General features: G+C 36.6%; 4 protein-coding genes across 5 annotated transcripts; 3 read left to right on the top strand and 1 right to left on the bottom strand.

Annotated features, from left to right (window-relative positions):
* The first annotated feature begins 2,766 nt into the window (after positions 1-2,766).
* On the top strand, positions 2,767-3,916 carry LOC111900754 (zinc finger A20 and AN1 domain-containing stress-associated protein 4). Its single transcript, XM_023896632.3, has 2 exons — positions 2,767-2,946; positions 3,043-3,916. Exon 2 carries the CDS (start codon positions 3,161-3,163, stop codon positions 3,680-3,682), a length of 522 nt encoding a protein of 173 aa, XP_023752400.1. The 5' UTR covers positions 2,767-2,946; positions 3,043-3,160; the 3' UTR covers positions 3,683-3,916.
* Positions 3,917-32,088: 28,172 nt separating this feature from the next.
* On the top strand, positions 32,089-34,534 carry LOC111900753 (organelle RRM domain-containing protein 1, chloroplastic). 2 transcript variants are annotated; one of them, XM_023896630.2, is made up of 9 exons: positions 32,089-32,501; positions 32,738-32,835; positions 32,969-33,200; positions 33,296-33,393; positions 33,464-33,529; positions 33,627-33,698; positions 33,852-33,920; positions 34,017-34,123; positions 34,212-34,534. In XM_023896630.2, exons 1-9 carry the CDS (start codon positions 32,128-32,130, stop codon positions 34,296-34,298), a joined length of 1,203 nt encoding a protein of 400 aa, XP_023752398.1. In that variant the 5' UTR covers positions 32,089-32,127; the 3' UTR covers positions 34,299-34,534. The 2 variants fall into 2 exon arrangements, with proteins under 2 accessions (XP_023752398.1, XP_023752399.1); XM_023896631.3 differs by having other exon boundaries at positions 32,366-32,505.
* An 11,632-nt stretch (positions 34,535-46,166) lies between these two features.
* On the bottom strand, positions 46,167-46,814 carry LOC111900777 (uncharacterized). Its single transcript, XM_023896655.1, has one exon. It carries the CDS (start codon positions 46,812-46,814, stop codon positions 46,167-46,169), a length of 648 nt encoding a protein of 215 aa, XP_023752423.1.
* A 4,985-nt stretch (positions 46,815-51,799) lies between these two features.
* LOC111900752 (GDSL esterase/lipase At5g03610) lies at positions 51,800-53,591 on the top strand. Its single transcript, XM_023896629.3, has 4 exons — positions 51,800-52,252; positions 52,348-52,622; positions 52,726-53,032; positions 53,182-53,591. Exons 1-4 carry the CDS (start codon positions 51,991-51,993, stop codon positions 53,385-53,387), a joined length of 1,050 nt encoding a protein of 349 aa, XP_023752397.1. The 5' UTR covers positions 51,800-51,990; the 3' UTR covers positions 53,388-53,591.
* The last annotated feature ends 18,498 nt before the right edge of the window (positions 53,592-72,089 follow it).

Genomic DNA, 72,089 nt, shown 5'->3' with positions numbered 1-72,089 from the left:
TCCTGAACCACTCGATAAAAATCACTAGTGATCTTCTGAGCATTCTACTATAAGAAAATTGATTGTTAAACAAATTAACTAAGTGAGCAAATGAAGTAATAGAGTAAGGAGGAACGTTAAGGAGCCATTTTAAGGCTGATCCTGTGAGGGTTGAACCAAAACACTGGAACAGACAAGCTTCCTTTAAGTCTACGGGAAGTGGATGATCTCCATTCTTTCCTTATATTATACGAGATGATCCTCAGGATCTGTAGTCCCATCATAAGGCTTCATACTGGGCGGTTGGAAGCGCTTTGGGACCTTGGTGTTACAGGAGCTAATCTCGAGATTTTGTGGCTTGTGGGGGATACTTCTGCTATAGGTTGAGCTACTTCAGGCACACTCGAGATCATTTGTATTAATTGTTGAAGCTCCTTAGCCATGATCAGGATTAAACCTGTATCAAGTTCCATAGAGTTAGTAGTAAAGATATTATTATTAACAAAGTTACCAAGATCCTTTTATTAGGAGTAACAAAGGTTTCACTGGGATCTTGGTTTGTATGGGCTTGCTCTCTTGGAATTGCGCCCCAAGCGGGAACAAAGGTCGGTATCGAGGATCCAATCTTGCGGCAATTTGCTGAGGATCCAGTGTTATCAAAGTTCAGGATCTTGGGCTGAAAGATTGAGGGTGTTGCTTCTTTAGGCTTGTGGATTTATTCCCTCATTCTCTCCACTTCCTTGAGTATTGTCCTGTTATCCTCCTGCTGTTGAGTAACTTGCTGTTCCAGTCTCTTCATCATGGAAAATATTTCATTATTGGAAATCAGCACAGGAGGATCCTAAAGTCCTTGGGTAGCGACCAGAGAAGTGTTTTTATTTGGTGCCATAGTGGCTTTCTTGGGAGCTCCCCCTGGGGGTAGAGGAAGGTTTTTAGAGGAAATATAAGGAATGGAGGAAGAATATATGGTTGGTTGTGTAGACATGATTTTCCGAAAAGTTTTGAACACCACGGTCCCATGGTGGGCACCAAATTGTTTTAGTAAAAAAATCAACTAAGTAGAATCTAACCAAATTGTATGAGAGGTTGTAATGTTCGTGATAAATCAAGTAAGAAATGACAATCAAAGTGACACAAATGAGTTACAAGGAAAGCCCTTGATCCTTGATAGGATCTCCGACATAAAACTTTGGGAGGTAATAATGATCACCCGCCTTAATGATTTTATTGATATCAACATAAGGTCGGGGCCGGAACCGGCTATGTGGGGCGTATCCAGGAGTACGCATGACGTACTCTGCCTGGTTCCACTTTTACCAACTTTATGTTTTAATCCCTTAAGACAACTAACCCAACCACATATTTGACCATTCTAAGATGTCTTAACCCATAAAGTCGATGGATTTAAGCCTTTTCATGGCTAGGAAGGACCTTATGCATTAATCTTTAGCTTCTAACACACCCTAAGCTAATTTACTCATGCATGAGCCAAAAGGAATGATCAAGCAACCATTTATTATTTTATATGCTATTGTTATAGTGTGACCCTATGTATTTAGCCCAATAATATATAGTCGTGTTCCCCTTGTATTATATATATATATATATATATATATATATATATATATATATATATATATATATATATATATATATATATATATAGAGAGAGAGAGAGAGAGAGAGAGAGAGAGTTAGGTTCAAATGTTTTCACTATCTATTGTGTGTCCGTATGATTGATTCTGGACCAATCATTTTAGTTATTTTAAGAAAGTAATTAATGCATATTAAATGCTGAAGATGTAATTAATACCTATTATATCTTCAACATGTAATATGCATTAATTACTTTTTTAAAATAACTAAAATGATTGGTCCAGAATCAGTCATACGGGCACACAATAGATAGTGAAAACAAAATAACCTAACCCTATATATATATATATATATATATATATATATATATATATATATATATATATATATATATATATATATATATATATATATATGGGGTTAGGTTATTTTGTTTTCACTATTTATTGTGTGCATGTATGACTGATTCTGGACCAATCATTTTAGTTATTTTAAGAAAGTAATTAATGCATATTACATGTTGAAGATATAATAGATATTAATTACATCTTCAGCATTTAATATGCATTAATTACTTTCTTAAAATAACTAAAATGATTAGTCCAGAATCAATCATACAAACATACAATAAATAGTAAAAACATTTGAACCTAACTCTCTCTCTCTCTCTATATATATATATATATATATATATATATATATATATATATATATATATATATATATATATATATATATATATATATATATAATGCAAATATGAAATTATGGGAAATGTTGATTTAACAATTAATGACTATGTACACTAAAGTCTTTTAGGTATGATTTTAAATTTACAAAAATAGTCCCTGAAATATAAAAAAAATGTCAAAATATTATAGGGGCAAAACAAAGACATTTTGGTTACTTTATAGGGCCTTAATAAAACATTATAATGCGAGATATGAAAACCACCTGACCATTTTAATTCTTCCAAAAGTAGACCAAATATAAATTGGAGCAAGGCTCATAGATTTATTTGCAAACTATATCAATTATTCCAAAACTAGACCAAATATACAAATTGAAGCAAAGCTCATGGACCAAATTTATAATTTACTTTAAACATTATTGTGGTATAAAATATAAATAACAATAACTTAAAAAACAACTAAAATTCCACGCAACCTCCTAGAACCTTCCAAATCCCACCACCACCACCATGACCACCACCAATTTATTCTCCCCTTTCTTGTTTTTCTTTATCCCTACATTTCCGCCACCACCTAACCCTCCCTCAACACCTATATTTCTCCACCCTTCCTCACCGCCCACCTCCCCACAATTCAATCCATCCCCTCCCCTAATACCCCCATCTCCGTTTCTGATTCCGTACGTGGTTTCTGATTTCCAATCGCTTGTTTTTTGGGATTCTATTCCTTTTTAAAATTCTGGATCTGATTGTGTCTACCTTGTTTTCTAATATAGGTTCTGATAATCTCGTTTGATTGAGCGATTGGTTTGAATCTGAATCTGAATCGATCGCTCTCAAAAATTTCCCTTTAATTGTTTTGGATATTTGGCTGATCGGATAAGTTTCGGGAATATGGCCGAGGAACAGAAATGGCAGGAAGCAAGCAATCACGTGCTCTGTGCTAATAACTGTGGATTCTTCGGGAGTCCCACCACGCTCAATATGTGTTCAAAGTGCTACAAAGATCACTGCATGAAGGAACAGCAGATGTCGACGGCGAAGATCGCCGTCGAGAAGAGCCTCACGCATCCACAGCACGAATCGGAAACATCTCTAGCGGAATCTTCCTCATCCTCATCTTCCGCTGTAGCATCTGTTTCCGTTTTACCGGATCAGCCGATATCCAATCCGGTGGACGCCGATCTTGTGTCTCCGTCGTCTAACGACGTGAAACCGCAGCAACGGAATCGGTGTGGATCATGCAAGAAGCGTGTTGGGCTCACGGGGTTTACATGTAAATGTGGAACGACGTTCTGTGGGACCCACAGGTACCCGGAGAAGCACGACTGCTCGTATGATTTCAAGACGGTGGGGAAAGAGGCGATAGCGAAGGCGAATCCGGTGGTGAAGGCGGCGAAGCTGGAGAAGATTTGAGACGATCATAGCCGTTGGTTGATGTCGTTGATCGGACGGTCGATGGGTGATGATAATTGGGGGTTGGGTGGGTGTTGATTCATGATTGGGTCGGGTCAAGTTGATGGTTCGGGGCCCCTTTTTTATTAATTCCGAAGCTTGTGAAAACTTTGAATTTATGTGTAGTTGTCCTACTTTTTCATTTTTTTAAGAAAAAAAAAGGAAGAAAAAAAAATCGAAATTCATGTTCTATTATTTCCAAAGTATTGGTATTGGTTCAATTCTTTCCCCACATTACATTACAAATTTCGTTGAAACCTTTGGAAATCTGTATACATTAGTGCCTTTGTATATGGTATTAAAATTTAAAAGTTTAAGAGAAGTTGTCTTGTTGATATAATAAATTATTATTTTATTTTTATTTTTTATTTTTTTCAAACTTCAAAGGTTGTGTAGGTCGGTAGGCGTAGGTAGATTAGTGGGTGGAAAAAGTATACCTTTCCTTTTTCCAACAATGATTGATTCTTTATTCGATTTTTTATTCAATATAATTTGCTTTTATAAATTCAAATAATATGCGAGAGAGTAAATTGTAGTTTTGGTCCTCATGGTTTGGCTAAATTTGTAATTTTGGTCTTTATTAAAAAAAATTGATAGGGTGCGATCATGTGGTTTTATAAATTACAATGTGGTTTTATTAATTACAATATCTGTCTCGTATTTATAAAAAAAAAAAGACTATTTTGTTTCTTTTATCATGGAAGTACATTTTGACATGACGGTTCGGCAGAAAACGGTTTTTGAATGTTTACGAGCACATGTTCAAAATTTCTTCTTGCTACCCCTATAAGATGAGTTCGACTAACATTTGTCTCATGTGGAGTATCACATTATCCTTAAATATGACTCATGATCCCTATATTCCTAGTTGATGAGATATGTTCGGCGTCGTAAAACATGTTTGGACTCTTTTTGAGAGCATGTAATCCATTGTAAAGAACTCTTGGGGTTCAATAACGATACAATATGGTTATGAATGTTTTGTTTGACATATTTAAGTGTGTCGGGGTTTCCGTTAAGAAAGAGACTTCTATGAATTTGTTGACTGAACCGCCAAAAGGAAGGTCAACCCTTAGATTGACTGACGTTTTGGTTTTTGGATGGGTTGGAGGGAAACATGTTTGTGTGGACCTTGCAGGGGTATCTCTTCTCGTGGGCTTAGGGGCTGGGGGTTTCAAGGCGGGACAGACTGCTTTAAAAGTCGCTACATGCAAAGTCACAAAACATGAAAAAATCGTGCATGGAATATCAACACGTATTTATATCATTCGCGTTTGATACGTTTGGTTTCCTCGCGCGCAGATGCAATGGAGTTTCTTAATATAGTACAACAGATCATGCATAACTATCTTATGTTCCCTAAATCTATAGATGTAGTATTCAAAAGAATTGACTTTATCATACAAAAAGGGTTAGTAACGCAACTTGTTTTGCCCGTTTGTCTTCTCACTCGTTTTATTGTGACCACTAAGTAGTAATTGAAATATATCGAAATAGTAATTATAAAAAAATTGATAATGAAGTTTAATAAAAGAAAATTTGAAATAGCCCACATCAAACCATCCCCTTAAACCCCAAACCTTTCGCTTTAAAGCCCCACATCGTTTTTTACTTTCTATTCCTTCCAATGCCACCATTCACACCACCACCTCCCTCTATCTCTTTACTTATAGTCATTCACATCATCGGCGAAAGTACTCATCAATCTGAACCTAGAAACCCACCACAGAAACCAACAAACCCTACCTTATTTCTCTTTCTCCCCTCCATCGTTATCTCTTTTCTTCGAAGAACGAAGAACCCCCGATGAAACCTTAGATCATGCCAACCGACCCTCATCTCAAGTGATGGTTTTATCTATTTTAGGAAACGTGAAATGAAAGAAGAATAACATGGAGGTGCCTTTTTGCATGAAATATGATTGATTCGTTAAAAATCAAATTATATCAAAAGAAAGTTTTTACGAAACAGAGGAAACAACTACCAAATATATTTTAGGGTTTAATTATGATCCTGATGGCATCGTACTCACATGTAAACATGAAAATGGAAATATGAGCAATTTGAATTGTGTTTATATGCTTAGGTTTGTTGCCCCCCAAATCAACATGGAACTAGTTGTTTTCTTATAATTTTTGAATCTTGTTTCATCAAATCCCTCAAATTACAATATAACGAGGTTGATTAACTAGATAAACCTTTGACTTGTTTTTATGAATGTGTGTTTGTAGTTGTTATTGATTTATTATGCAATGTTACTAATGTTAAAGTCATTTGTCCAATGGTTGATTAACTATATAAACCTAAAGTTGTAGAGATCGTTTGATGGTGCAATGCTTATCATTAAAATTATAAAATACAATGAGAATGAATTTTTGACCCACACTATTCATCGAGTGTTAGTAGCAAAAAATATGGTGGATTCCTCTTAGAACACCCACTATAATTTATGAGAGAAACCCTAATCCCAGTCGTTCGTAAATCAACAATGATGGATCCTCCTTTAAAACCCACCAAAAAACGAAGGATTGGAGGGGGGGGGGGGGGGGGGGGCAATATTGAGTTGATTTATTAATTTGTTTGGAAGATTTTCCTTTGATCTCGTGTTGAATGTTTATGAAACGTTTGAGAAACTTCATGTGGTTTTACTGATGGAGTGTATAAAGTTACAAGTCACACACACACACACATACACATCCACACACACAGACACACACACACACATACACACACACACACACACACACACACACATATATATATATATATATATATATATATATATATATATATATATATATATATATATATATATAAACAAAACAATACTTGACATTAAATTAAAATAAATAAAAAAATATTGCAACAAAAAATTATAAGAAAGACCCAACCTTATAGTCTATGTTTCATTTTTATATTTATAACACAAATATGATGATACCTAAATTGTTCGCCTGTCATAGGGGTAAGCATTTGGACATGTGGACTGGACCAGACCTGGACCGTTTTTTGGACCCCTAAGCCAGTTCTCGGTTCTAGGATTTGATCAAAACCGATCCTTTTCGGCCGGTTCTGGGTAAAAAATGATTTAAACTTTTGTATTCTGTGATAATTTTTAAACAAACGTATCTCATTCGTTTTAAGTCGGATTCACATACGATTTTTTCCAACGTGTAGTTTAAAGTTTGTAGATGATTTTAGACTATAATTTTGTTGTTTTTGGTGTAGATGTAAAATTGTAAAATTCGGATATAGTGTTTTGTATAGTTTCGCATTTTATGTTATTTTACTAAGTCATCTTTATGCGAAGTGAAATGTCTAGACTTAGTATATTTTTTGTACACTCATGTTCCCTATAAATAGGGATTGAGGTTAGAAGTAGAGAGAGACTTTTGATAACAAATATCTCTTTTCTGCTTATGTTGTAATCAGTCTTTATCAATATGAGATCTGATTAATATTTACTCTTCGTGTTCTAAATCTTCAATTATTGAAATCAAACTTTGTTTTCTCAAATCTCGATAACAATTCTCATCAATTGGTATCAGAGCAGGATTCAAACTGCTTCGATCTGATTTTCGTGTTAGAATCATTTGCTTTTTGAGTTGCAACTTTACTCAAAATTTTCCGCGCATTTTGGTTTTGAAAATCACATTTGATCTTCAGATTTGAATTGATTCTGTTTTTGAATTGTTAAATCGAGTAATCGATTAGTGATTTGTGATCAATTCAATTGATCAAATTCTCAATTTCATCAAGTTTTTCAAGCTTTCTGAAAATTTCTGTGTTCATCAATGGCGAACTTCAACCTGAATACAATGACTTCCTTCTCTTACTTGCTTGGTTCTTCAACCAAAATTCCGATGTTAATTCTAGAATATTATGATCAATTGGCTGATAGAATGGAAGATTACTTAAATGGAATTGATGAAGAACTTTGGAATTGTATCGATGGAACAGTGCAAGCTCATGTTAATGTTCAACCAATTGGCCCATCTACTACATCTATTGAAGTTGCTGATCAAGAGAAACGGTTGAAGAATAATGAAAAGAGGTGCATGAGGGAACTAAGAGGTGCTCTTCCTCCTGTGGTTTATAATTACATTCGTAGTTGTAAAACAGCAAAGGACATCTGGAATACTCTAAAAGAGAAGTATCAAGGTAGCGAAAAGACGAAGATCAACTCTGTGAAGCAATGTCTAGTTGAACTGAAGGAATTCAGACAAAAGGATGCAGAAACTCTAGAAAATTACTATGATCGTCTGAATGAGCTTATGTTTCGCTGCAATAGGTATAGAATCACTAGGTCTCTCATGGAGTTCAATTTAACTTTCATTATGGGTCTTCGCGAGGAATGGCGAAGTGTGAGCATGATGATTAAGAATCAACAGAGTTTTGATACAACTAAATTGAATGATCTCTACAATCAACTGAAAACACATGAATGTGAAGTTTCAAAAATGTATGAAGAATCAAAACAAAGTATTGGAGGTCCTTTGGCTCTTGTTTCAAAGGTATCAGAAACTGATGTTAATGAAAAAGATGGTTCAGATGATGAAGGATTTTTGATGAATTCTGATGATAAAGTTGTGGCATTCTATTCAAACAACAGAGTTAAGAAGTTTTTCAAAAAGTCTTTTAATCCAAAAGGAAAGGCTAGTGATGTGAAGAATGCAGTCACAAGAACTGGAGGGGAGGAGAGGAAGAAATTGGAGAAAGCTGATGAGAAACAAAAAGATGCGAAAGAAGTGAAGAAGCTGAAAGGTGATTCAGAAATTTACTATCACTACTGCAATGGTGCGAATCATTTTGCAGTTGATTGCATGTCGCGAAAGAAAGAAGAGAAGAAGGAAAAAGTTAAAGATGAAGCATACTACTCTGAAAAGATTGAAGAGATACGTGCTAAGACCAAAGGAGTGTCTTTGGTTGCAAAAGGTGAAACTGATAATGAAGAAAGTGGTACGTATCAGATCTGGTCTTCAGGATCTGATGATGAGGAAATGAGGCATCCCACACATGGAGCAATGTTCGCAAGTTTTGAAGATTGCGAAGAGGAAATTTCAGGAAGGTGCTTCGTATCCAAATCCACGGACAAATCACCCATGACAACCAAGGTACGTGCAATACTTGAATCTTTTAATATTCCTTTATCTGCTTATGATGCTGAAATTGTTTCATTTGATGAAACTGTGGCTTCTTTTGATTCTGTTATTGTGTATGCTAGTACTGAAGCTCAAAAATTAAGTATGCAACTAGTTGAGACACGGAGAGAATTAGAAATAAAGAGGAGCAGAGTAGAAAAACTTGAAATGCAAATCAAAAATATAGATTGTGATAGAAATAATCTTACAAATGATGTTAGGTTGTTGCTAGCACAAAGGAACATATATTGTAATTCTGCCAAACGGCTATATGCAAAATTAACTGCTTTACATCATTCTTCTGAAATTAGCAAAGAACAACATAGGAAACTGTTACCTTTTCTTGAATATGAACATGAAAAAGTTGATGTTGTTTCTTATGATTGTGAAAGTACAATTGCTCAATTTGACAAAATACCTAATGATAGATATACATATGGTATTGTCAAAATTGATGAATTTCTGAATGCTGATGAGTTAGTTAACATTGTTAATGAAAGTTTGACAAAGAGTGAACAAGTGAAAATCTTAAAGAAAACAGAAAATTCAACTCTTGCCTCTCAATTCAATTATGCTGATATTGATGAAAATTCAGATAATGTGAGTGAAATCAGTGAGATAGAAGAGGAAGAAGAGGTTGATTGTTCTCAATTGTCAATAGTTAATATCACATCTAAGATTAAAGGTAAAGAAATTATTGTTGATTCGATAGTAGAGGATGAAATTGATAAACCTTTAACTTCACAACATTGTAAGTTTGATAATGTGGAAGTTGAAAGCTGGAAATATGATGATAATGAAGAAAACAGAGAAGAAAAGAAAGATTCAAATGAAACACCTCAACGAGTTGTGGTTGATCAAGTGTTTGAAGATACAAAAGAATATGACAAAATTTTAAATGACAAAGGCGCACATTATTTGGAAACCAACACAGTGTTATCCAAATTTTGTATGTACTGATAAAACCATTTTTCCAAATCAAGTTTTTGTCACTACTAGAAATGCTGAGAAAGTTCATCCTGAATTCAACAAAATTGTGACATCCCGGAATTTAGGGCATAGATTTCAAACGACTAAATTTCAGAAAATCTATTTGTAATTAACTCATTCAGATTTGATTGCATCTAACGAAATATAAAGGAGTTAATTTCAATTATTATGTAATATCTGATGATATTTTTATGTCCAAGCGTGCAACCTGGTAACCAAATCAAAATGCTCAACTGCAGCGTTGGGTAATACGTATGAAAAACTGAAATTTAGCATTAATCATTTTTTAGCAAAACAAACACTAAAATATGATAGTACGTGTTCCCCTGTTTCCGAAAATATAAAGAACATCCAAAATGGAGTTCGTATGCAAAAGATACAACCGTTATAAGAAAAACGGACAGTAAAACATTGTTTTCTTTGATCGCGTAAACCAAAACAATCCGTTGAGGCGCTTATGCTTTGCCGACGGGATTTCCGAGAGCGTTTTTGGAATCAGGATATAGTATATTATTTAATTTCACACTCGAAATAATTTTTACGAAAATATTTATGAAAGTCGTGAAAATGGACACCGCCTACCGTTAAGACGCAAAACTTCAAACACAAATTCCCAGAGATCCGTAACTCCAAAAATTAATCCGTTTGAGGTTCTGGAATCCTTGAATTATACTCTATCTAAAAATGCTTTCGAAAAAAATATTCGATGCACGAATCCCAAGGCACCCGGTTTTTGCATGTTTTGGACATAAAATGGAGACCCCATGTGGGGCCCACATGGAGTGAAGGACTCCAAAAATCTGATCTCTTCCAGCTGGTATAAACCCACGTGCTCTCCTTCCACCTCTCCTTCTTTGTGTACAAGTTTCACCAACATAGTACAAGAGATAGGTGTAGGAGTATGGCTTCTTTATTTGTGAATATGCATTTTTAGTATAAATACATGCATAAGCAGCCTCCAAAATCACACAACTCATCAGCCATCTCTTCTTTTCACTCTCTCACTCAATATCTATCTCTCGGGTACCCTCTAAACAACCAAGAAGCCACCACCCTAAACCACCACTTAACCATCCAAAACACCTTCCTTTTAACCCCCTTAACCACCACCACCCTCCTCAGCCTTCAATTTGGCCAGAAAAACAAGAAGAAACCGGCAGCAGGAGGCTGCCGGCCACCACCAAACTCCACTGAAACCCCTACTGCCATCACCCAGGAACTTCATCCCTAAGCTGTCATTGCTATTAATTTCGATCCCCAAAAGCTTCTCCACAATTCCTGCATCGAAATACTGTTGAAAGAAGGAAGAACGAAGGCAGCAGCACCGAACTACCACCTCCGTCAGCCCCCCCCCCCCCCCCCCCCCCCCCCCCCCCCCCCGCCGGCCTCCTGTTGCAGCGACAACCACCGTCACCACTTCTGGCCTCCATTTTCGCCACTGGTAAGCACCTCCACCCCTTAGAGAATGCTTCCAAATATCACATGCATCTTTGACTGATTAGCGAATGACATAAGAAATTTCTTTTGGCTATAATAAACCTGCGAAGAAGAAGAAGAACAGGAGGTCCTGTTCACGAATCAGATACACAAACATGCATGCGGTTTTGCCACATGTAGTCCCCTAAGTATGATATTGTCCAGATTCAACCCCTTACTCCCAAAAACTGTTTTTAAACTAGGTCCTAAGTCCTAAACATACATTTGAAATATTCACAATCTACCCAAATTACGAAAAATCCTTTCAATAGAAGCTCAAAATGTTAAAATAGAAATTTCATAAATTCATTTTTTTACATATATATACATTTTTATATTTGATTGTTTTTAAATCTTAAATTATAAAATTGTATTTTGATTTAAATAAATTTTTGGGATTCATTTAAATATTTTGGGAAAATAATAAACTAAATTTTTAGAAAAATTTATTTAAATGGATTATTTAAATAAATTTTGAGATAATAAACATTTAGAAAATTTATAAATCATTATACTAGTTCAAATACCCAATCTCTACCAAATATTGATTTATAACAAATATTTCTAGGAAATTGGATTTATCCCGGAAATCACGACCTCTCGGCGACACATCTTGATTTTCAGAACTACTCGTTTACCACTCGATAAGGTGAGAGTTACGACCCCTTTTCAATATTTTATTTATTCTTGGGGGAGAATACATGTGCTAAATAGTATTTATTATGCAAATACATATGCCTTATATGATATACATGCTACAATTTTAAAAGTTGTAAAGACTTCCATATCTGAATACTAGGCATTACACACTTGTACAATACCATTATGTTAAAATACATATCTCCATAAAAGCGAGTAATTTATACTTTTATAAATACGTCAACCATACTCGACTTTTACAAATACTATACTACGAAATTCATTATGCCCGGTACTTATCTATAATTAAGTTAGGGCTGAGAGTTATTCACAAACTTTTCATTAATGGTTTTTGAGCGAAACGCTACTATTCATTAGCTGAGTTTAATCACTTAGCCTGCCCCATACTGCTATAATCGTTAATCTTCGGAGCGAGGTACATATATATAGATCTATATGGGGTCGACAACCCCACCTGCGGTTGCTAGCTACAACCATCGACTGATCAATCGAAGCAGGTGATATGTGTCTACGATCGTTACTACGACGTCCAATGAAGCGTCGTAGGGAGGGGTACTTTTCGTCTATAGATCGATTATAGAACTCACTAAAAACATTAACACGAATCTCTCTCACTTTTTCACTACAACCATAGGTTTGGTTGCTTTCAGAACTATTTTTAAGTATAGTGGTTACTTATACAATGGATATATTTAAACTTTCATGAAGTTATATCAAACACGTTTTCTTTAAAAGCATAGATTTATTTATAAAATTACTTATTGGCTTTTAAAGACTCATGACAAGCATTGTTTCAACTATTGTTATACAAGAAAAATATACTTTTGGACTTTTGAAAGTATTATTACTGCGGCTAGCAGAAAACCTGTGACTCTCACCAACCTCGTGTTGACTTTTAAAATACATGTATTCTCAGGAAATCAGTGAAATTACGGGCACACTCAGATGATGGAAAACATGGCTCGCAAGTACTTTAATTTTCTACTTTTGAACTGTTATGCCTAACTGTTAAGGCAAACTCGTATTATTATTATTATCTTATTATTATCTGTAAGAACTTTGTATGAAAACATAAATATGTAATGAAATGTTGTTTTGTTTATTGTTGTACTTGTGCTCTATATTCAATTTATCTATGATCCATGAACTTAGTCGCACAGCCCGGCATGTTCCGCCGCCTCGGCCGGGGGTGTGACAGATTGGTATCAGAGCTAAATTGGCTATAGAGAACTCGTATCCTCGAAAGAGGAATACAACTATAGCAACTAGCTTCTTATAAAAGTATTATCAATAATAAAACTACTTCTCGACTACTTACGGTATGGTAGTTGGGAAGTACAAAACAAAGATTAATAATACTACAAACCCCACCAACCTTAATATATAAGAGTTGATATATATACTCTGACCCACGATGAGAACAATTAATAAAAATTCTAAACATCCCTTCAACTAAAACTACCAACTCAACCCTTTAGGTCAAACGCCTCAATTAAAGGTTAGTATCATACATAAGCCATACCACAAATAAACCTGGAACGCGCGCCTATGTTATTTATGGTCGGGCCGGTGCACAACCAACCTTGAGCAAGGAGTTTGACAAGCTACAACGGTTGAGGGTTTTAGAAGTTGAAGAATGTCCACCAGATTCGTTGCTGAAGCTTAGTACCTTAGAATCCTTTTATCAACCTTAAAACACTTACGAAAAACTTATACAAATTTACTAACCCGCTTGAAACCCTTTTATGTAGATGGCTGGACTACCGGATAACCCTGATGACTGGTTTCGACTTGAGGATCCTGATGAGCCATTTGGAGTTCCTTTGCATCCACATCCACTACACTTAGCTGGGGATCCGTACTTTCCCCAGGACGCTCTTGAGGAGGAGGATCCCGAAGAGGATCCTGAGGAGGATCCCGATGAGGAGGAGCTCGAGGATGAGGGCATATTGCAGGATGCCCAAGAGATTGATGATGATGGTCCTGCAGAGGATGAGGGAGACCTCTCCGAAGAGGAACCTACTCCCCTTACCCCACCAGTCTCACCACCGAGACCCTACTACTAGCCGTACCTTCTGCGCGGCAAGGGCCCTTGTATGATGAGGACCCCAGGAACTACTATATCTCCTATTTACCACTTGGACCCAGCTGCTCAGGTTTCCCGACCCACTAGTGGTCTATTAGGGAAACGGACTCGACCCAGTGAGCCATCTTGGCTCATAGACCTCCTTAGCAGGAGGGATGCTACTGATCTACCACCACGGTTTGAGGTTGGTGAATCTTCACGAGCACCACTCAGGTTTAATCCTGAGGATGATCCGATACCTCGCTTGATGACTCAGACTGATCAGACCGAGGATAGGATTAGATCCTTGGAGCAGTTTGTGAGAGGTCCAGGCTCTACTTCCCTCGACCATCGAGTTGAGACACTTGAGGAAGAGGAGAAGGAGAATTCTGATGCGATCCAGATATTATATCATCTCTCGGGTGCTGATCAAGAGGCAGTGAATTCCTTGAGTGCTCAGGTTAGAGCACAGAACTACCGGATTCAGATTATGGAGAGCGAGCTGGCTGCACAGCGAAATTAGCTGGTTATCTCTGCACAGGAACGACGCTACATCTTGGACCAGTTCGAGGACTTTGTCCTCTATGTGATGACTCGATTTGGGAGGTAGATATCTAGGACAGCTTGTGTCGTAGGATAAGGTTAGGACTTTTGAGGAATAGCTTTTGTGTTTCAAGTGTTTATCACTGCCTGGTTTGTAATAGCTCTTTTGAAAAGCTTTTCTATTTCTAACCTTATATGGTTAAAACATTGTAACCAAAACAAGCAGTTCTTATGACAATGTTTCAGTGTTTTGTTAAATGTTTGTATTTATTATGTGTTGCTTGCAAAACTCTATATCAGGTAAAGCTTTCATGGTTAAAACATTGTAACCATTGGAACTTCTTCACATTGACTTATGTGGACCGTCGACTGTTGCTACAATCAATAAAAAGCGGTATATTTTAGTTGTTGTAGATAATTTCTCTCGATTCACATGGGTGTTTTTTCTCAGGTTAAAATCTGAAGTTGCTCAGACAATGATTGATTTTATCAAAAAGATTGAACTTAGTCTGAAGAAGAATGTAAGAAAAATTAAAAGTGATAATGGTTCTGAGTTTAAAAATCAAACTCTTGATATTTTTCTCACAAGCAAAGGCATTTCGCATAATTTCTCATCACCATATACTCCACAACAAAATGGTGTTGTTGAAAGAAGAAATCGATCTCTATGCGAAGTAGCCAGAACCATGTTAACATATGCGAATCTACCTTAATATCTTTGGGCAGAAGCAGTGTCCACTGCATGTTTTACTCAGAATAGATCATTCATTCATCGAAGATTCAATGTTACTCCATATGAAATAATCAATAATTGGAAACCTAATGTAAAATTATTTCATGTTTTTGGTTGCAGGTGCTTTATCATTAATCTCAAAGATAATTTGTCCAAGTTCCAAGCTAAAGCTGATGAAGGCATATTCTTAGGATATTCATAGAATTTAGTTGCATACAGAGTGCTTAATAAAAGAACTAGAAAAGTTGAAGAAACTTTCAATTTAACGTTTGATGATTACTATCTGAAACAAATGGATAGTAAATTCGAAAATAAATCAATACTTGTGGATTCAAATACTCAAATTGATAATTCTGAAATCAATGATTTTGATTATGACTTAATTTTCGGAATTCCTGACAGGGCAATTGAAGCAGAAAATAATGCTCCTGATAATCAAACATCAGAATCCTCAAAACATACTGATGATTCGACAATAACTACAAAGTCAATAACTTGCGAAAGTATGCCTGATATTTGTATGGAGGAGGAGCATACGAGTATTCATGAAGATTGTCAGCCAACTTTCGAGGGGTTGAATGAAAATATGAATCATCAAGTTGAGGGGGAGCATTCGCAGAATCAACAGGAACATCATTTTGAGGGGGAGCATCAAGATGAAGATCATGTTGAGGGGGAGCATGATGAAACAGAGATAATTAATCTTGATGAAAATGATGAGTTTCATGAACTAAATGATAATTTTTCTGTTGTAGGATTTGAAAATGAAGATATGTATGAAGATGCACCATTAGAATTCGATCCTAATTTTCCACCACTTGAGAAATGGACAAGAAATCATCCAAAAGAACAGGTAATTGGTAATCCACAAGATGGTGTGTTGACAAGAGCTCAAATTCGTGCGAAAAATGAGGTACCGAATGCGAACCAAGAACTATGTATGTTTAATGTTTTTATTTCGAAAATAGAGCCAAAGACAGTAAAGGATGCTATGGAACACTCAGATTGGGTTGTTGCTATGCAATCTGAACTGGCTAAATTTGAACGAAACAAGGTTTGGAGATTAGTTTCTAAACCTTCTGATGTTTCAATTGTCGGATTTTTAAAAACAAAACCGACAAAGATGGCAATATTATTCGAAATAAAGCTAGACTAGTGGTTAAAGGTTATTCGCAACAAGAAGGGATAGACTATGAAGAAACATTTGCACCTGTTGCAAGACTTGAAGCAGTTCGCATATTTTTAGCTTATGCAGCTCACAAAGACTTTGATGTTTATCAAATGGATGTTAAATGTGCATTTTTAAATGGAGAACTAGAAGAAACAGTGTATGTTGAACAACCACCAGGATTTATAAACCATGAACATCCTAATCATGTTCACATCCTAGATAAGGCTGTATATGGATTAAAACAAGCACCAAGAGCCTGGTACGCAATACTTATAAATTTCTTGAAACAATCTAAATTTAAACAAGGATCAGTTGACCCCACATTATTTTGCAAGAGAGTTGGGTGTCATCTAATGCTTGTTCAAATTTATGTTGATGATATTATCTTTGGCTCAACTAATCCAGCATTGTCAATTGAATTTGAAAATCTAATGAAAATTCAGTTTGAAATGAGCATGATGGGAAAAATTAATAATTTTTTTTGGCTTAAACATAAGACAGAACAGGGATGGAATCTTAATCAATCAAGAAAAATATACGAAGAACTTGCTTGAAAAGTTTGGAATGTCTAATAGCACGAAACTCAGAGTACCAATGGCAGTAGGAACAAGACTAACTCCTTCGTTAGATGCTCCTACTGTTGATTTAACACTTTATCGAAGCATGATAGGGTCTTTATTGTACTTAACTGCAAGTAGACCTGATATTATGTTTTCGGTTTGCAATTGTGCTAGATATCAAGCTAATCCCAGAGAACCTCATTTGACTGCAGTGAAAAATATTTTTCGCTATCTTAAGGGAACAGTTTCTTTAGGACTTTGGTATCCTGCGAAAACGGGGTTTTTCATTCAAGCTTTTTCAGATTCTGATCTAGGAGGATGTACTTTGGATAGAAAAAGTACGAGTGGTGGATGTCAACTATTGGATGGGAAGTTGGTGAGTTGGCAATCAAAGAAACAAACTTGTGTGGCTATATCAACCGTTGAGGCAGAATACATTGCTGCTGCTGCTTTCACTTCGCAAATTATTTGGATTCAGAGTCAACTTCGTGACTATGCCATAAACATGAAAAAGATTCCTTTGTATTGTGATTCGCAAAGTGCAATTCGCATTTGTCATAATCCAGTACAACATTCAAAGACAAAACACATTGCTCTTCGGTATCATTTTATCAAAGATCATGTGGAAAATGGGAATATTGAAATTCATTTTGTTAAAACAACTGAACAACTTGCTGATATTTTTACAAAACCTCTTGATGAAAAATCATTTGTTAGAATTTTAGCAGGTTTGGGGATGATTGATGCGAATTCAATTTCAAAAACTCATGCACAAAAGTCTTGTTCAACAGTTATGAGTCAAATTTGTTCAGAGGTTACTGTTCATTCAGAGGCTTCGCATGGCTTCGCATCCACATATTTTCGCATCTGAGATCATAACAACTAAGCTAAGGTTTACGACTAATTTTGTATTTTTTTTTTGAAAAATCAAAAATCCAAAAAGATTTTATTTTGTTATTTTTTTAATTTTGAAAAATTAAAAATCCAAAAAGATTTTATTTTGTTATGTTTTTAATTTTGAAAAATTAAAAATCCAAAAAGATTTTATTTTGTTATGTTCTTATTTTTGAAAAATTCAAAAATCGCAAAAATATTTTTCTTTTCTTTGTTTTTTAAACTTTGTGTGCTGAGAATTTAATACAGGGCTAAAATGCGAAGATGTCATACTTATGTGTTTCTATGGGAAGGTATTAAATTTCTTTTAAAAACTAGTTAGGATGTCGACCAAAAGCCTCAACAAGACTCTATGTGTGAAAAGAAAGCCTTAATGAAATTATCACATGAAAATTTCTTCCCAAAAAGGCTTATATTCGCATAAGTCAAAAAGAGCTACCTTACTCTTCTCAAATGAGTTAAGAGTTTTCTGTATTGTCCATTATAACAGAGGTACACTTCGATTCTTATCCAATCTTTTTATACCAAACAATTCTTACACTCCAAATTTTTGAAGAGATTTGTCCTTGAGGTCTTTGATCAAACCTATCAAAACCTAGACAAATCACAAGTCTGTGTTTATGATCTAACATCATGAGTCCGTGATGGAAGTGAAACCCAAAAATCATAAGCCTTAAGGAATTGACGGGGAACTTTGTTCCAGATTTTTACGAAACCTTTGTTTCAGTATCAAAAATTTCGAAACTTCAAATCATATTCAATTCGCATGTGTGGTCTTGATCAACTATTCACAACCAACAATGTTTGTTACCCAACAAGATCCAGAACAAATTTTCTTTTGAATATGATTTCTGTGTAAGTTTTATTCGCAAATCCTAGTCATGATAAATATTTTCACAAGCCAACTTGTCACTGACTACACTGGTCAAACAAGTAATTTCATTTACAATTTCTCACCTTATGTTAAGGCTGATATGTAATGAAATTTCAAACCAATCCAAAATGTCTTTTAAAAGAAGCCCTTCGATACTTCTCTACAAGTATTCGATTGTAATTCACGGGAAACTACACAAGCTGTTGATTATCTCTCTTGATGATTAACGAAGCAACCTTTGCCTGGGGTTTAACTGCATTCATGTCAAATTCAATTTTTTTGACATCACAAAATTCCAAGATTTTTGTTTCTCATCTTATTCTATTGACACAATGCACACACGAAATCCTTGAGGTTTTGAGTAAAACCAACTTAGACTGATGATTTCGCAAATCTGGCATATGACTTCACTTTACATCCCAAAAGTGAAAGAGCCTTGACTCCATGCGAAGGGTTTTAACGGTTCAGATTCTATAACAGGAAACTTGACAGGCTGTGTACTCAAGATGCTATGGAGGTTGATGTAATGATCAAAGGTGCTGAGAAGCGTATTATGGAGAAGGTTGATCAATCCGACAAGAATAATGAGCTTCGTATTCAAGCACAAGGAACCAATTTTTCTTCAGAGGTCAAGGATTTGAAAGCTGTTGCAAAAGAACGTCATGTTCTTTTTGTACAAGATGTGAAGAAAGTTTGGGAAGATGTCAACTATAAGCTTCAAGAGTTGAAATCTGAACTTGCGAAGGAGCTTCAGGATATTCATACTCAAAATGCTGAAGTTCAAAAGCAAATTGCGGAGGTTTCTTCAAGAGTAGAAAAGTTTGTTGATGTTCCTATTCTTGAAGCCCATATCGAAGAAACAAAGCAGAAGTTTGATCAGCTGACCAAGTTGATGACTGAGCTTAAAATGATGGTTTCGCAATCTTCTACAACACAAATTCTCACTCCTGAGTTCTTGTCTCTAAAGATTAATACTTTAGAACAAGCAATTCAGAAAGCTCTTGCTCCACTTGCCAATTTTACTTCTTTACTACCAAGGATTGCCCCACCAGTTTTCACAGGGGTGCAAGGGGGAGAGAAAAGCTTAAGTAAAGAAGAGGATGCAAAGTCTTTTACAGTAGAATGCAAATTGGGGAAGAAAGTTAAGAGTTTCACATTTGGTCCCTGCTCTTTTCAAGAAATAACACAAGTAGCCCAACTTCGCAAGTTTGAAGAACATGCAGAAATTGTCAAAACGAGTACCTGTAGTTTCGCATTTTTGACAGTTTATACCCAACTTCGCAAATGGGGTCATAAAAAGATGAAATTGCAGAATTTTCAAATGATCTCAAGAAAGTGATCTCCTGGTATGGAGAAGTGCGAAAGACAATCCACTCAGCTGTTCAAAAGCTTATGGGATGAATAGCTTTGACTGTTTACAAAGGGGGAGATTGTAGATGTAAAATTGTAAAAGTCGAATATAGTGTTTTGTATAGTTTTGCATTTTATGTTATTTTACTAAGTCATCTTTATGTGAAGTGAAATGTCTAGACTTAGTATATTTTTTGTACACTCATGTTCCCTATAAATAGGGACTGAGGTTAGAAGTAGAGAGAGACTTTTGATAACAAATATCTCTTTTCTGCTTATGTTGTAATCAGTCTTTATCAATATGAGATCTGATTAATATTTACTCTTCGTGTTCTAAATCTTCAATTACTGAAATCAAACTTTGTTTTCTCAAATCTCGATAACAATTCTCATCATTTGGTGTTATATTCAATGAATTAAAATCCTTCATGGTTGGGATATCAAAGTTGAAATATTTCAGTTTTTCAGCAAGAAATTTAAACTTTTGTATTCTGTGAAATTCTTCAATGAGTTACAATCCTTCAAAGTTGTGATATCAAAACTAAAATGTTTCAGCTTTTCAGCAAGAAATTTAAATTTTATAATCTGTGAAATTCTTTAAACAATCATATCTCATTCGTTTTAAGTCGGATTGACATTCACGTTTTTTTAACATATAATTTAGAGTTTATAGATGAATTTAGATTAAAATTTATTGTTTTTGGTGTTATATTCAATGAGTTAATCTCCTTCAAATTTGAGATATCAATGCTGAAATATTTCGGCTTTTCAAGTTTTACTTTTTATTAAATACTAACAACATTTTCATTTTGTGTTTATGTAGAGATTACACAAGCTTTAAAATGTTAGATTTAGATGACAACGATACGATAAAGATGCCAATGGAAGATTAGATTATGACATTTGTTAGTTGAATTGATTTTAAATTTTAAACTATTTTTTTTGGTGTTACATTAATTACTTTTGTATGTTTGTGTTAAGATTGTTAAATTTTATTGGTGAACTTGATTTATATGTTAGATGCTTTTATTTGGAATATTAAATTTTCAATTTATGATATTATAGATAAATATAAATTAGTTATGCATGAAATATGAAAAAGTCATTAACTTATTTAATTCAAAGTTCAAACAAATGGTATAAACAATCAAAGTTTGACCGGTCCATCAAGTACAAGATTCGGCAACGTACTGTATTATATGCATGTAAAGTTGTACTGTAACGCCCATAGATTCAGGTTAGTCAATTTAAAATAATAAACGTTAAAAATGAATTTTTGATAGAAGATTATTTAGGATAAATAGTCTTAACCAAAGTTATAGTATATGTCATACGGATTCCGCACATATAAAGAACGCCGAAATCCGAGTTATAACGAAGAAGTTATGACCCGTTGAAGTTTCCCGATTTAAACCGACACGACTTTATGTAACATAAGGAGTAAAATTTGGATATATTAATTTTTAGCATTACTAATCTAAAAAAAATTCATAGTAGTCGTTAAACCGAGAACGTGCATACAGAGAACGTCCAAATTCGACTTCATTTGAGGAAGTTATGATTTTTCTAAGATTCAGCGTAGTAGTGTACAACTCGAAAATCGAATTTTAATACGATCGATTATTAGCCGACACAATGTAAACAAGAATTGAAGATATCATTAATAGAACCTCAATTATATAAGGACATTCGAAATCGGACATCGGATGACAAAGTTATGAATTTTTAACGGACTTTATCTGTCTAAGACTATTAAAATATAAATTTAAAAATAAAGTCAAAATCAGCGGACATAGTCTAAACGAAAGTTGTAGATCTTGTCGATAGCTACACATGGATATAACGAACATTAAAAATGGATCTTGTATGCAAAAGTTATAGATTAGAGTATGCCCAGGATAGTAGGCTACTAGTAGCCTATAAATAGAAGTCGAATTTCACTCCTTTCTTCACACATTTCCATCCAAACTCTTCCTAAACCATCTCAAGGTCCCAAGACCTTTCTCTATCACTTCCTAGGTGTTAGTAGCGGAGCCTGGAGTTTCAGAAAGCTCTGAGAAGTAGAGATTTTGGCTTAGAAGCTCTGCCCGAGCAAAGTTCGGTTTCTCGCTAAATCACCTGTATGTTAAGTTATGCTTACCGTAATTTAAGTATAACTTATGTTTAAGTTCATTATCGTTATTATGAACCTATGACTGCATATTTTCTATCTTCTCCACTCTATGATATAGCAATATTTGGTTTTTTCAATCCACATTATTGCTAGGATCAATATTCCCATGCATTTCCCCTTCAAATGGGCAATACCTATAATAAGTACTCATCGCAAGATTGTAACAAACATCTGAATCTACAAAAGATAGGAGTTACACAATATTTAATATGATATACATATTATTTATATGTTGTAATAAAGTTGAATCTTACCACAAAACTAGTGGCGATGAAGGCTAGCTAGAACTAACTTTGCTCACGTGTCTTGATGTGTGATATGATGCCTTCATTTGCTTTCTTTAGATTATGACAATACGTTGAAGTTGCACAAACTAGTTTTTTTGGTGTCCCCACTAAAAGGTTTTAATGCCTCACACTTAACACACCAAGTTGAGCATAGAAAATTTCCATTTCATACCGATAATCTAAATTTAGAATAATATCGTTTTGATGGTATATACTCTTATTATTACCAACCATCACGTTTTTTAATAAATGTATCAACACTTGTTTGCTCACTTGGTGATGGTTGATATGCATTTGAGTTTGTATACATGTTTGTTTATCCTATAATACTCAAACTTGGAATAAATTAACATATTTAACTAATACACCTCTATTACTCCATGGACAATGTTTTCCATGACATTTTGTCTTGGACTTGTCTTTCGCAGATTACAAGACTTAAAAGTTCAAATCCATTCTTTACACCTTTTAATCCCAAATATATCCTTAGATTTTCTTTGCATTTACACAACATCTTTATGATATTTGATGTTGGTTTGAGTTCGATTGAAGGTCTTTCTATGTAAACAAGATTTGTCATGCATAATGGGGAAGATATACCCCAAAATGATGGTGTTTTTGTCTTACTATCATCTATATCATCCTCAAATTCACATACACATACACTTATTTATATATATATATATATATATATATATATATATATATATATATATATATATATATATATATATATATATATATATATATATATATATTGTAACATCCTAAAAATCATCGTAAAGATTTTCATTTTCAAAACCATATAATAATTCATAAGTCATAAAAAACATGTGTTCCAAAAGCCATAGTCATGAATCAGAGTATGTAACATCCTGTTTCGAGAAGTTTCTTATTTCGAGATTATGAATAATAAATTGATCAAGTAAATGCCTTGGGCTTCAATGGAATAGGGTTTAGACCTTACTGGATGTGGATAATAATGGTTATGTGTTCCAAGCTCTTGGTTTGTGTTTTGGAGTCAAAGGGTAAAATGGGAAAAATGATGTTTCATGCTTCTTTCATGAATCAATGATTTTAGTTCGGTGTGTTTAAAGTTAAATGTAATTAGATAGAGTTGTGGGGCTCCTCAATACATTTCCGTGCATATAAAAAACACCGAAAACGGAGTTGAAACGAATAAGTTATAACTGTTTAAAGTTAGAGTGAAATTGGTTGAAAACCCGTTCTCACGGGGTAAGAAGTAATTCTCACGACGTGAGAGTCCTCATGAGGTGAGAATATATTCTCACGACATGAGAAAATGTGCAACCCAAAGCCCATGAAATGTTTAGGGTTTTCAAGGTATTTAAAGGTAAGGTGTAACATCCCAAAATTCAAGCCCGAAAATTTCATTTTTGAATTAACAATTTCATAAACATTTTTACCAAAATATTGTCAAATAAACAACACGCCACAAAATCATGTTGTTATGTCCCAAACCATAACATCAAAAGTAATGAAAATCAGAGTACAGTCCCAAAAACTCCTTGCGGAAACCATGAGTGTGTGTGTGATGTGATGCTACACCGCCGACTCCTTCCCCTTCGACGAAGAGGTACCTGAAACCAAAACCAAAACTGTAAGCACAAAGCTTAGTGAGTTCCCCCATCATACCACATACCATACAATATCGTCGGTATATTTCAACCGGTAACCTTCATCGGTATCTTTCAACCGGTAACCGTCTTCGGTATCTTTCAACCGGTAATCCACATCGGTATCTTTCAACCGGTAACCATCTTCGGTATCTTTCAACCGGTAATCCACATCGGTATCTTTCAATCGGTATCCATCATCGGTATCTTTCAACCGGTATCTCGGGACTATTTCACCCCTACCACTAGCATACAATCAACAGATATAAACATACAATCAGGCATATCCGGGTACTGACCTACCCTTGGGTCCTAAGGACCACTGTTAGGGAAACTAATCCCTACTATGCACATAACATATCATCCAGATAAAACTCATAATCAACACATAACCAGACCAAGATAATTATCACAAAGACCATTATCTTCTAAATACCCCTTTTTGGTGGGCCGACATTGTGGCATTAGACCCACCCCTACTGGAAGGTAACTCACATCAATGTCATTCAGTGTTTGAATTATCCTCGGCGCACAAGTCGACTCCCTTCGACTCCTCGATCCCTACACGACAACCTTCAAGTCAACACACATCAAGTACAACCCTAAATAGGGTCAGTCCAAGTCCAGTCAAAGTCAACTTCAAGTTGACCCGACTCGCCGAGTTGGGCCGTCAACTCGCTGAGTCCCTCACCCTTTACTCGTCCTCATCCATGACCCGACTCGTCGAGTTGGGCCGTTAACTCGACGAGTTCCTCCCTCACATGAACATCGCATGAAACTCATCCAACTCGCCGAGTTGATGAACAACTCGTCGAGTTCACCTTCATTTGATGAACAAGTTCTGTCCTCAACTCACCGAGTTGATGAACAACTCGTCAAGTTCATCTTCATCCTTAAGAAGATTGCCTTGGACTCCCCGAGTCTGTTCTATCACTCGTCGAGTCCCATGAACTCCAGGTCCAAAATCACGTCCAATACATTGGGTAACTCTTCCTGTCCAGCTACAACCCTTCTAACACTCAAATGGGTTCCTTTTACCCTCAACAGATATGGGGCTCAAAGCCTCGGACTCGTTGAGTCCCAAGAACGGACTTGCCGAGTTGGTCATGTCCATACTCTAAATCATTGATTTCTGATGTACAACCTTTGATCAAAAGATAGATCCAAACTTCTATAATCAATCTAGCACGTAAAGTTACAAACTTTACGTGCTTGCATGCGACTTTGAGCTCAAAAAGACATAAAACAAGCTCTTAAGATGCATGGGGCCCTTCATGGGTGCAAAAGGCACTCAAATATGCCTAGTGACCCCTCAAATGATGTGATTCAGAAGCTTTAATCCCCAACCATGTTTTCAAACATGGTTAGCCACCAAAAATGGCTTATAAAAGCCCTAAATCTCCCCAAAGAGGGATCTAACAAATGAATGAGCAAGGTTACAACTTTTTACCTTCAATGAGCTGTAGAAAGTGCGCAAAATCGGGTTCCCTTGGTCTCTACTTCCTTCCTCAAGCTTTTCTCCTTCCTCTTTAAGACCACAAGCACTAAAATCCACCAACAAGACTTAGATTGCTTCAATAACAGCTAGGGTTTCAATGAGAGGTGTTTTGGGAGCATAAGGGACATTTTGGACGACATAACATTGTTTAAATAGGGTGTAAACCCTTGGATTAGGGTTTTTGTCTAGACAACACTTACTTGTCGAGTCCGGGACCTGACTCGTCGAGTCCACAGCTTAAAACCCGCGTCCTATCCCGCTTCTACTCGGCGAGTTGGTCCTTCAACTCGTCGAGTCCAAGGACAAAAATGCAAAATACATAGATAAAAATATAAAATAAAAAGAAGAGCGTACCAAGAACCAGGTGCTACATAAGGATTCATGTTTTAGGGTATTTTCTTAGCCTCCATCATATCTAGAACCTCTTGGGAGAAACCCTAGTCTCCATTTCAAGATTTGAGCTTCCCCTCTCCCCTCTCATCCATTTTTGGAGTGTTTGGTGGTTTTGGAGCAATGTTTTCATGCAAGATTGGCCCTTGAAGCTTGGCAATTGAAGATCTCAACTTCCATCTACCTTCTAGACCTTTGTATGTTATAAAGTTCCAAGCTTTATGCCATTTCATCTTTGGATCTAAGTGTTTTTGGTGTTTTGGTACATTTTAATGAGTTTTGAGTGAGAACTGGGAATAAAGTTTGCAAGTTTAGTACTCTCCAAGGCCTGAAGAACATTGTATGTTTCAGATATGGACTCCGACACCTTTTGATAAGTTTAGAATGTTTTCATGGACCTCTTGGACTAGGAAAGTTTTGATCTTTTGCCTTCCCTTTCAGCCATGCAAGTTATCTTGGTCATTTAGGTCATTTTGGGGTATTAAAGTTTTAGATATTGGAAGCTTGAGACAATATTATGGATAAAGTTGGAAACTTTATCCATCTATACATCATGTTGATTTAGATCTGAAGGTTGGAGACTTGGACTTAATGGATTTAGCTAGAAATATGCAATCTTGGTCCTTTAGAGACTCAAACATTAGATCTTGGTTGTTTGGACCATCATAATGGATAAATTTGGAAACTTTATCCATTATGAAGCTAATTAGGAACTAGATATAATGTTATGGGACTTGGTCTGAAGTGATTAAACACTTAATGAGGATTTTAACTTGCTGATAAGAAGTCACAACGTCACATAGGATGTGTCACGATGTGACAATGCCCAAAATCGTGATTGTTTTGTTGTTTCATTATCACGAGATGACTAAGGAATGGTCACAACGTGATGTTGACTTTGACTAAGCTGATCGTTGACTCTTTGACAAGTTTGACTTTTGGGCAAACTTGGGTAGAAATGAGTATTTGACTAAGGATTGGTCTCAATCTAGTTTTAGGAAGTTTAGGTTGGTTGTTCCGATGTTGAGGTAGTTGTTGGGCTTCTATTGAGTAGTCCAGTTGAGTCTTATCACTATACTTGCCTGTGTGGTAGTATATATGTGCTGACCAACTGGGTCTTATTTGTTGTTACTATGATGTGTTACTATGTGTATTGATACTTCAGGTAGTCTCCAGGGTTGCTAATAACCCATAGGGTATGGTGTTTGTCCACTGAGACTTTGGGTAGTCTCTAGGGTTGCTGATAACCCATAACTGTTATTTGTGTTGTGTTGTATGTGATATTTGGGGAACTCACTAAACTTTGACCTTATAGTTGTGGACTAAATATTTTGTAGGTACTTATCGGATTGCAAAGGCGGGATTTTACACACACATTAACAGATTATGATTTGAGATTCCGTATTATCTTCTTATTAACTCTGATTTCGGAATAATGCTTTATGAATAAATGGTTGTAACTTTATTAAGAAGGGATGTTATATTATTTTAACATGATAAAAATAAGCCCTGGCTTTTGGGATGTTTTAAGTAATGGTATCGGAGTTAGGGCATCGGTCGACGTGTTCGATAGGGTCGTCAAACACTATAATTAGGGGGGGGGGGTGAAGGTGGGTTGCACTTGATCCTACATCGGCTTGGAATGAGAACGGAGAATTTCCTTATAAGGGGTGTCAGTACCTTCCTTGTCACAACGCGTTTTAAGGTCGTGAGGGCAACAGATTCCATAAGAACTCTATAGTTAAGTGTGCCTAAGCGAGAGCAATTAAGGGATGGGTGACCCCCCTGGGAAGTTTCCTTATATGGATTGTCCAAGTCGTGGAATTGGAAGGAGAATGAAACTAGGGCTGTTCACTATTTGGATAAAACCGAATTGTCAAATTGGACAATTTGGATTAGACTATTTGGTTCAGATATTCGGATTTTTGGATTGGTTTTCAACAAAACCGAATTATTATTTTGGATTGGCTTTGGTTTATAAAATAAGAACCGAATAGTCCAAAAAAACTGAATAAACATTTATTATTTATTTATTTATAATATATATCTATAGTTATCTATTGATTTTGGAATTTATTTTTTCATATAGGTTCAAAACATTTCACCCGATAAAAAAACATCAATATGTATTATCTCTCAAAAGTCTTCTATCTATAAAATATTTAACTATAATATATCTGCTTAGCAGTTGTTTGTACGTAAATTTCAAATCACAACTAAATAAATTTTTTCGTTTCTTGTGTAAAATTGGGTAATATTATAATTATATGTCGTTTTAAAATGTTTCGATTTTTGAAAACCGAATTATAAAAACCGATCCAACCGATTTGTAATTGGATCGGATCGGATCGGATTTGAATTTAGTTTGGACTATTCAGATCCATGTTTTGAAAACCGAAATCAATTTGGATTCACTTGATTGGATCGGATTAAACCGATCCATCCAAACGAACACCCCTAAATGAAACGTTTCCTTATAAGGGGTGTCGATACCTTCCTTGTCACAACATATTTTAAAGTCGTGAGGGCAGCAGATCCCATAATAACTCTGCAGTTATGCGTGCCCGACTGAGATCAATTCATGGATGGATGACCCCCTGGAAATTTTTGTGTCGGGAGATAAAAATGAACAATTTTATGATATGTGCCAGATGGGGATGTTACAGAGTATCGCAAAATCATTTTATTAATATAATATATGAGGATGATGTGCACAATCACGCCTTTGCGCTGCCCCTATCATCTGAAGTACATGAAACTATAAAATAAAACTATAAGCCAAAGCTTAGCGAGTTTCCCTCAATATACCACACAAAACTAAACATATAACAACATGCATATATGAGTCTTCATCTTGATTGGACCTCCTCCCAAGGCCTACAACCTAGCTGGACCGCTCTGCGGTCCTACGACCTGACGGGACCGCCTCGCAAGGCCTATAGTTTATCCAGAATTCCCCAATATCTTGGCCTTCAGCAAAAATCAGGACCACCTCAACCCAAGCATCAGAATATGTCGACATATACACATAATCAAATAAAAAATAATAACCAACAAATTAGGTAATCATATAGATCTACCTACCATCCAATTCCTACAACATACCATATTCCTTATACCAAGATACATACAAATCCAAAGGGCCGACATTGGTGCCTTCGACTCCCGAGTACAGTGAGGAAAAACTCACCTCAATGTCCAAAAGATAGTTGAACTGACCATTGCTTGAAATACCGGCTCTACATATCACCTAAACATCAAACAGGGACCAAGCCTCAATCTACCACTCAAATTACCCCATTTAACCTAAAGGCAAACTTGGTCAAAGTCAACAGTCAATAGTCAAAAAGTCAAAAGTTAAAAGTTAACATCAGCCAGGTTACACCTTGCGTAACAACTCTACGCCCTGCATAGAGCATCAAATCACTTTTTACAGGGCAAAACAAGGCTATGCACTGCGTAGCCATAAGTACGCCCTTCGTACTAACGTTGAAGCCAAACTTTCCATTAAGATCTTAATATAGAAGGACACCATGCCCACCTCTCAGATGTGGTCTAAATAAATGTCCTAAGTGATAAAGTTACAAACTTTATGCACTTTCATGGCTTATCAAGGCTCAAGAACAAACCCTAAACTCATGAAAACTTCTATAGGCCAAAACTCATGCATGGATGGTTAGGAATGGCAAAAACCATATTTTATGACTTAATACCCTCAAATACACCTGGAAATGCACTCTAAAAGATCTAGAACAACTCACACTCGAATGGACTAATTTGAGGGACAAAAAGGAGATAACTTTAACACTAAAAATAGATCTAACAATGGAAGCATAAAAGTACAAACTTTATACCTTCTAGAGGTGAATGAGAGGAAATGACTTCCAGATCCAAGGCCGATTCAAGTTTCCAAGCAACTCCACCATCTTTTTCTTTCTTCAAAAGCACCCAAAAATACTCTTTAAGCTCACAATGCACCAAAAATGGAGTTAGGGTTTCTAGGGAGACGTTTGGGAGAATGGAGGCTGGGGATGGAAGGGTTTCATGAAAGTTTAAGTCCTTAAATAGGGCTCAAAACCCTGAAATTAGGGTTTAGGATCTGGCCAAGTACAACCTGCGTATTAAGATCTATGCCATGCGTAGATCATTGAAGCCTCGACTCCAAGATTCCTTCTACGCAACGCGTAGAAGGCTATCCATGCTCCGCGTAGATCAAAATTAAACATTTCATTTTAGAAGATAAGGAAAGGAATTTACTTGCAAGGATTGGGTGCTTTATATATATATATATATATATATATATATATATATATATATATATATATATATATATAGTTAAACTCTTCCGGACATTGGCCCAATGGCTCCCCATGTGGTTCTAAATTGGAAGCTGGTCAGAGTAGTCAATATGAGCTGTCATTTTCAAAACACGGGATTCGGAGACGTGTCATCTGCAATCTTGAATGAATGTAAAGTTCAAGTGGTTTTGAATTGCCTGCCTGTGACATGCTTCGAAAAATCTCCTTTTAAGTCATTATGATATCATATGCCTCTCCGGTTTCTGGATCCTTATGTAGGTATGAAACTATGATGGTGAACATATGGCAACAAATGTCGATCGAGTTGCTTAGTTGCTTATCATACGAGATACTCTCAACTCTAATAACTTATTCATACTTACTTGGGACATGACCATTAAAGATGTAACATTAGTTTTGCTGCAAGATAAGGATGAACAATTAGTACCAAATCCCGACCCCGTATCAGTACCGAATTTAAACATATGAAACGGTACTCGGTACTCTAAAATCGTAAAATTCGGGATTCGGTACCATCGAAACTGATGTTAGTACAAGAAACCGATACCATTCTCGGTAATGTTAGTTCGATTCGTTACTCAGTATTGGGTTTCCACCTATTTTGGTACTATGGATTGTTGGGTCGGTTTTGACTCCATCCTTTGTTCATCCATAGTGCAAGATAAAACCATACATTACTAATAGCTCGTTGTCTTTTTAACATAATTCCTTTGTAATTTAAGAAAAACTAAAGCTATGTTTGGAATGCCAAAACTAGCTTATAATCTAATTTATTTTTCGGATTTTTTAAGTTTGTTATATTTGACAAACCAAAAAATACTTATAAGCAAACCTATAAACTAGAATTTAAAATAACTACTCTAACTAACATTTCTATGAGTTTCTTCAACTTTTTTTTTTTAAATTCTTTTAAATATAATAATTATTAATTATAAAAAATTCGATCTAATTTTTTTTTCGTTATTATACATATTTAGTTTGAGAAATTAAATATCCTCTTAATTTTTGTTCCTACATATCCTCATATCTAACAAAATGATGACATATGTAACATTTAATAAGATTTAATGATATTTTAAGATACTAATATGATAAATACTAGTTTATAACCCGTGTAAACCACGGTTACAAAACTAATTAAACTTTCATAGTGAAAATTCAAAATTGTTAATCAGTTATTTTAAATAAATTATTAATTAATAAATATTTTTTTAATTATATAAAATTTTAATCGTTAATTCAAATAAATACGTAAATTATATCACCTTATAATTTGTATTAATTTTATTTTATTTATAATGTTATTATTTAATATAATTAGAGTGTTAAATTTAAAATTTGAAATTTGAAATGTATAATTAATAGGTTGAAAAGTGACATGCATTAATTAGAAGATTAATAGGGTGACATATGGCAAAAGAAGAATAAAATATATATTAATTAGGAGGCCTAATAAAATGATATATGTCAAAAGGAGATTTAAACTATTCATTAATAGAGATATCATTTAAATTTAAATGGACCGAAGCATAGTTGGATCAAAACTGAGTTCATTTTTTAACCGCCGAGCATTAGTCCAACCAAGCACAGGGGGCCTTAAGAAAAAAGATTAAACAAAAAGCCCCATAAACATAGGAAAATCCTAATGGCATCATCCATGGCGCCCGCTCTATCTTCGTCACTCTGCTCAACCCCTCAAAAATCATCAATCATCCCTTTCTTACCATCATTTCAGACGTCCATTTCCCTCCAATTTAACTTCAAATTCCGCAAACCCATATCCAAATTCAAGCAGAAGAACACCATCACCCTAACGGCAATAACCTGTTTGAAATCAGGAAGTAAATATGCAGCAGAAGAAACGAATTCAAGTTTCGCTGTCACTGCGCCATCTTTAGCCGAATCAAATGGTCAACGAAACTGGATTGTAGTAGTTAAGGCTCCTCCTTCCCAACAAGCTGTTTCTAAACCCGATGTTATTGATTATTATGTCAAAATTTTGGAGAGGGTTTTGGGCAGGTGGGTATGTTCTATTCCCTCTTTCGAACAAGGCCCTTTTTCTTTTTGGCTTTGAATGGGTTTCAAAATTGATGTTGCTTCTATAAATTTCCCAGATGGAATGCTATGTATTGCGTTCGTAAATCAATTCAAATTTGATTTTTTAGAAACCACGCTTGATATCAAAATTCAAACTTCAATGTGTAGCTCACTCAGTTTCTTTGTTTCTGTTTTTGTTCTTCTGTTGAATCAAATAGTGAGAAGGAGGCTCAAGGCTGCATATACAATGCTTTTTGCGACAACCATTTTAGTTTCTGCTGCGATATGGACGAAGAAACTTCCCAAAAGCTCGCATGTACCCTCTTTCCTAATTCAACCTAAACAAATTTACAATTAGAAAATGTTGAATTCTTATACTTTCATATCAAAATTCTAAAACAATAAAGAACAAAGAAGAATAATATTTTCTTATTTGTGTTTAATCACAGGTTTGCCAGAGGTATTATCAATCAAACCCGATCCAGATTTTAACTCTGTACAAAAGGGTTATAGCAATGAAAAGACTGAATCGAATTCATTCAATAAAATCTTCTCTCCATTGTTTCCTTCTCAAAGCTTAAAGCATTGGCTTGTTCGTGTAGAGATGCCAGCATCAGGAGTCTTAACTAGGGCACACTTAGTTGATTATTATACTCAGATACTAACCAAAGTTTTGGGAAAGTATGTATTTATATTTTTCTTGCAAAAATGAAACCTTTTTTTTTTTTTTTGCTTTATTTGGCCTTATAATCTTTAATTTGATTTTAATAAAACAGTGAGAAGGATGCACAAATGTGTATATATCATATTTCCTTACACTTTGACTATGGATTCTGTTGTGAACTCAATGATGAGTATGCAAAGGAATTATCCAGTAAGTTATACTGTAAATTCATGTTATAATATTTGTTTTTATCTTCTTGTAAATTATAAGTTTGTTGCAGGTGTTCCTGGTGTTATATCTGTTAGACCAGATGAGTCTTTCGATTCAGATGATAAAGATTATAGAGGTATTTTAATGTCTTTCATATTTTGATTTTCTTTTTTCAATTTATATTATATCAATTCTTGATTGTTTGTCACATATCAATCTATAATCATTTTCAGATTATAATATTCAAGATTCCTCGTTAACAAATCAACCAACAAATATCAAAACAAAGAAGCTTTTTGTAACTGGTATGTCTCATATCTTAAGCACTATTTTATAGAAATGTAAGTATGTTATTATTATTATTTCCCATTGTTATCAAATGTAATAACAACATATTATACTTTTTTACTTTCTTTTACTCATAATATCAATCTACTTACATTCTTTATAATTGACAGGTCTGTCGTTCTATACATCTGAGAAAACTTTACGTGCGGCATTTGAAGGTTTTGGAGAGCTTGTTGAGGGTAATTATGTCATTTCACTCTGAACATGAAACATAGTTGATACTTGATAGTTATACTCATATCTATAACAATCTAATTGGTTAATTCATGTTACAGTTAAGATTATAATGGACAAGATCTCAAAAAGGTCAAAAGGTTTTGCATTTATTGAGTACACTACTGAGGAAGCTGCAAGTGCAGCTCTTAAAGAAATGAATGGCAAGGTAACGATTATAAAACATGACCCATTTTTTAGAGTTTGATTTAATTATTTAAAGCAATTATTGAACTTTTTTTTATTTTTATATACAGATTATAAATGGTTGGATGATAGTTGTTGATGTTGCCAAAACAAACCCACCAAAGTACAGCAGAGGGCGTCCTAGACCACCACAGTAATGTCTGTTATAGGGGTAGAATCGTCAAATTTCCAAGTTATATATTTTTTTGGTATTGTTATCGAGTCTTCTTACTTTTATTAGTAGAGTTGAGTTGCATGATAATAGCAGAATGTTAGTGGACGTGTGACGTGTCTTGTTAGTGTTAGGATGATGTAGTGATAGTTACACGAAACTGTAAATTAGAAGAGATAATGTTTACATGGTTTTACAATTTTGTGATTGGAATTATTATAATATGGTTAGAGATTGGGAAAAAGGAAAAAAAGAAAAGAAAAAAGAAAAAACAAGAAGGTAGTTTCTTAATGGGATAATGACTTAAAAGGTAATATACTTTTCGATCTGTACACATTTGGTCACTTAGTTTTTTTTGTCACAATTTTGCCACATGTATAAAATAACTCTTTTATTAAGATAGGTATATTTTATATCTAAATCACTTAATATAGTCTTTAAGTTCGAAAGAAAGATTGAAAAAAAATATATTCATTTAAACAGAAGATATGTAGATCTTTGCAAGAATTAATCTTTAAAAGTTTCAAATGACCATAAGCGCAAATTCATATAATTTGAAGGTTGCTTCATAATTTTAGAGATTTTAGGTTTTTAAAGTGTCGTTGGAGATCCATGGAAATAATCACTTGTTCATAAAGACAATTGTTTAAAGTTTTGTATCCGTTCCGGTACCTCTTCTACTAGTCATATAAATTATGTTGCAATGATTTTTGTGCACCTATCCTATAATCTAGACTTGTTTGAGGTCTTGAAGAGATCATAAGGCCATCTGGTATACATTGCACGGAGGGTTCCGTAGTCGAGGTGGATCACGACCACGACCGTGCGCACCATCCCGACCGGTCGTGGTCGATCGTGGTTGTGATGTTCCGTGTTCCGGACGACGAAGAGAAATGGCGAATCAAAACATTTTCCTTTCTTTTGACCGTTCGCTTAAACTAATGCTCTGATACCAACTGTGACATCCCCAATTTCACGGCCAGAAAAGACCGATTTGTTTATGCTTTGTTTTATAAATCAGAGTGATCGTTTAAAGAAAACGGTTGCGGAATTTGTTCCCAAAATAAAATATGATAACCATTTATCAAAACATTGCTCAAAGAGAATGTATTTTCATTAAATAATAAAACCTCGGGATGTCATGTTCCGATACAGACCAAAATCATAAACAATATAAAATAGACCTTACAATAGTTATTTATAACTACTGATCTATAATCCAAAACCTCTCGTCAAGTCCGCCGACTTATACTCTTGTGTCATTACCTGTAATGCAAAGAAAACTGAGTGGGTTAGGCTTGGGAGCCTGGTGAGCATATAGGGTTTTCATCCCACAATGTTATATCATATATTTATAAATATAAAACATTCAAACTTGCACAATTTCACCATATAGAGGCAACTCTTAACCCACCCCATCGATCCTCACAATGACACGATCTAAACTCTCGCATAAAATATTTTTCCTCTTTACCTGATCCCTACTCATGGATCTAAAACTATCCTCTTCACCTGATCCATACTCACGGATCTAAAACTACCTGATCCATACTCACGGATCTAAAACTACCTGATCCATACTCACAGATCTCATCTACCCATGTCCTACCCAACATATTTGTAGATATAAAATACATATATAGTTTAATTCATTAAAAATCTATATAGTTCATCCATTCCACCGATACCTCAAATAAACAACAATATATAAACACATAGCACGTATTTCGTAGCAAATACTTCATACTTATGTGTTAGAAGAAAGTAACCACACACTCACACATATAAACCACAATTACTTAATACACTCAAACCATACTTGTATTATTATCGTGTTTATGAAAGGTAGTATACACTCACTTGATCAGAAGATGATCGGACAGCACTACGACTTGCAGAAGTAGTAATCCTCAGCAGATCTGGAAGATCTCTTCAAAAATCGAACTTCTCGCGGGCAGAGCTTTGGCTCGGGAACCACACTTCTCGGGATCTCGGGACTTGCCTCGGGGCTCGAGAATAATATCGGGGCTTCGAGATATTTCTGACACACAAAACGATGCAAAACGGGAGAGAGAAGAGAGAAAATTGGCAATTGGGTCGGCTGCCCTCGCATCCTATTTATAGGAGGCTGGAGCCTCGGAGTATGCGGGGCGTACGCCTGTACGCGGGGCGTACAGGTCCGAAACGTCATGGCATGCGTCATTCGAAGCCACTTGCTGCGAGGGTCGTCATGCTTCGCTGTACGCGGGGCGTACTTCGGATCAGATCAGTGACTCCTTCGGATAATGCCGGATTTTCTAATTAAAATTAAATACAAAATATTTAATAAACTTCGGAAATTCATATCTTCTTCATACGAACTCCGTTTTCGACGTTCTTTATATCCACGCGAAGGTGAGACTACGCTCTACAACTTTTGTTTAGACTCCGTCGGCTAATTTTGACTTTATTTTTATTATTTATTTTTAATAGGCCGGGACAGAAACTTTCGTTATAAATTCATAACTTCTTCGTTTGACGTCCGTTCTCGCCTAACTTTTTATCGCTTCGATACCAACAATGAGATCTTCGATTCTCATTTAGATTGCTTCGGCTAAATATCACTCTAAGGTAAATTCACTTTTTACGTCGCGCTGTGTCGTGCCGATTCTGTCGCGAAACTTCGACAGGTCATAACTTCTTCGTTATAACTCGGATTTCGGCGTTCTTTATATGTACGGAATCCTTGTAACATATACTACAACTTAGTCAAGATTATTCCTTCAAAATAATCTTCCATCAAAAGTCATTTTTGACGCTTAACGTCTCTAAATTGACTATCCCTGATCTACGGGCGTTACAATTATATCCCCCTTAGGATGATTACGTCCCGGAATCATCAACGAAAATAGAACTTGTATAATGATTCCATACGCTATCTCTTCATCCTAAGTATTAACCATAAATTCTATGTTTCCTCGAAAGAGTATTTAACTCTATGGCTTTCTTGACCGTAGACGATGCCCAATCTTGCATCTGCTTATCATACTATGTTGTACTTTCAATCGTAACCTTCAAGTTACCAAATAAGTCCTCATTGTGGACTCCTTCTTCTTCTCAGGATAAATACCTTCCTTTATCTATTGTAACAAACCGATGGGTCGTGCTCTATTGACCTCTCATCGCACGATGCGACGCTTAGACTCGGTCTTTAATAAAGTTAAATTCCAGAATGGAATATACCTTCCTTCATATTCTAATGTGATATAATCACATTTCAGCATGTAGCATTTCTACCTGCAAACATCTTTTAACAACGAGCGCGACACTATCAATCGCATTAACTTCAACCTTCTGACTTAAGTCAGATGTTACATCCAACTTGGTCCTCTAGACCACGTAACACACTCCTCGTAGTCGAACTCAAATTTAAACATGACCACTAGGGTCGGAACAAGAACCATCTTACTAGTCATTACCGAAACAATGGTAATGACATACCAGAATAAAATGGAATCAATCACTAGCTTCTTGGTAACTTTGTGACTTTCTCTGATCCAAGTGCGAGTCCTGTGCTTCCGGTAGTATATGCATCTACTACCTTTCACACCTACTCATACTCGTCCCAAGTATTGTTCCACAGTCGACCAAGTCACCATACAAGAAAATCACAAAACAATTTAACACATACGAATGTGTCCAAGTATCATAAACAATTTTCCCTAGACTCTACTAGGACTTTTTCATTGCTCAATCTTCAATAATCAACTTTACTTCAACTCGATTGGTGATGAAAATATCAGACGATGAGACAACTTCAAGAATTTCACCAATCGTTCCATCATCCTGCCAATCGAAGGTGTACTTTAGACGTACCGTACTCCTCTAAACGTACTTTTCTTTCATAAGACATACTCTAAAGGCAATATACCACTCTTACGATATCTTCTGATAGGTGTCATCCACTATCATAAGCCTTCTTCATTTCCTCCATTTACTCAATTTCTCTACGAGTCTTCACCATGACCCCTTGTACATCCAAGCAGACATTTGGTGTACCAAGCGAGAATTTTAAGATAAGAAATCTTTAATTACGATAAACGTATAAATCTCCTTATCACCCCGAAAACGTTTACATGCTAGTTCTAATATCGTAGCCATACGCTTAGAATCCTAAACACATAAGGTTTCCAGATCCGGTCGGCAACAGACCATAGATCCGAACAAATAATAGCATCAATATAGCTATCACACAAAACATTTAGCACGTAAAAGCATTTTAGGCATCACTCTAAAATAAACTAGTGCTCGTGTCAATTTAGGTGTACTACCTAACATATTTCAGACACACTCCTCACAATCATTACTTAGCATTCTAAGTTTAAGTGTAGAAATTTCCTACAAATTCCTAGTTCGCTTAAACTAATGCTCTGATACCAACTGTGACATCCCCAATTTCACGGCCAGAAAAGACCGATTTGTTTATGCTTTGTTTTATAAATCAGAGTGATCGTTTAAAGAAAACGGTTGCGGAATTTGTTCCCAAAATAAAATATGATAACCATTTATCAAAACATTTCTCAAAGAGAATGTATTTTCATTAAATAATAAAACCTCGGGATGTCATGTTCCGATACAGACCAAAAGCATAAACAATATAAAATAGACCTTACGATAGTTATTTATAACTACTAATCTATAATCCAAAACCTCTCGTCAAGTCCGCCGACTTATACTCTTGTGTCATTACCTGTAATGCAAAGAAAACTGAGTGGGTTAGGCTTGGGAGCCTGGTGAGCATATAGGGTTTTCATCCCACAATGTTATATCATATATTTATAAATATAAAACATTCAAACTTGCACAATTTCACCATATAGAGGCAACTCTTAACCCACCCCATCGATCCTCACAATGACACGATCTAAACTCTCGCATAAAATATTTTTCCTCTTTACCTGATCCCTACTCATGGATCTAAAACTATCCTCTTCACCTGATCCATACTCACGGATCTAAAACTACCTGATCCATACTCACGGATCTAAAACTACCTGATCCATACTCACAGATCTCATCTACCCATGTCCTACCCAACATATTTGTAGATATAAAATACATATATAGTTTAATTCATTAAAAATCTATATAGTTCATCCATTCCACCGATACCTCAAATAAACAACAATATATAAACACATAGCACGTATTTCGTAGCAAATACTTCATACTTATGTGTTAGAAGAAAGTAACCACACACTCACACATATAAACCACAATTACTTAATACACTCAAACCATACTTGTATTATTATCGTGTTTATGAAAGGTAGTATACACTCAATTGATCAGAAGATGATCGGACAGCACTACGACTTGCAGAAGTAGTAATCCTCAGCAGATCTGGAAGATCTCTTCAAAAATCGAACTTCTCGCGGGCAGAGCTTCGGCTCGGGAACCACACTTCTCGGGATCTTCGGGATCTCGGGACTTGCCTCGGGGCTCGAGAATAATACCGGGGCTTCGGGATATTTCTGGCACACAAAACGATGCAAAACGGGAGAGAGAAGAGAGAAAATTGGCAATTGGGTCGGCTGCCCTCGCATCCTATTTATAGGAGGCTGGAGCCTCGGAGTACGCGGGGCGTATGCCTGTACGCGGGGCGTACAGGTCCGAAACGTCATGGCATGCGTCATTCGAAGCCACTTGCTGCGAGGGTCGTCATGCTTCGCTGTACGCGGGGCGTACTTCGGATCAGATCAGTGACTCCTTCGGATAATGCCGGATTTTCTAATTAAAATTAAATACAAAATATTTAATAAACTTCGGAAATTCATATCTTCTTCATACGAACTCCGTTTTCGACGTTCTTTATATCCACGCGAAGGTGAGACTACGCTCTACAACTTTCGTTTAGACTCCGTCGGCTAATTTTGACTTTATTTTTATTATTTATTTTTAATAGGCCGGGACAGAAACTTTCGTTATAAATTCATAACTTCTTCGTTTGACGTCCGTTCTCGCCTAACTTTTTATCGCTTCGATACCAACAATGAGATCTTCGATTCTCATTTAGATTTCTTCGGCTAAATATCACTCTAACGTAAATTCACTTTTTACGTCGCGCTGTGTCGTGCCGATTCTGTCGCGAAACTTCGACAGGTCATAACTTCTTCGTTATAACTCGGATTTCGGCGTTCTTTATATGTACGGAATCCTTGTAACATATACTACAACTTAGTCAAGATTATTCCTTCAAAATAATCTTCCATCAAAAGTCATTTTTGACGCTTAACGTCTCTAAATTGACTAGCCCTGATCTACGGGCGTTACACGCTTGAAGAGTTCGTATTCGGAATGAATGAATTTTTATCACGAGTTGTTGAAATTTGTAACAGCGAAACGTGTTTCAATCTTCGAGAAGATGTCGTGAATCATTTGTACCAAGTCAACATGAACGAAGATTAGTGTTTTTTTTTTTTTTTTTTTTTTTTTTTGAGTTAATGTAATGTTTTTTTATTCTAGTTTAATTAAGTAATGTAGTTTGAATTTGTATTTTTATTTTTATAATTAATGATAAACTAGTTAAAAAAACCAATGTATGTTTTTTTTTCTCTCTCTTTTTTTAATTTTTTAAAAAAATGCTATTTTATTGTGCTTTTGAACTAAAAATAATAAAAAAATGATGTGGAGTGGAGCGGTTAGTGTCTTAGTGGTGGGTATCTCATAAGTTTAGTGGTAGTTAGTGGTGATGACATGACACCCACCACTATAGTGGTTAGTGGTGAGTTTAACGGATGGTCTAAGCAACGACGATTCTTGTTGTTGTGGGGAAGAGAAAACCAAAAAGTGGGGTCCATGCGTGTATTAAAAACTAGAGTGGAGCCATTAGACCTTCAGGTATACCGGTCACGAGCAAGTTCATGGTCTACGTGACCACGATAGTGGTATGTGCACACCGCCCGACTTACCGTGGTCGGTCTTGGTCATTGAGCCTCGTGCTCCGGAGAACGATGGAGAACGACGAATGGGAGAAGAAAAGAAGAAATAGCCGTTAAACGACTACATTTTTTAAACAATTTTTTTACCTATAAATATCATATTTTTACACTCATTTCTTTACACCATTCTTTTCTTTCTCTATACACAATACACACACAACAATTTCATATCAATCAAAAATGGATCCCAACCAAAACACTCCCAAACTTTAGAAATCACAAATCCGATAACATTTTTGCGTTAGAAACACCCATCGCCAATTCCTGACCATGTAATCACCTCAAAGTGGTTTTGTCAATTTGCTTCAAACCGGTCCCCTAATCCAACAAACAACACTTTTCCAATAACAATATCAAGCTTTTCTGACCTTCCAACAACAACAACTTGAATTATATCAAGCTTTCCAACAATTCCAGCAACAACTCCAACAACAATTTCAACCACAACCATCACAACCTCCTCATTCGCTGAATTTTGTTTCGGAAACTCAACCTTCACCACCACCTCAACCTAAAACGAAAAAAAGGAAAAAAACCGGGCCGACCCAGCACTACCCAATAAAGGGTCCCATGGACAAAAGATGAAAAAGAAAAGCTAGTCGAGGCATAGATTTTGGCTTTCCAAGACCCAATCGAAGGCGATAGTCAAACATTTGGTTGTTTTGGGAGAAAGTTCGCACAATGTTTTATGAGCTAATGGGAAGTTTGTAATGCACGCAACTTCGGGTTAATCAATTTAAAGATAATAAGTGTTAAAAAACGGAGCTCGTATGCGAAAGTTACGGAATTTAGAAGATAATTAATTTTGGGGTTAAGTTCCGGAGGTGACACGCGACACCATCTCAGCCACAACTACCTCCCCACGCCTTGCCATCAGATGGTTACACCTGGCACCCCACGACGTGTTGGGCTCAGTAACACGCCGTGTTGCTTGATTTCCAACCTATAAATAGAGGCACAAATCACCTCATTTCCACACACCTTCTCTCAACTTCTCTCCCAAACCTCCTCAAAGCCTCAAGACTTTTCTCCAGTACTTATTAAGATTTAGTAGCGAGTCCCGGAGCCCCAGAAGGCTCCGAGAAGAAGAGCTTTCGGCTCAGAAGTTCTGCCTGCGTAGAGTCCGGTTCCTCGCTAAACCTCCTTGTAATTGAGTTATGTGATAATTAGCGAAAATACCCGTTAGGGTTTATGTATATTCCATCTCTCTATATATAGGTACAAAAGTTACAAAGAGGACCCTACACTATACAATGTATAAAAAATAATAATGCAATTTAACACCCCCCTCAGTTTGAGCAGGAGGTTCTCGTATGCTTAAGCTGTTCCGAAAATCTAGAAATAACTAAGTAGGAAGTCCCTTTGTAAAAATATCAGCAAATTGATGAGTAGATGGAACATGCAAAACGCGAACCTGACCAATAGCAACGCGTTCCCTAACAAAATGTAAATCTATTTCCACATGTTTGGTTCGTTGGTGCTGAACAGGGTTAGAAGCCAAGTACATGGCACTGACATTGTCACAAAAGACGACCGTGGCACGAGTTAGAGGATAATATAACTCAAGAAGGAGGTTATGAAGCCAGGCAGCTTTGGCAACAACATTGGCTACCCCCCGGTACTCGGCTTCGGCATTGGACCTAGAGACAACGTGTTGGCGCTTGGACGACCAAGAAATGAGGTTATCGCCAAGATAGACACAGAAACCAGATGTGGACCGACGTGTTTGAGGGCAGCCAACCCATTCAGCGTCACTATAAGAGACCAAATGATCTACATGAGACGGACGAATATGAAGACCATGCGTAATGGTACCCTGAAGATACCGAAGGATGCGCTTAAGAGCAAGACAATGAGGTTCACGAGGATCATGCATGAAGAGACAGATTTGTTGAACCGCGTATGAAATATCTGGACGAGTGAACGTCAAATACTGAAGAGCGCCAGCGAGACTTCGATATAGGGTAGGGTCATCCACAGGCTTTCCAAGAGCAGAAAGCTTAGGCTTAGAGTCTATAGGAGTGCTACAAGGATTACAGAGGGTCATGTCAGCACGAGAAAGAATCTCACCAATGAACGCAGTCTGAGAGAGCAACAGACTCTATGATGACCTAGTAGTAGAAATGCCGAGAAAAAACGAGAGAGGTCCCAAATCAGACATAGGAAACTCAGCAAACAGTTGAGAAATAACACGTGTAACCAAGGTTGATGAGGAAGCAGTAAGGATGATATCGTTGACACACAGTAGAAGATACGCAACATCATTCCCATGGTGATAAGTGAAAAGAGAAGTATCAGAACGACTGCTTCGAAACCCAAGAAAGGTGATGTATATAGCGAAACGCTGATACCAAGCACAGGGAGCTTGCTTTAGGCCATATAAGGACTTGAGAAGACGACAAACATGATGAGGATACTAAGGGTGGACATAACCAGGGGGTTGCTTCATGTACACCTCCTCATTAAGATCTCCATGGAGAAAGGCATTTTAAACATCGAGCTGATTGATGGGCCAGCTGCGAGAGACGGCAATGCTGAGAACCGTACTGATGGTAGCAGGCTTAACCAATGGGCTACATGTATCGTCAAAGTCCAACCCAGGTATTTGAGAAAAACCTTGAGCTACCAGACGACCTTTATATCGATAAAGATTGCCTTTAGAGTCAAGCTTGTGTCGATATAACCATCGACAACCAACAATATTTGCATTAGAAGGGGGAGAGACAAGATCCCACGTATGATTAGACTGAAGAGCTTCCATTTCAGAGTCCATGGCAGATTTCCAATTTGGGTCACAAAGAGCCTGATAGGTTGAACGAGGAATCGGAGAGATAAACGAAATGGATAAGTTGAGAATATGACGAGGTTTAAGAGAGCCAGTATGAGAACAGGTGATCATAGGATGTCCATGGTTGCTGGAAGAGGGAGCAAAAGAGGAGAAGGAGTTCGGGGGAGAGGAAGTAACCACCGGAGGTACAAGATGAGAAGGAGTGGAAGGAGAGAGAATTGGAGGAATATCGTCAGTAGGAATGAGCAATTCGTAATCGGATGCGGAAGGGGAAGGTTGAAAGTTAGTATAAGGAAAATGATCTTCATCAAAAACGACATGGCGAGAAATGATAATGCGTTGAGTAATTAGGTCAAGACAACGATATCCTTTGTGGTCTGGAGATGGACCAAGGTAGACACAAGCGGAAGAGTGAGGGGTAAGTTTGTGAGAGGCAGGTAGAAGATATATTTGGGTAACATAGGCACCCAAAAACACGCAAATGGTCATAAGTCGGAAAAAAACCAAACAAGGTCTCAAATGGAGTTTTAAATGAAAGAGTAGTGGTAGGAAGGAAATTAAGAGTATGGATAACAGTAAGAAGAGCTTCAACACAAAATTTGATGGGTAAGGAAGCTTGAAATAAAAAGGTGCGAACAATGTTGTTAATGGTACGGATTGAGCGTTCAGCTTTTCCATTTTGCTGAGAGGTGTAGGGACAAGAAAAACGAACTTGAATACCATTAGTTTGAAAGAGCTGAAGAAGAGGTTGATTATTAAACTCACGACCGTTTTTGCACTGAAATGCCTTGATATCAGTTTTGAACTGATTTTTGACATAAGCATGAAAATTACAAAAAACACTATACACTTCAGATTTTGTACGTAAAGGAAAAACCCACAAAAAATGAGAGAAATCATCCAAAAAAAGAATATAATATTTGAAACCACTAATACTAGGAACCGGTGAGGTCCATAAATCCGAATGAATTAATTCAAACACACTAGATGTCTTAGAAGTAGATGATTTAAACGAAAGAAGACAATGTTTCCCAAGTTGGCAAGCATGACAAGTGTCAAGTTTATTAGAACTACTTGAAATAAATTTGCGAGAATGTAAAAATGAAAGAACAGATGATCCAGGGTGTCCAAGACGGCGATGCCACATAGGGAGTGAGACGGCGGCAAGAGAGACGTCGGAGGGAGCACGAGCAAAAGTGAGCGGGTATAAATCTCCAACACTGTCGCATCGTTGAAGAAGAGTGCCCGTGTCAAGATCCTTAATAGAGAAACCAAATGGGTCAAACGTTAAAGAAACATAATTATCAATGGTGAACTTACGAACAAAGACAAGATTTTTAATCATATGAGGAGAGACAAGAACATCATTTAAAACAAAATTATCTTTTAGAGAAGAGAATTTAGTGTGACCAATGTGAGTAACTGGTAAAACAACACCATTACCAACCATTATAGATTTAGAAGTACACGGTGTTAAGGAGAGCATATTACCTTGGTTAAACGACATATGAGAGCTTGCACCAGTGTCCATGTAGTAGTTGTTATCTGGTGGCGGTTGAACAAACATTACTCTAAAAACGGAGCTGAGATCGGTAAATTGAGGTGCTTGTTGATTAGCCGGAACAGATCCACCAAAAAATTATTGTGTTACTGTTGTGGACCACTTTGGACGTGGGGCCTGATCTGCAAAAAATTAAAAAAAGAACCCACTTGGGGCTGTTGAGTAGGATGTGTAATATGGGGCACTTGGTTGGCACATGGTTGAAGGCCATATGAAGTAGCGCCGAATGAAGGGAGCATTGGGCCTGTTGGATTGAAAGTAGGAATTGAGCCAAGTTGTTATTGGGCCTGCGACAATCCTTGTTGCTGGGAAGAATAGTTCACGTGTGATGCTCCAATGGGATTTTGTTGAGGTGGGAAATTATTGTAAGCAGTGGGATTGGACCCCAAAATTCCTGCAAACTGTGTTTGTTGTTGAGAGTTTGTACCTGCAAAAGAATTAGCACTAGTAGAAAAACTAGAATTACCCCCCCCCCCCTTTGGAAGTACCCCGACCATTATTTCGACCTTTATTCCACCTATTTTTCTATTTTCCGGGTTGAGTTGAGACGGAATATAAAGCCGAGGTAGTAGAATTTCCCAAGTCAAGTGTAGAGTCGGTGTTTTCTTCACGGGATTCATGTAAGAGGAGCATATTCTTAGCTTCCAAAAAGGACGGGAATGGTTTTGTGTTAGTAATTACATCCATGATGCTATGATATGACGGTGGCAATTGATGGAGGATTTGCATAACATGTTCAATTTCATTAATCGTGGAGTCGACATCGGCAAGAGCATCGACAATATTTTTGAGAGCATGACAATATTCGGTGATTGAAGAAACACCTTTCTTGGTATTGCGAAATTGATCTTGAAGTTGCAACATACGAGACATCTTGTTATTCAAGAAAAACTCATCTAATTTGTCCCATAAATCCTTTGCTGTACAATTATCACTCGAGACAATTTGAAGGAGGTTCGGTTCACATGTGGAGTAGAACCAAGATTTCACCCGTGAGTCAATGGCCTCCCAATCTTCATCGTCATCACTGCTGGGTTTAGATTTTCCTGTAATGTGGCCACTGACCTTAGCACCTTTGCAAATATCCAAAAAAAATGCGACGCCACAATTTGTACTTCGAGCCATCAACAGTAAGTTTGAAGCTAAACTGTTGGTAGATGTTGGTGACGACATAGACCAATTGATGGGCAGCCAGCATGGAATTGGAGGTTTGAGCAGGGGACGACATGAACCCGGATAAAAAAAAAAAACAGAAAAATACTTGAAAAAAGAGATCAAAACAAAAGTCAAGATACTAACCTTTGATAGAGGGATTGTAGCATCAAAACTAGTGTAATTCTAGGACTTGAAGAAAGCAGCGGAGATGCTTAAAAATATGCAGGATCGTGTATCATTATATCCTTAAAGCCACTAAAGTTGACCACCAATAAAGATGATGGTTAGCTTTAGAAAACACCGACGATATGATTTGCTGGCAAAAAGAAAAAAAAAACTTAAATAAATTAGAGAAGGTAGGAGGCTTTGATGAAGTCGATGACCAAGAACAATGATAAAGATATTAACGGCTCTGATACCATGATAATTAGTGAAAATACCCGTTAGGGTTTATGTGTATTCCATCTCTCTATATATAGGTAAAAGAGTTACAAAGAGAACCCTACACTATACAATGTATAAAAAATAATAATGCAATTTAACATTATGCTTACTATACTTTAAGTATAACTTATGTTTAAGTTTATTATTGTTATTATGAACCTATAAACAAGATTTATCAGTGATTCAAAGTCATTATGCTTATTGAACTACTTACAGGAGAGGTGTCTAGATGGTCACGTTGGGCTTGGTTTTTGGATTTCAGAAAAGCCATATGCCAAAATGGTCCTGCCTGACTGATCCTTACTTGATAGATCATGAAAGTAGACTTTGAGTTAATGACAAATCTAAACTAATAATTAGTCGCAATGAATATATTAGACTAAAATCTAGTGATAATAATACTAGGTTTCGTCAAAGGAAAGTCGATTGTTAGAAGCGAAGTGTTGCCCGAATTTTGAGTCATCACTTTAACAAGTGAATGCATAGTTACTTTCATCTTACACATAAATATGAAATATTTAATATTAATACATGTTATACATGCTTATTACCTGTGTTCCTGATATCTATGCTAAATGAACGATTTATACATGTTTACGTGATTTAAACTGTATATGTATATTTATTTTTATAAATATGTATTGGGTAGTGACGGGTGATGAGAGATAGGTAATGATAGAAAGATGATGATAGATATGAGGTGATGAATAGGTGATGCGAGATAAGAGATGATTAGGTGATGCCATAACCTTGACTTGCGATGTTGCGATGTAGTCATCTACCAGAGTATAGATGACGACCATTGACTAATCTAAACAAGTCATGTGGAAACACCGACAGGCTCATAACCTGTAGGTGATGAATTATGAGTTCAGATGATGTAGTAACTACGTATTCATGTGATGATACTCTAACCCTTACTGGACACGTATTGGGGGAGTAATCCCCGAATCAATATTGTCTATGTGATGTAGGCGATGATCCTTAAGAAAAGTCCTTAGGAACAAACATATAAGGAAATGCAATTTAAGGAGATGAAAGGTAAATACGATGTAGTAGATGACCCTTCGGATAAATCTTTAGGGAAGATTAAATGAAGAAAATGGAGATGTGTAATCGGGTTAATTGTTTGACATTAAATATGTGAAGAAACAAATTAACTATATTATTGTGGGTTGAAAACCCTATGTACTCACCATATTTTCCAACCCAACCCACTCAGTTTATTTGTATCATAGGTGTCGATACGAAGATATGTTGCGCTGGAAGATTTAAGGAGATATAAATCATTAGTGTAAATGAATGTAAGGTCTGTTTATGCTTATGTTTCTGTATTGACGATGACATTCCAATGTTTTAAGATAAATAAAATAGATTAATTCGGAAATGCTTTGATAATATATTTATCATATTTTGGGGATAAATTCCGCAATAACATTCTTCAAAAAGATACTCTGATTTTAAAATAAACATAAATAATTTTTTTTAAAATGATCGTGAATTTGGGGATGTCACAAAGTGAAGCCGAAATCCCGATCAAATTAGCTTGAAGTGGCATGATATTCGACTAAAATACACCGAATTTGGAGGAATTTACAACAACCTCCTAAACATACGAAAAAGTAGGTCAAATGATTTTGATGTCTTCAAGGCAGCTTTGGACCAATTTGAAAAATAACGCCAACCCGCAAAGCTTTTCCGTATATGAAACCTTGGCTAAAGTTAAAAGATGCTTCAAAATGGAAAGAGCAAACAGAAGGAAGTTCATAATCTCTCGGTCCTAAGCGTTCAAGAAACCCTGATGCAATGTTTCAACAATCGGACGGACGAACACATTTCGACATCAACGATGATCTGATCGATATTGAAGATGAGCAACCTCTTCGTTGGCCATTGGAAGATATAAAGGAAAAAAAGCAGCTTCAACGGCTTTGGGATCTAGTGTTATTGATCAATTTGGAGAGAAATTTGATCGTTATGTGCACGTTCAAGAAATGAAGGTGGAGATATCGAGTTAGGTAGAACAAAAAATGATAGAAACACAATTGGCGATTCAAACAAAAACCAATATGAAAATCTTGAAAATGAAAGCGGACGACCTTAAAGGCGAAGATTTGGAGCTATTTCTCGCGATGAAGGAGTCCGTTCGAGTCCGACGTAGGAATATGTGGTAGTTTTTTTAGTTAAGCTTGGTAATTTTAGGATTATTTTAAGACAAAATTGCAAAAATGGTCCCTGTGGTATGCTAAATTTTGGGGTTTTAGTCCAAACAGTGACTCTTTTGGTTTCGTAGTCCTTTTGGAGTGGTTTGTTTGTGAAAATGGTCCCTCCAAAAATTGAAATGACTATATTACCCTTGGGGTATTTATTTTTCATTTTTCTTTCATTATTCTTAAAATTTAATATTTATTTATTTATTTTAACAATTAAAAAAATAAAAAAGGGCCCACCTCTCTCTCTCTCTCTCTCATTTCTCTGGGTTTGTTTGTTCGTTTCCTCATATTTTGAATCATAAGAAATGTAATCCTAAAATCTCCATGAATGCTCCACATAACTGTTTCCTCCTTTACCAGCCTCACCTTTATCTGTTAATCCCATCCAAACACCCCTGCTTCGACAAGTTGCCTTAGCAACGACCTCCTTTCTTCTTCGATCTTCACCTTTCTTCCCTCCCATCAAGAAAGCATCCATCGAGAAGCCGTCTAATGTTACCCTCCACTGTTGCTGAAAAAGAAACAAGCGTGTGAGTTATTGGTTCGTTCTGAAAAAGAACAGGGGTATGGAGGACGCCCTACTGATTTAGATAATCGACATTGGAGCCCTAACTTCGATTATCTACCACAATGATTTTGTTGCAGCTTGGTTGTTTCACCGACACACCAAGCATGGCGCTTGATTATTGATCCAACATTGTCGAATTCTCATTCTGTTCTTGGATACTGAGCCAAAATCAATTTCACAAGGATGTTTATTGATCGTCTTTCCTTCTCCATCGGCAACAACTTCAGGCTTCAGGTTTCTTTCCGCCTTGTATGATTTTGAAGAGTGTAAGACTGTTTACTTAGTAATCTGTGTGTTTGGGTGATCTAAGTTAGAATTCTGATGTTTGTGTTTGGTTTCAAATGGTTAATTTCTTGAAATCTAGGGTTCATATCCCAATTAATTTTTGCAGTCTAATTTTGACCATCGTTAATTGCTATTTTTTTCCATATTTAGATTTTGGAGAATTAACCTTGCTTGTTCTTTATCTATTTCTTCTTATTTTCATTGGTTGTATCTGAGTGAAATTTTGTAATTGAAGCAGATATGTGTTTGTACGATTGTTCTTCAAGGGTGAAATTTTGTAATTGAAGCAGATGTGTGTTTGTACGATAGTTCTTCAAGGGTGCATCGATTTCAAACCTTGATAACAGTGGTTTCAATGTCGATTCTTGTTATTCAAGTACAAAAAAAAGCTTGATTTCTTTATAGATGAATCAGTTGAGAGAGAGAGAGAGAGAGAGAGAGAGAGAGAGAGAGAGAGAGAGAGAGAGAGAGAGAGAGGTGGGTCATCTATTATTTTTTTAATTGTTAAAATAAATAAATATTAAATTTTAAAAAAATGAAAAAATGAAAAATAAATACCCCAAAGGTATTACAGTTATTTCAATTTTCGGAGGGACCATTTTCACATACAAACCACTTCAAAAGGACTACCAAACCAAAAAAGTCAATGTTTGGACTAAACCCCAAAAAAAAACTATATGATTTTTATTTTTTTTATTTTAATTAATGTAATTTGATATTTTTAATTAATGAAAACTATTATTTAAAAAAAAATATATATATATATGATTTTTATGTATTTTTTATTTAAATTTAATTAAAAAATCAGGTGGAGTTGTTTGTTTAGTGGTAGATATCCTATGGTTAGTGATAGAGAGTGGTGATGATATGACACCCACCACTATAATGGTTGATGGTGGATATAACGGATGACGTAAGAGTTAACGTCGTGCTCAAATATTCGACTTATAACATTTTTATCTAATGAAATGTTCAATTTGGATAATAAAATATTAATATTGTTTAGTTTTATTTGGTTAAATTGGTATAAAATATACTTTACATGTTATCATCAAAATGGTGTATAGGCATAGACTTGGAAATATGGATTGATGGGCTTCATGGTCTAGCTAAATTAAAAGACTTTGGAAATATGGATTGGTGGGCTTTCGTGCTATCACTGTCTAGCTAAATTAAAAGAGTTGGGGTCTTTGGTTAGGGGGGCAATATAAATAAGAATATCGTGCCAAAATTTGTGCATGAAATATGTTTCTATACTAAAATGAATTGGTTGGAATAAGAGGTGGATATATAAATGGTCTACATTGCATCATGGTTGATGAAATAAGATACCCAGCACTGTTCTCATGGATTCCATGAACGAATATATAATATCATATTATGTTTATGCATTGAAACTTTTTTTGAAAAATTGTTTCCTATATAAGCTGTCCAAGGGAAATGCTAGAGACGAATAATTTATGCTTTACACATATCACAAGTTACAAACAGTTCATTCAATTTTGTTTACCAAATACCTTGAAAACAATAAATACCACTCCAACAGTCAATAGTCAACAACTACCACAACCACAACCAAATTCAAAACCAAAATCTTTCCTCTCTATATGATTATACATGATTTGTAGATTTTAGATTCGTAATCTCAAGATTCACTTGTATTCCATAAAAGTCACCATTTCCGATGAAAAAGCAAGCATTATTTATGGTTTTCTTTTTCCTCTTGAGCTCCATTTCGGATGCAAGATTTGTAGTTAGCAAATCGACGAAAGTGAGGAATCACAAGCGCCAGAAATTAAAGCTGTTTGTGTTCGGAGACTCATACGCAGACACTGGAAACTGGCCAAAATCATACGGCGGTGCATGGGGGAAACCGTATGGTATCACTTTTCCGGGTACTCCCTCCGGCAGGTTTTCCGATGGCCGTGTACTCACTGATTACATTGGTGCGCCTGTCTTTACCCTTAACCTCTCTCATGAAACTTCCAATACATAACCCATTATTTATATAAAATTATAGAGTATATTTTTTTAAATGCAGCTGCAATTTTGGGTACGAAGTCTCCAATAACATATAGAGGGTGGAAATCTGGTGAGAAAAAATCAATGAAATATGGGATGAATTTTGCATATGGAGGGACAGGTATCTTCAATACATTCGTGAATCAACCAAACATGACCACCCAAATCGATTACTTTCAACACCTTGTTCAACAAACACATCAAGATTTGCATATAAATTCATCAACCATTGCACTACTTTCTGTAGCAGGCAATGACTATGCTACCTACTTCACATCAAATCACACCCTCAAGGTCATTATTTTTTTTATAATCGTATATATATCAACTACACATTATGTTAAGTTTCCGAGTTTTAATCAGATTAAGTAACATAATATATATGGTATAATTATAGGAGTTGCCAGGGTTAACGAAATCAATAATCAACCAACTAGTTTTGAATGCGAAACGCATTCATGAGTTGGGAGTTGAAAAGGTAGTAATCACTACACTGCAACCACTCGGATGCTTGCCTCAGTTCACATCGTCTGAATCGTATCAGAACTGTAGCAACAATGCGAATTCTATAGCTAAGTTCCATAATCAACTGCTTATGGAAAGCGTGAAGAAGTTGAACAATGAGAGTGATAATCACAATACATCACCATTTGTGATCCTAGATGTCTACCAAGCTTTCTTGTCTGCTCTAAATTTATCCGCTGGTACACAAACTTAAATGCTTGCCATCGTTCATTTTACCTTTGATTAAAATGCATGAAAAACATCAATTAATCTTTATCAACTTAGTTGGCTAAGGATCAAATTACAATAGTAAAAGAGAAAGATATTGATATTGATATATTGTTTATAGGGGGTTCAAAGTTACTAAGACCGTGTTGCCAAGGTGTCACTAAAGAATACTTATGTGGAAATGTCGAAAAGGATACGGGGATAATGAAATATAATGTTTGTGGAAACGTTAGCGACTCGTTTTTCTGGGATATGATACACCCTTCGCAGCAAGGGTGGCATACAGTTTCTTCAAATTTACGCTCTTCTCTTCTCCAACTTCTTTAAGTTTGGATTTCATATATAATGTTATAGATTTTGTAGCATGTAATCGTTGATTGTGAAGACTTGATATGGGTGTTTGTTGCGTATTCTAGAGATTCTATATCCCATTTAGAGGTGGTAATCTTGAGGATATATGTAAAGGAATCCATGCATTGAATTCTATAGAGTTTAATGGATTGATACACGATGTGATCATACTTATTATTATACTTTATCTTTTTTTTTCCCCTTAAAAATGCACTGAAGTCTATAAAATTCAATAAAACATATTTAAAAAAAAATCATTTTTTACAAAACCTAAACTACTACATATTTAAGAATAAAAAGTTTGTTTTCTCCGTGATGATTTTAATATCTTTTACTCTATATCTATTGAATTCTAGCTGGTGGCAAGACTGATATTTTATAATGATTGAATTTAATCCATTGAATGTCAACTAGACATTTCATATCATTCAACTCTTTCATTAAACTACATATTGTTGATGCTCTGATATATACTTTTCTCATTCAATGGTAATTAATTTTATAACTAACAACTGAGACATGCTAACTAATTAAAGATAAAGATAAACATCTAATTTTGAAGGGAAATTAAGTAAACTAAGTAACTGACCGTTATAAACAGGGTTTTCAAAGAAAATAACCATATTTTTTTCGGTTTTTGAAAAATAACTATTTTTTCCAAAATGCCTACTTCCGAAGTATTGTTCATCTTTTTTTAAGAAATTATTTTGCATTTTTTAGGATTCCGAATACTACATTTCATAATGTTTAATATCAATGTTTTTCAATAAAATATCTAATTTTATGCACTTATATTGTATATAGTTCATATTACTCTGTATGTTAAATTAAGAAAAAAATTGATTTTTTTTCTTGAAATTCCGGAATTGTTCTTCGGATTTCGGATTTGGTCTTGAAATTCCGAAGTTTTTTTTTTTTTTTTTCCTGAAATCCGAAATTTTAGTTCGGAATCCGGAATGCCATTTTGAAGTTAGTCAAAAAAATGTTTTTTTTTTTTTTTTTTCAAATACACACTAAAAAGTGGTTCTTTTCTTTAAACATAATAGTACACAATGAAAACTAATGGAAATGGTGTCTCATTTACTACGTTTCATCATAGTTGATTATCTAATGTTGAGTATTTAATACTAGCATATAAGCAGTTTCGAAACCCATATCCAAATTCCAACCATCTTTTATTTATTTAAATCTTTTTAACTACAACTAAACATTTTGTTCGAAATCTTTGTTAATTATGGGAGAAAATACTTTACTATAAGTAGGTAGAGATGATTTTAGTTATTTTATAAGAGATAATAGTATACTGTTACAATTTATCATACCAAAAGGCCCAAGCTTAAGCCCAAGTCCAATATGAAGCCCACACCTTGATTGTAATGGTTGTACCGTTGGTGCGGACTCTCGCAGGGGTCAAACATAGAGGTGCATAAAACGATTCCGGACTAGTCCTAGGTCGGTCTCGAGATGGTTCGATCTTCGGTCTTTGTTTTTATCGGTCCTCGATCAGCTCTTTTTTTTGTATGGCCTTTTTTTGGACAACTTTTGAACCGATTTTGTTCTAGTGTAGTAAGGTCTTGCAATATTTTCATTTGTTTTATTATGTTCGGTTTCAATTTTTTTTCATTCCGTTTTGCTTTTTTGTTTTGATTTTGATTTTGATTTATTTATTTTATTCGAATTCTTAGCGGGTTGTGTTATAATAGATAGATTATAGGTATGAGTTAGTTAATTAATATATAATTTTTTATTTGATTTTTATCATCATTTCTCATGAAAACGGACCCACTATCATTCATTCCCATAATTTGTATTTGAATATCTTAAAGTTTATTTATTTGATTTTAGGGTTTTTGACATAAAAGTCTTTAAATTTGTTAAGTTTTGATGATTTTGTCATTTTACTTCTACAACAGGTCACGATTGCCTATATTGTAGATAACCACATCCACAATCTGCCATGCTGTCACTACCAGAAGCAACCACCTATGGGCGGACGCAAAATTTCATAGTAGGGGTTGTCCGGGAAAATCAGGGGTTACACAGTAGTAGAAAAAATAAAAATTTCGAAATTTTTTCCACTGCAGCCGAAAAAGTCAGGGGTTGTCGGTGCCATCATGGACCCCTTAGGTCCGCCCCTGCAACCACCACCACTATTTTCCACACTCACCATCATACTCTGAAAATCATCAAAACACACACAAACTTGGAAATCGCCACCACCACCGTCGCCACCACTATCACCATTTGAAATAAAAAGACATAACAAAGATGGCAGTGACGACATCACCACCGTCTGAAATTAAAACACACATTAGAGGCGGCGGGGGATAGAAGTGGTAGTGGCAACACGAACGATTAGGGTTTACGGCGTAGATGATGTTGGCGGCGACAACTAGAGGTGGCGGCTAGGGTTTACGGTAGCAGCTGAAAGTGGTGGTGGTAGGGGTTATGGTGAAATAGAAAGAGAGAGATAGAGATATATATAAAAGGGTTTTTGGTTTTCTAGCGGAGGGAGGAAGGTGGAGTATGTAGCTTCGGTGGTCGGAAGACAATGATGGTTGGTGGGGTTTGATGATGGTTCCAGCAATGTGTGCAGATCCAAAAATGACGACGGTTTGTTATGGCTCGACGACGGATTACGACTGCGCAAGTAGGTAATCGACAAAGGGGTGATAGTTGCTTCTTGTAGTGGTGGTGGTGACATGTTGGAGAAGGCAAAAAATGGTTGAAGGGTGAATTTAAACAAATAATCACAAAATATTAGTTATTAACGCACCAAAAATCATTTCAGAGACAAAACCGTCAAAACTTGACAAACTTAAGGACTTTTATGTCAAAAGCCATTGATTTTATAATAAATGATAACTAATATCTAAAATAAAGAAAGAACCATTGTGAAGCCTAGTATACATAACTATAAAACATAACATTCACTTTTGCAATTACAATGAAGAATTAAGATATACAAAACGAAACCTTTCGCACAAAGACTCAAACACAACACCTAAGAACTGCGAGACCTAACAATCTCCTTCTTTGTGTTGATTCACGAAAGAAGTCTTTACTTTACCTCTTCAATAACTTGTGGAGCAAAATTTAGAATCACCATTCCTGCTGTAATCTGCCACCTCAACATCTCAAACACCTTTTTGATCTCACTCTTCGGATTTATCTTATAGAGCTCATCGTTTGTAAGAATCACATTGAGTGTCACAGTCTTGAAACAATGTTTATCTTGTAAGTACATCATATAATTTTTCATTAGATTGTTAACCTTTGCTTTGTAAACAAAACCCCATGGATCTTGCTGAATTAGTCCATCTCTCATCTCATTAATGCCATTTGGTTGATCGCAAAAAACAACAAAAGTCTTTTTCTTTAAAAACCTGCCATCTCCACATTCATCTTACACAAATCCATAGAAGTAAAACCTGATCATCTTCTTTAAGTGTAGCAGCTGATTCATATACTTTGACTTCTGTTTAGAGAGAATTGAATACAATACGAACATGTCATATGTATTCATTTGTGGTAGATCAGCAAAAGAAAACAAATCTTCATTTTCACTCCCCTTAACACTTTGAATTTGTGATTCACAAACTCATCATCCAATATATTTTCAGCTTCACACTCGCATACAATTGATATCTTATTCAAACTCCAAACCTTGTATTAAGGTCTAGATTGTGATGCATAAAACTCAAAACATTTTCTGTTTATTGCACTATTGTTCACAACAACACCATATGTGTCCTGAAATCTTCTAAACAAAAAAGCCTTACTTTTCGGGGGGCAATCTACCTTGTTATCAATAACAAAGGAAGATCTTGGATTAAGCCAATACTTTTTGTAACTTCCCAAAAATCATGACCAAAAATTTCTTTTAAAAACATTACTAATCCATAGCATCAAGTCATTCAAACATACAAAAAGGGATTATATGACAAATCATAGTATCTTTTCCAAAACACTTATTCATTTTATCAGAGTAAACATCCCAGGCTAAACTTCTTGGTGTGCGCCATACGATCATCCCAAGCTCTTCATTCCGCTATCAAAAATACCTGAAACCAAAACTGAAAACCGTAAGCACGAAGCTTAGTGAGTTCCCTAATCTACCACATACCATACATATCTACTGATCCAAACATGCCATATACAACTGTGAGCACATAATCACAAACTGGGCCCCTGCCCACTGCATTGGGCCTCGCCCACCATCGGACCCTGTCCATCATCAGGCCCCACCTGGCATCAGGTCCTACCTGGCATTGAGCCCCACTCAGTATACAGATCTGTTTCCCTTAGGCCCCACTTGTCTCTGGGCCTCACCCGCCATACACATACATACTATTAAATAACATACTGAAACACACATAAACCTTACCTAACTATACCCTGCTCTCAGTCCTCGCCTAACTTGGGCCCCGCCCATGGTTTGCTACTGAAGTAGTGGAGCCCTGTCCACACTCCTACTAGTAGTGAGATACGGGACCTCGCCCACACTCACATCCTTCCTATCACGGGCCTCGCCCCTGCCCTGCTAATATTGAGATATGGAACCCCATCCATAATCAGCTAGTGATGAGATACGGGACCTCGCCGACACTCCCATCCTTACCAGGCACATACAAGTATCACGAAGACAACAAGTATAATCTAACGCACAACATAAGAATCTTCCTCTGGAATACCCCGACATCGGACCCCCGACCCGAAAGCATACTATTATCTATAGTACTTCGGGCTTACCTCGACATCGGACCCTCGGTCCGGATCCTATCATACCGACACATGCAAGAATCACAAAGACCTCTAGCATCCTAACATTCCTCAGGCCTCACTCGACATCAGGTCGTAACCCGGAACATATATCAATAAGTGCCTAGGGCTAACCCCCGGGTCTTCCTTCTATACATAAGCATAAACATGAACATGAACATAATGGGCCGACATTGTGGCCGTAGACCCATGCACACAGTGAGGAGACTTACCTGCATTGCTGAACTCTGCTGATAACCCTCTAGCTGCTATCCGACAACTCCCCGAACTGCTGCTCCTCAAGCTCCCCGAGCTACTAATACCAATAACAACACTTAGCCTAATTATCCTCAAGAAGCCAACTAAGTCAACTCTGGTCAAGGTCTTTCTCAAGGTCAAACTCAACGGTCAGAGTCAACTTTCAGTTGACTCAACTCGCCGAGTTGTTCTACCAACTCGTTGAGTCCATGCTCCTCAAATCCCAAAACAACCTCAACTCTACTCGTCGAGTCTAGCAATAACTCGACGGGTTCTCCTTCAACTAACATTCAGGAGCATCTTCAACCGACTCGCCGAGTTGTAGAACAACTTGTCGAGTCCATCTTCATAAGCTAAGGAGATTGCCTTGGACTCGCCGAGTTCCTCCTTGAACTCGTCGAGTACCATGATCTTCATAAGCTAAGGAGATTGCCTTGAACTCGCCGAGTCGGTCACTTAATCTGCGACACGGAGTCTGCTTCGACTCGCCGAGTCATTCCTTGGACTCGACGAGTTGACCCCCTTTTGACTTAGGGTTTTCCTTTCCTTTCTTGGACTTTCTGATTCTATCGTACGTTCAACTGTCCATTTTGGCCAATGAGCATTGCGAGTTAACTCCACAACTTATTTTTCTCTTTACTCGACTTCCTTTTGATTCAATTCAATATGTAATTGTTTCAATCTTTTAACCTCCTCATCATTCTTCCTTTTTGCTTCTTCATTATTAGGATCAGCTTCTGGTGGAGTAAAGCTTGTAAGAGCAGAACTTGAACTTAAAGGTTTGGACAAAACAACACCTTCTAATATCTTCTTCAGCTTCTGATAACCAAAGGCAATCTTCTTAATTGAAAATGCGAACCTTTCTCTCCTTTGTTGCGAAGTATCACGATACTTACAACACCAGAACTAGGTAACTACGAAAACAGGAGTTGAAGTTTCTGATCAATCATTTGTGACATATAGTCTACATGCAGATCATCTTTCTCCTCAACTATCCTCACCGATTAATCCCAAAATTAAGACCTTTCACAAGCAATAATTCATCATCCTTTTCACCTGATCAGATTTCAAATAAGATACTTCTTTATTCATAGAATTAATTTTTACATCCTTCCTTTGGATCTCATCAGATAAATGAACTTTAATATCATAATGTTTAACCAAATAATTGATAGAATTAGTAAAATTTGAATTTTTCACATTCATCATCAACGTATTCAGATCTTTCACTTCTTGAAGAGATGTCTCCATCTTCATAACATTATCTTTCACAACGTTCTCGTTTTTTTCAAACAAATGTTTACTCTCCGAAAAAAGAGTTTTTATTGTTGCTTCATGAACCAACATCGTATTCTGAAAGTTGCTTGAATAAAAAGCTTCTCCATGGCGAACAATCATATTAAGCTTACAGATTAAAGCCTTATAGTCCTTTCCTGTCATATATTGATTCATAGTCTCTTTATCTGATTCACTCACTCTTATCATCGACAAGTGAAGGAGCCAATTTAGGTTCAACAATTTCAACAACAATATTATCAACATCACCCATACAATCATCATTATCAATAACAATAATATCATCATCAAGATTCTCTACACCACCCGACTGACTATCAATGTTCTGAACAATGTGGAAACATATAGAATTGGAGTTAGTGTCTCAGTCGTAGTGGTTAAAGGTTTGGAAGTTGGAGTAGTAGCCGTGGGTGTAGGATTTGGAATGGATTGTGGTAAGGAAGTTATAGTCGGTTGAGTGATAATTGGTTGGATTTGAATAGGTTTAGGGGTAGGAATTGTTTGATAAGATGATATAGGTGGAGTCATAATTGGTAGAGTTGGAATTGTTTGAACAACAGGGGATTACGATTGGGGTAGATTAATGACTGGTTGATTTAGAACATTTTGGTAAATCTCAGTCTCTGTGGGAGTTGCAATTAGAGTAGTAGTAGGAATAGAAACTGATGATACCTGAGGGTATGAAGTATTGAGATTTGCAGATGGATTTGGTATCACAACTATTATTGTTGGAGTAGTGGTCTTGGGAATTTCTGATTGCCTCGTAGTATCAGCCATATTTGTATCCATATGGAAATCACTTATGGTGGCCTCATAATGTAGCACCTGATTCCTGGTATGTATCAGATTTAAGTAATTTTGCATTTTTTGCCTGGGACTCGGCGAGTTGAAGGCCCAACTCGCCGAGTAGAAGCAGGATGAGACGTGGGATTTAAGTGATGGACTCGTCGAGTCGGGTCCCGGAATCGATGAGTAGGCTCTGACTGGACAAAACCCTAATCTGAGGGTTTGCACCCTATTTAAACAACCTTATACAGCCTCCATCGCCCCTTTATGCTCCCAGAAACCCTCCATAGCAAACCCTAAGTGTTTTAGTGCAAGATCTAAGGCTTTTGAGTAATTTTTGTGGGTTTTGACCTCAAGGAAGAAGGAAGAGCATAGAAGGATCAAGAGGATATTAAAGGATTCGAGTTTGGTTCATCATTTGCCCTCTTTGAAAGGTATAAAGTCTGTACCCTTCAAGAGACTTTCCCTTGGTACCCTTCGAAGGGTGCTTCCTCTTTTTCCCTTTGCCTTGCCCAATAGCTAAAACAGGGGTAGAAGTTGGAGTAGGAGTAGTAGAGGTAACAACCGCTTTACCCTTAAGACCGGTTTCAGCGGTCTTCAAGAGTCCTTGAAGCTTGCTGAGGGTAACTTCCTCCTTGTTCATATGATATGTCATTCGAAAATGATCATAACAAGAAGGCAAGGAGTGCAAAATGATGTCAATTGCTAACTCCTCGGGGATGTTAACATTCAGCTTTAGCAAACGGTCCACATACCTTTGCATCTTTTGCATGTGGCCCGTGACGGATTCACCGTCCTTCATGCGGGTAGTTATTATGGAGGAGATTATTTCATACCGCTCCTGACGAGCACTCTGATGGTACCTTTCCATCAAGTCTTGGTGCATCTCAAAAGGGTAGAAATCTTCATATGACTTTTGGAGCTCGGCTGTCATCGTGGCCATCATGATACATGCCACCTTAGTAGCATCTCTCTCATGAGTCCTGAATTCAGCGATCTCCTCAGGAGTAGCAGTAGACTCATCAAGGTCTTTTAACTCCTTATCGAGGACATATTCCTTGTCCTCGTAACGAGTAACCATCCTGATGTTCCTAATCCAATCCATGAAGTTGGAACCATCAAAGATGACCCTCCCACAAAGATTCATGAGAGAGAAAGAACCAGTTGGGTTAGAGCCTGAAGCATTAGTGTTGGAAGACATCTGAAAGAAGAAAGTAAGTTTAGATTAGATATTTAGGATCCTTAATAAGACACCCAAATGTAATATTAAGGCTAGGATCCAATCACAATATATTACACTTAGAAGAGGGATGCCGTAATCTAAGTAATAATATATTTGAAAGGTAGGCGAATGACGATTCACCAATTTCCACCATGAAAACGAAATGATTAATTAGGTTTAATTGGATTTGAAATTCCTAGATTCTTTTGAGATTCATTGAACTTTTCAATGGCATGTTTCAATCTCGATTGTGCCCTTCAAGTTTTGTGACTGGGATGCCGAGGATCACAAAACAAGGTGTGAATAACCATGCTAACTCACTTGGTACTCCTAATATTATCACCTAATCAATGTGCCGGTTAACCACACACGCTCCATTGATCTATGACAACATTAAGTTACCCTTCGTGATCCTTACTAGTCTAATTAGTGTGCCGGTTAACCACACACGCTCCACTAACGACTTGGTAAGGTACAAAGTGTGAATTCCATGGATTAGCACCATGTTCACATTTTCCTAAAATAACTAAGATTGGGAATTAAAAGAGTTTAGTTATTTTATAATATTCATTATACTTTTAATGAGGATTTAAAGTCGTTGTTCTACCCGTTCGGCTAACGACCCTCCACCGATCAAGCAAGCGGTGGGTGAGAGTATACACCCATTAAGTCGCCATTTTATAGGCAACAACCTTATACCCACCTTATAGACCGGCTTCGTGAATGAGGCCTACTAACGGTAAAACGACTTATTCTTATACATATATATAATAATTAACCATTAATGTTATAAATAGTATAAGGGTTGAATTTTAACTATTAAAACTCTAAGGTTTGGAATTAAAGTTTATTAAAGTGTGTGAAACTTTACAAATTCCAAAACTTGAGGACAAGTTTTGTAACTTTGCAAAACTCTTCATTTCATAACTTATGAATTAAAGGTTCATAAAAATGAAGACTCTTCATTTTCATGTAACTTATGTGTTTTAAGTGTGTGTTAAATGAAAGTGACCTTTGGTAATCCATAACTTGAGGACAAATTATGGACTCCATTAAAACACATAAATGATTAAGAATTAATTCTAAACAATTCAGCAAATAATTCCTATCATTTTCTAAATTCATAAGAACATGAACATGATCATCAAAAATTCAAGAATTATATGAACACATAAAATCATGGATTTTTGATATATGCTATTGTAAATGGATTAGAACAACCATTACACCAACTAAAATAAGTTTTACAACACCAAAACAATTTAGGGTAATGTTTCCAGTCCATTTCCAGCAGCAAAAGTCGAGATTCTGCATTCTTTCGATCCTACTCGCCGAGTGCACGAACGGACTCGTCGAGTAGGTTGAAGTTTGCCTTGGACTCGGTGAGTCCCCCCAATGGACTCGGCGAGTCTAGCATGCAGACAGCAACGATTTCGACTTTTTTCACTATTTTGCATCAAGTATCAAACAAGCAAGCCTAGGCTCTGATACCACTGTTGGGTTTTGAGCAATCTAACACTTCCTAAGTGTGCATGCAACCCTAATAAACCTTGGATCTATGTTTGTCTAAATACATGCAAAATAATAATTTTCAAAGGTTTATAACCTATCTAACATGGCATGGGGAACATTTCAACATAAAAGAGTTAGAAGAGATTACATACCTTTTGTTGTGTTGGGTTCTTAGGAGTTTGAGGGCCAAGCACCAATAGTGTGAATGCCTCAAATGGAATCACAAACACCACAAACTCTTGGAAAACTTTGAGAGAGTATACACACTCTTGTATTTTCGGCCACACACATGCACACACACACTAGAACACTAGCTTTCTCTTAGGCTATCTCTTAGGCTCTCTTTCATGCTCCATAAGCATGCTTATATAGTATGCATGGTTAGGGTGAAACCCTAATAACCCATGTCTTTTCCTATTCCAAGGATCCATGGGTTAAAAGCTCCATGGATCATCCATGGACTTCCACATAAGCCTAGCCCATTAACAAATGAGTATTAGCCCACACTTTATAAAACAAATAGCCCATAATTTAATTAGTATTCCTTTTAATCTCTAAATTAATCCATAATTAATTTAAGACTAAAACTAATTAAATAACGTAACTTCATATTAATATATTATAACTCATAATATATTAATAAACATATGTGTATAACTCTCATAAAATTATCCATAATAGTTTGGATGAGATGCAACCCAAATGGACCATGCCGGTCGGGTCAAGTATATACCAAATAAGTTATGGACTTAGACACCTTATCCAACAGACTCCCACTTGGATAAGTCTAATAACTATATTTGCCTATAACTTCAGGAACCAACCAACAATCGTAGCTCTCGAAAACTCCCTCGAACAATGAAGACTCTGTCGAACTATGAAGCGCCATTTTAGATAAGTGATTACATAATCCTCTGTTCTCATGATATCAGCCGGACAAACACATGGAACTATGTCTTGCTTATTGTCTAGCAGTTGTTTCTCGATTATCCGATTTGTTTGACGAAGAACTTCACTGAACACATCGGTTTAGTTCTGACCAGGCCTGGTATATGGGTCAACACAAAATCATCGAGGGGCCCGGATATCGCTTCTATTTCTAGAAGGAACAGATAAACTTCGACTGATATGCTTGTTCTACTACTTATTGAATTGTACACAAAGGCACGTTTTATAACATCAAGTTACTGATGCGTTTACGTGCAATCAATGCACAACCAACTCATAGGTAACAACTCATATCTCTAGGTTTAAAGATTTATATGATGTTATCGTCTCACGATCACTCGAGATAAATTCCATGAAGTGATACAAGTGAGCGTGGGTTTATACCAATACTCATAACTTATGAGTACTCATGAATGTTGCAGCAACCATTGCCATGCCTAAACACCTTTAAGGCATCTACAAACCCAATTCATGACAATCTTGATTCATACCTACTTCCGACGTATGATCGATTGTGGAGGTTTGAACAAATTAATTATTCTGGAAGTCAAAACATGCAAAACTGAAACAATAGTAAATAATTGACAATGATAGTAACACTTTACTCATAAATAAATCACAAATTTTATTCATCATCAAACGTCGATTACATTTTACAAGTTTCAGGAAAACTATCTAATCTGTAAAACTAATATCGTCCCTCAGCCCGATGCGTCTCGCATGCTGAAAATGCTTAACCCTCGTCAGTCCCTTCGTAAGGGGATCTGCAGGATTTTCATCTGACGATATCCTCCTTGTCACAAGGAGTCCTTCTTCAATCTTGTGCCTTATGAAGTGATATTTTCTGTCAATGTGTCGGGATCTGCCATGATCTCTTGGTTCCTTGGCTAAGATAACCGCAGCATTGTTGTCACAGAAAATCTCTATTGGTTCCTTAATAGCTGGTACAACTCCAAGGTCTCCGATGAAGTTCTTTAGCCATATCGCCTCCTTCGCTGCTTCACTCGCTGCTATATACTCTGATTCACAAGTCGAATCAGCCACCGTCTCCTGCTTGGAACTCTTCCAAGAAATTGCCCCTCCATTTAAGGTAAAGATCCAGCCCGACTGAGAGCGGAAATTATCCCTATCAGTCTGAAAACCAGCATCACTATACCCTAATATTCTCAAGTCATCACTGCCACCAAGGGTAAGGACCCAATCCTTAGTCCTCCGCAGGTACTTGAGAATGTTCTTTACCGCGGTCCAATGAGCCTTGCCAGGGTTCCCCTGATACCTGCTGACCATGCTCAAAGCAAATGCCACATCAGGACGGGTACAAGTCATAGCATACATGATCGAGCCAACTGCGGAAGCATATGGTAATTGGCTCATCTCAGCTATCTCAGCCTCTGTACTCGGACTCTGAGTCTTACTCAGTTTGGTATTGCTTTGGATCGGTAAATCTCCTTTCTTGGAATTCTCCATGTTGAACCTTTTCAACACCTTATCCAAGTAGATACTCTGACTAAGTCCAATTAGTCTTCTACTCCTTTCTCTTAATATCCTTATCCCTAGGATATAGGTAGCCTCCCCTAGGTCCTTCATAGCAAAGCACTTCCCAAGCCAGGACTTAACCTCCTGCAAGGTTGGGATGTCATTTCCTATGAGTAGTATGTCATCCACATACAGTACCAAGAAGCTAACTATACTCCCACTAGCTCTGACATACACGCAAGACTCATCTTCGCTTCTCAAGAAGCCAAACTCTTTTACCTTCTCATCAAAACAAAGATTCCAGCTACGAGATGCTTGTTTTAATCCATAAATGGATTTCTTAAGCTTGCATACTCTATTAGGGTACTCTGCATTGACAAAACCCTCTGGCTGATTCATGTACACATCCTCAGCCAACTTTCCATTAAGGTAAGCGGTTTTGACATCCATTTGCCATATTTCATAATCATGAAATGCTGCAATGGCTAACATAACCCTAATAGACTTAATCTTGACCACCGGCGAGAAGGTTTCATCATAATCAATACCTTGAGTTTGAGTAAAACCCTTCGCAACCAGTCGAGCCTTATAAGTATGCACTTTTCCTTCCATGTCGGTCTTCTTTTTGAAGATCCATTTGCACCCGACTGTTTTACGGCCTGGTACATTGTCAACCAAGTTCCAAACTTGATTGTCATACATGGACTGTATCTCGCTGTCCATAGCCTCCTTCCATTTAGCAGACTCCGGGCCTGCCATGGCTTCCTTAACACTGCTAGGTTCATCCAAATTTACTAGTGTACTATCACTAATAAACGTATCACCTTCCGTAGTAATATGAAAACCATAATAAAACGAAGGTGTGTTCCTAACCCGTGTGGAACGTCTCGGAGGTACAGACTCGTCAGCTGGATCAACAGGAGTTTCTTCCTCAGGTTGATTGCTAGTGTCTGAGGTTCCTTCACCAATTGATTCTTGAATTTCTTCAAGATCAATCTGCCTCCCACTGTCTCCTTGGCTTATAAATTCTTTATCGCGAAAGATCCCTCTTCGTGCTACAAAAACCACATTCTCACTGGGTCTGTAGAAAAGGTAACCGAAGGATTTCTGTGGGTAGCCGATGAAAATACACCTTTCACTTCGGGGTTCAAGCTTATCATGAGTTTCACGCCTCACGAAGGCTTCGCAACCCCAAATTTTGATGTGGTCCAAATTGGGAACCTTCCCAGTCCACATCTCATGAGGTGTTTTGGTAACCTTCTTTGTAGGGACTAGATTAAGGATATGGGCGGCAGTCTCTAAGGCATACCCCCAAAAAGAGATTGGTAACGAAACTCGACTCATCATAGAGCGAACCATGTCCAACAAGGTACGATTATGCCTCTCAGCTACACCATTCAGCTGTGGTGTCCTGGGAGGAGTCAATTGTGAGACAATCCCACACTCCTTAAGATAGTCAAGGAACTCGGTACTAAGATACTCACCACCTCGATCGGATCGAAGCATCTTAATGTTCCTGCCCAATTGATTTTCTACTTCCTGTTTGAATTCCTTAAACCTTTCAAAGGTTTCGGACTTGTGTTTGATCAAGTAGACATACCCATATCTACTATAATCATCAATAAAAGTCACATAATACCGATTAGCGTCCCTTGTGGCGGTTTTGAATGGCCCACATACATCAGTATGTATTAGGTCCAACAAACCTTCACCCCTCTCACAAGTTCCAGTGAAGGGTGATTTTGTCATTTTTCCAAGTAGACAAGATTCACAACTATCATCTGATTTGAGGTCAAATGATTCCAAGACTCCACTCTTTTGGAGTTGGTCTATGCGTTTCTTGTTTACATGTCCAAGACGACAATGCCACAATGATGCTTTATCTAGGCTAGTAGAAGAATCAATATACAACACATTATTTCCTAAGTTGTCTACAATCGACACAGTTTCATACACGCCATCACAAGGTAATGCTTTAAAATAAAACACATTATTAAAGAAAGCATTAATACCACCACATTCATTATCAAACGAAAAGGTAAAACCTTGTTTGTACAAAGCATGAAAAGAAATAATATTCCTCGCCATTTCAGACGAGTATACACATTTATTCAAATCTAATTTTAACCCATTATTAAGCAACAAAGTATAAACTCCAATCTTGGAAACAGGTGAAGCCTTCCTATTCCCCATGATTAAGTTTATCTTCCCGTGCTCCACATCCTCACTTCTTCTTAGGCCCTGCAAATCAGAACATATGTGAATACCACATCCTGTATCAAGCACCCAAGAGTTAGAATATGTTGAGTAATTAGACAATATAGTGTAAATACCTGCATGGGTGGGTTTCACTTTCCCATCCTTTAGATCCTGCAAGTACTTAGGGCAGTTTCGCTTCCAGTGTGCCTTTTCATGGCAATAAAAGCATTCAGCATCCTTTGGAATGGCAGAAGGAGTGACAGAACCGTTCTTAGTCTTGGATGAGGAGCCTTCAAGAGACTTTCCCTTGGTACCCTTCGAAGGGTGCTTCCTCTTTTTCCCTTTGCCTTGCCCAATAGCTAAAACAGGGGTAGAAGTTGGAGTAGGAGTAGTAGAGGTAACAACCGCTTTACCCTTAAGACCGGTTTCAGCGGTCTTCAAGAGTCCTTGAAGCTTGCTGAGGGTAACTTCCTCCTTGTTCATATGATATGTCATTCGAAAATGATCATAACAAGAAGGCAAGGAGTGCAAAATGATGTCAATTGCTAACTCCTCGGGGATGTTAACATTCAGCTTTAGCAAACGGTCCACATACCTTTGCATCTTTTGCATGTGGCCCGTGACGGATTCACCGTCCTTCATGCGGGTAGTTATTATGGAGGAGATTATTTCATACCGCTCCTGACGAGCACTCTGATGGTACCTTTCCATCAAGTCTTGGTGCATCTCAAAAGGGTAGAAATCTTCATATGACTTTTGGAGCTCGGCTGTCATCGTGGCCATCATGATACATGCCACCTTAGTAGCATCTCTCTCATGAGTCCTGAATTCAGCGATCTCCTCAGGAGTAGCAGTAGACTCATCAAGGTCTTTTAACTCCTTATCGAGGACATATTCCTTGTCCTCGTAACGAGTAACCATCCTGATGTTCCTAATCCAATCCATGAAGTTGGAACCATCAAAGATGACCCTCCCACAAAGATTCATGAGAGAGAAAGAACCAGTTGGGTTAGAGCCTGAAGCATTAGTGTTGGAAGACATCTGAAAGAAGAAAGTAAGTTTAGATTAGATATTTAGGATCCTTAATAAGACACCCAAATGTAATATTAAGGCTAGGATCCAATCACAATATATTACACTTAGAAGAGGGATGCCGTAATCTAAGTAATAATATATTTGAAAGGTAGGCGAATGACGATTCACCAATTTCCACCATGAAAACGAAATGATTAATTAGGTTTAATTGGATTTGAAATTCCTAGATTCTTTTGAGATTCATTGAACTTTTCAATGGCATGTTTCAATCTCGATTGTGCCCTTCAAGTTTTGTGACTGGGATGCCGAGGATCACAAAACAAGGTGTGAATAACCATGCTAACTCACTTGGTACTCCTAATATTATCACCTAATCAATGTGCCGGTTAACCACACACGCTCCATTGATCTATGACAACATTAAGTTACCCTTCGTGATCCTTACTAGTCTAATTAGTGTGCCGGTTAACCACACACGCTCCACTAACGACTTGGTAAGGTACAAAGTGTGAATTCCATGGATTAGCACCATGTTCACATTTTCCTAAAATAACTAAGATTGGGAATTAAAAGAGTTTAGTTATTTTATAATATTCATTATACTTTTAATGAGGATTTAAAGTCGTTGTTCTACCCGTTCGGCTAACGACCCTCCACCGATCAAGCAAGCGGTGGGTGAGAGTATACACCCATTAAGTCGCCATTTTATAGGCAACAACCTTATACCCACCTTATAGACCGGCTTCGTGAATGAGGCCTACTAACGGTAAAACGACTTATTCTTATACATATATATAATAATTAACCATTAATGTTATAAATAGTATAAGGGTTGAATTTTAACTATTAAAACTCTAAGGTTTGGAATTAAAGTTTATTAAAGTGTGTGAAACTTTACAAATTCCAAAACTTGAGGACAAGTTTTGTAACTTTGCAAAACTCTTCATTTCATAACTTATGAATTAAAGGTTCATAAAAATGAAGACTCTTCATTTTCATGTAACTTATGTGTTTTAAGTGTGTGTTAAATGAAAGTGACCTTTGGTAATCCATAACTTGAGGACAAATTATGGACTCCATTAAAACACATAAATGATTAAGAATTAATTCTAAACAATTCAGCAAATAATTCCTATCATTTTCTAAATTCATAAGAACATGAACATGATCATCAAAAATTCAAGAATTATATGAACACATAAAATCATGGATTTTTGATATATGCTATTGTAAATGGATTAGAACAACCATTACACCAACTAAAATAAGTTTTACAACACCAAAACAATTTAGGGTAATGTTTCCAGTCCATTTCCAGCAGCAAAAGTCGAGATTCTGCATTCTTTCGATCCTACTCGCCGAGTGCACGAACGGACTCGTCGAGTAGGTTGAAGTTTGCCTTGGACTCGGCGAGTCCCCCCAATGGACTCGGCGAGTCTAGCATGCAGACAGCAACGATTTCGACTTTTTTCACTATTTTGCATCAAGTATCAAACAAGCAAGCCTAGGCTCTGATACCACTGTTGGGTTTTGAGCAATCTAACACTTCCTAAGTGTGCATGCAACCCTAATAAACCTTGGATCTATGTTTGTCTAAATACATGCAAAATAATAATTTTCAAAGGTTTATAACCTATCTAACATGGCATGGGGAACATTTCAACATAAAAGAGTTAGAAGAGATTACATACCTTTTGTTGTGTTGGGTTCTTAGGAGTTTGAGGGCCAAGCACCAATAGTGTGAATGCCTCAAATGGAATCACAAACACCACAAACTCTTGGAAAACTTTGAGAGAGTATACACACTCTTGTATTTTCGGCCACACACATGCACACACACACTAGAACACTAGCTTTCTCTTAGGCTATCTCTTAGGCTCTCTTTCATGCTCCATAAGCATGCTTATATAGTATGCATGGTTAGGGTGAAACCCTAATAACCCATGTCTTTTCCTATTCCAAGGATCCATGGGTTAAAAGCTCCATGGATCATCCATGGACTTCCACATAAGCCTAGCCCATTAACAAATGAGTATTAGCCCACACTTTATAAAACAAATAGCCCATAATTTAATTAGTATTCCTTTTAATCTCTAAATTAATCCATAATTAATTTAAGACTAAAACTAATTAAATAACGTAACTTCATATTAATATATTATAACTCATAATATATTAATAAACATATGTGTATAACTCTCATAAAATTATCCATAATAGTTTGGATGAGATGCAACCCAAATGGACCATGCCGGTCGGGTCAAGTATATACCAAATAAGTTATGGACTTAGACACCTTATCCAACAGGAAGGCCCCATGCAACAAAAGAGCCATTTTAGAGCCTTTTTGGCTCAAAAGTACCATGTATACACGTCAAGTTCGTAACTTTACGTGCTAGATCGAGCTTAAGGGATTGGATCTATCATTTGGACAAGTGTTGTACATCATAAATCGAGGATTTAGGGTGTGGACGTCATCGACTCGGCGAGTCTAAGGCTTTGAGTCTCATATATGTTGAGGGTCAAAGGACTCAGTTGGGTGTTAGAAGGGTTGTAGCAGGATAGAGAGAGTGACCCAACACATTTGACTTAGTTTTAGACCTGGAGTTCATGGGACTCGACGAGTGCTAGAACAGACTCGGCGAGTCCAAGGGAATCTTCTTATGTTTGAAGATGAACTCGACGAGTTGTTCATACAACTTGGCGAGTCAAGGTCAGGACTTATTCATCAGATGAAGGTGAACTCGACAAGTGTTCATACGACTCGGCGAGTCGGAAAAAGGTTCATTGATGTTAGTAAAGGAGGGGAACTCGTCGAGTCGTTGCCAAACTCGACGAGTCGATTCGTGGATAAGGGTGAGTAAAGGAAAGGGACTCGACGAGTTGACGGCCCAATTCGGCGAGTCGGGTCAGCTGGAAGTTGACTTTGACTTGGACTTGGTCGGGGGTAAAATAGTCATTTTACCCTAAGAGTAGATATTAGTTTCTGACTGAGTGTTCTGTGGGGATTGTAGCCGGAGGATTTCCAGAGCAGCAACAGACAGAGGTTTCCCGCACAGATTATCAACAGCTACTCGTACGAGGTGAGTTACCTTGCAGTAGCGGTGGGTCTACGACCATAATGCCGGCCCACTAGTAGGAGTTGTATGATTAGATGATTTTCTTTGTGATATCATCTAGGTTTG

Source organism: Lactuca sativa, chromosome 8 (assembly GCF_002870075.4).
Source record: "Lactuca sativa cultivar Salinas chromosome 8, Lsat_Salinas_v11, whole genome shotgun sequence".
Taxonomy (NCBI): Eukaryota; Viridiplantae; Streptophyta; class Magnoliopsida; order Asterales; family Asteraceae; genus Lactuca; species Lactuca sativa.
Note: the sequence above shows the minus strand (reverse complement) of the source record. Positions and strands in the feature narration are given on the sequence as shown.

What these genes read in the sequence shown, in the direction of transcription:
- LOC111900777 (XM_023896655.1), bottom strand. Translation starts at nt 46,814, where the DNA reads ATGTCGTCACCAACATCTACCAACAGTTTAGCTTCAAACTTACTGTTG.
- LOC111900753 (XM_023896630.2), top strand. Translation starts at nt 32,128, where the DNA reads ATGGCATCATCCATGGCGCCCGCTCTATCTTCGTCACTCTGCTCAACC. An exon ending in TTGGAGAGGGTTTTGGGCAG is followed by an intron (nt 32,502 to 32,737) that starts GTGGGTATGTTC and finishes TGAATCAAATAG; the next exon opens with TGAGAAGGAGGCTCAAGGCT. An exon ending in TTTTGGAGAGCTTGTTGAGG is followed by an intron (nt 33,921 to 34,016) that starts GTAATTATGTCA and finishes TTCATGTTACAG; the next exon opens with TTAAGATTATAATGGACAAG.
- LOC111900754 (XM_023896632.3), top strand. Translation starts at nt 3,161, where the DNA reads ATGGCCGAGGAACAGAAATGGCAGGAAGCAAGCAATCACGTGCTCTGT.
- LOC111900752 (XM_023896629.3), top strand. Translation starts at nt 51,991, where the DNA reads ATGAAAAAGCAAGCATTATTTATGGTTTTCTTTTTCCTCTTGAGCTCC. An exon ending in TGTACTCACTGATTACATTG is followed by an intron (nt 52,253 to 52,347) that starts GTGCGCCTGTCT and finishes TTTTAAATGCAG; the next exon opens with CTGCAATTTTGGGTACGAAG. An exon ending in TGCTCTAAATTTATCCGCTG is followed by an intron (nt 53,033 to 53,181) that starts GTACACAAACTT and finishes TATTGTTTATAG; the next exon opens with GGGGTTCAAAGTTACTAAGA.